Here is a 72,089-nt window from a genome sequence, read left to right as displayed (position 1 = left end):
GAAGTGCCTCGTTACATACGGCGACAGAAATGCCGTCGTCACTTTCGACGAGCCGTGGACGGGGCGGGATTCAATGGAACATATAAAGGAGTTGGACATGTTCTCTGAAGTTGACGTCTCCACCATCGGTTTAACGGTGAGTGCTTGATCTTCATGTTGTAGCGGTTGCAGCAGCGTTTGTCATCGATTACTGCAGCGTTGGGTTACATTTTTGAGCTTCGTCCATACTCTATAAAAATCCGGCAGCGCTAAATTTTACGTTATTGCCAAATTTGGTCCCATCTAAGCCTTGATGACAACATTGTTGCACCGAATTTAGCCCTCACTTCTTTCATCATAGAAAACGTGGAAGGTATTGCTGTTTTTTTTGTTGTTGTTGTTGTTGCTTGTTCATCCTTGTTAGGAACTGGTTTGTTCATTTTATCTGAGTGTGGAAGATGCATGCGCACGGTGTAATTCATGCACATGTGATAGCTTTCAGTGACAATGTAGTTTGCATACCTGATGATTTTGATTGGCGGTTTGATTGGAATGGCGTGCTCGGCTTGATGCGCTGTAAAAACGAGCGGTTGGTGCAATAAAGATGTCAGTTGTAAGTTCAGCGCTCGTACAGTGTATTGTGTTCCTGCGTCCTCGTCCTTTTTTGCGCTGTTTTTCCCCAGCTAAGCATGTACCAACTCGCCCAAATCGAAGTCTTGCTCGTAGTCAGTTTCTTTATAAAACAGGCCTCTCAAATGGATAAGCCTCTTTGCTCAGTTGCTAGTTGCAACTTCAATGGATAAGCCCCGCCACGGTGGTATAGTGGTTATGGATGGCACTCAACTGCTGACCCTGTCATTCGATCTCGCGACCTTCGGGTCGCGGGATAGAATCTCGACTGCAGCGGCTGCATTTTCGATGGAGGCGAAAATGTTTGAGGCCCGTGCACTTAGATTTAGGTGCACGTTAAACCCCAGGTGGTCGAAATTTCCGGAGCCCTCCACTACGGTGTCTCTCATAATCATATCGTGGTTTTGGGACGTTAAACCCCAGATATTATTGGGTCATTCCATGCCAAGTGTCCCAGACGTGGCGCTCGCACATCGCAGATTTTGCTGATAAAATTTGTGCCTTTTTCCTGTGCCACATAGAGTATTGTGGCAAAACATTTTTGCTCGATAAAAATTTTGACGATCATGGCGCCCCCTCGAAGTTCGCTTGTATTTGTTAAACCGCGCCTAATAGAAAAATGTATATAAAATCTATTTTTCTGTGTTCAGCTTTGAAACCACGCTGGCGCTATCGCAGAGGTTCTGTTTAGATGTCCTATTCACTAATTCCGAAATTTTTGTGTTTCACTACCAGCTACGTATCTTCAAAAACTACAAAACTCTTCAATGTTCGTGATTTTTTCTTGTGCTATCTCGAACTCCCTCTAACCAATCTTAATAGTAGTATGATTTTCAGGAAAGTGTGTTATAGTACAAAAATGTTTAGGGGTAAAAGAGACTTCAAATCTTCCCGAAAAAAATTGTGAACTTATGCGATTTGTCGCATGTTTGACCGTATTTTTCATACTGATGCGGTCCAAGTAAAAATACTCGTCATGCGGCGTTTGATAGAAGACTTGTCGTTAAGTAATGAAGAAAGTCTAATGAAATCATTTTTTGTTTTAAGGAAGAAAATAATTTTTGAATTTGGCGCTCCATAAGTGCCCGGCATTCTTTTTGTTGCCACTTCGCCGCAAAGCACGTGGTCGCCCTTGCAGCTAAAACTCGTCACAGTCAGCGGCAAGATGCGACATGTATGTCAGTGGCTCGTGAGTGCTCGAAAGTCTTGTCGCGTTGATCTCAGGGCGACGAGTAATCAATTCGCGTTACAATGTGAGCTTGGCGGGCGGGCCCAATGGGAAGTATGGACGCCCGAGAGCAGCCTATGGCGTCGTTGGCACAATGTGCTAGAGGCCGTCTGCACAACACGTATACCCCGAAAAAACGTGTATACAATGTGCATTATTTCTTTCAGTATGTGTATGCTAGTTGTGCAGACGGCCTCTAGCACATTGTGCCAACGACGCCATAGGCTGCTCTCGGGCGTCCATACTTCCCATTGGGCCCGCCAAGCAAGCTCACATTGTAACGCGAATTGATTACTCGTCGCCCTGAGATCAACGCGACAAGACTTTCGAGCACTCACGAGCCACTGACATACATCTCGCATCTTGCCGCTGCCTGTGACGAGTGTCAGCTGGAAGGGCGACCACGTGCTTTGCGGCGAAGTGGCAACAAAATGAAATGCAGGCCGCGTTCGGAGGGCCAAATTCAAAAATTATTTTCTTCCTTAAAACAAAAAAATTATTTCATTAGACTTTCCTCATTACTTAACGACGAAGTCTTCTATCAAACGCCGCATGACGAGGATTTTACTTGGACCGCATCAGTATGAAAAATACGGTCAAACATGCGACAAATCGCTTATTTTCTCTAACTTCACAATTTTTTTCGGGAATATTTGAAGTCTATTTTACCCCTAAACATTTATTCAATCATCAATTATTCAATCATCTTTTGCAATTTACAGCCATCTGTAAGGTCACATAGTTCTAAAATGTTTTTTGTGCGAGGTGTTGGCAAAATTAAGGCCACCAAGACCAGAGACGGCATGGTCTTCTCGCACTCTGTTTACTTGCAAGTCATTGCTGTAGTCATGCTAGCATGCTGTGCATGCTCGGCTCTTTTATGCCTCCAATGGAATCGCTTACAATAATGTTTTCGTCGATAATGCAGCTCTTAACTCCACAATTCTGTCGATTGATGAGATCATGGCCGAGTGTGCCAATGCGTGCAGTGGTGGAAGTTTGGGAGAAAGGGCTGTGTTTTTGGTCTTTCACTGTTGCGAGACATGCGGCCATTTACAAGCCACACCAACCTGGCACTATGCCGAAAATGCTGAGCAAATGAGCTGAGAACGTCATTGCTCGTTGCATTACCGCCGGTGCATCCAGCGATAATCTTGTTTATGGATGTGAAAGGATCACGACGGAAGGTCGCTTCAAGATACCGTTTTAGGTGCTGGCCACCCAAAGACACTGGGTTTATTCGGAAAAAATGTACACTCAAGTTATCATGGTAGGAGCCACGTGGCACAATGGGTATCTAATTAGTGCAGGAAAGTAAGTCTCTCAAGTCGATAATTCATTCTAACAGCTCAACTCCCACCTACCACAACGAATTTGCTCGCATTGTGCTGATCAGATGGAAAAAAGGTACAGGAGCCAACGCTGCACATTTTAGGAGCTTGCTCGCCAAGCTTCTTATGCTCGCACCTTGTCCACATCGCAGTGACCGTCGGCTCCCTACTTCTCATGGGTCCCGCCAGGAGCGCAGCTGCGCTCTTTCCGGTGATTTCAAGAATGCTCGCTAGATTGCGCCACCGCTCAAGGCGGCACACACTACGCTCGGCGCAGCTGCGCTCTCTCATGTGACTAAGTAAGTAAGTAAGTAAGTAGGTGTTCCTAATCCCTTTTGGCACAGGGCAGGCGCTCGCAGCGCCACAGGACAAAATGTTGTGCGCTCCAACACGCACTCACACACACACACACGCACACACAAGGCAGGCGCTCGCAGCGCCACCAGACAAAACTTCGCGCTCCACACGCACTTCACGTGCACACACACACGTTTTCAGCCCTACTGTTGAAAAATTTGGGCCTGGTATTGCACCGCTAGTTTCGCCACCAGGGAAACGTGCCCCGGCCAAGTCAAGCCAAGTCTATCCAGTGGCGTCGGTGTCGTTGGTGTCGTCGTTACCGACGTGCTGTCGGCCCGTCACCAAGCCGTCGCTGCGCTGGACTCTGTCGGGGTGTTTGTCCACTTGCCGGCACAGTCTGTCCCAGAGTTTTAGGCGTCGCTTGGCGCTCTCGGTGTGCTCGACTCGGGTGTCGACGGAATCGTCTGAGAGACCCAGATATTCCGCCAGGCTTAGCGTGGGGTGCGCCCCTGCTCCGAGTCGCGGGCAGTCCATCATGATATGTTGGATGGTTTCCTCCGTGGCCCCGCATAGGCGGCACGACGGGTCCGCGTCAAACAGTTCCCAACGCCGCTGCTGCGTGGTCAGTGACCCCGTCCTCGCTTGGAACAGAAGGGCGCTTTCCCGGTCGCCCCTGTAAAATGCTCCCAGTCTGGAGCCAGCTTGTATTTGAGGTATAACTGCAGGCTCCGTTTCTTTGCCGCCGACGTGCGCCCGCCGCTCTGTGCTGGCTTCGGATAGTTTTTTGTGTTATTGACGCCATTCTCGTTCAGATTTTGCTTCTTCTAATTTCGTGTTATGGCCGAATTTGTTTTCCAGGGAAGCCAGTCGTTTCATCCACTGTGTTTTTATGCCCCTGTATCGAAGGTGCAGGTATATGCGCTGGCTGTAATTTGTTTCTGGCAGGAACTTAGCCTGCCCGCATATGTATTTTTGACCTTGCTTCGCGTACTTCGAAAGTTGACCAGCCAACTCCCTGTTTACTGCTGCGTTTGCTGTTGCAAAGCTGCCTCCCAGTAGCCAGCGCCCCAGTTTCATTTTGGGCGGTCCATACATCTCACTGGTTGTGGGTAGAGTACGCCATGCGTCGCCTGCGTAGGTTATTGCAGGCACAGCAAGGTCTTCCAAAGCGTGCGGCCTACCCTGTAGGAGTTGTAGGAATGCCGTGACAAGTGCCACACACCCTACCTTTTAGGCGTTGGATTGTTTTAGTAGTATTTCTTGGTGTTTGTCAAGGTAATTCTTTTGGTCTGATATTGTTATGCCTAGGTATCTGTATGTTGCTGTTTTCTTATGGTGTTGCCTTGATGGAAATGTTATGTCTTGTCATCAATATTATGCCCATCCGTGTTTTTGTCAGTGTTGAATCTGAGGCAATCTTCGTGGGCTCGCGAGAACGATGTCGAGGAGGTGCTGCAGGTCCGCTGGGGATCGGCCAATAATACTATGTCGTCAGCGAATGCCAAGCATGAATTTTTGTGTATATTTCTTGGCGCTCAGTTGTAATGGTGGAAAGACTAGCCCTGGTCCTTCTCTATTTATTTTGTTCTAGTAGGCTGTTAATGTAAATATTGAATTGTTGGCGATAGTGGGCACCCTTGCTTGAGTCCAAATTTTGTTTCACTAGATGCTCACTAGATGGGCGCCCACCGCCAGCCACCGCTCAAGGCGGCGCACACCACGCTCGCGCGCAAGTCGCAAGCGCTGGTTAGGTGACTCTTCTAGGATACATCTTCGCTTGGTACATCTCCGCATCATGAACACCCCAGCCAAGGCCGCAGCGCGACGGGCTCGACGCCAAGACCCTGCGGTGAGAGCCCGGGAGGCCGAAGCGAAGAGGGCGCGCCCGTCAGCGGACCCGGAGGTGCGGCCAGCGAGCGCGCCGTCAAGCGGACCCTGCGGTGAGATGTCGCCGAGCAGAAGCAGCTCGGGCTCGACGCCAAGACCCTGCGGTGAGAGCCCGGGAGGCCGAAGCGCACAGGGCTCGCCGTTTATAGTTCATTCAAATAATTATACTTCATCAAAATGTATATGCATCCAACCGTAAATTGATAAACATTGTGTATGTAATGCGTATATAACAACGTTGTCACGTCTATATATGATGGTAGAGGATGTGTTTCAACTTGGTAAACAACATGTCTTGTGTACATATAATGTTTATAGTTCATCCAAATGTATATATCTTCATCCAAATGTATTTACTGCATCCAACCATACATTAATAAACATTGTGTATGTAATGCATATATAACAACGTTGTCACATCTATATGATGGTACAGAATGTGTGCGAGCATTCGCGGGTTACCCGATCACCTCCGAGCAAGCTCCTCTAACATCATTCACCTCGTGGATATGGCGGTGAATTTTTTTTTTGTTTTTCATCAATAACCACTGAGATGATTGTCGATTTCACTACGACTCTCACTTTTACTTTTTTTCCCCATTTCCTGGCTCCTACATTCTTTTTGCACATGCCTTGAAAAATGTATCAGCAGGCTCTACTTTATAAAGTTGCTAGCATGACGTGCTGCCTGCAAACAGCAAATGCCCCTGTTTTTTTTTTTTTTCAGAACCAATTAATTGGCTTCCGTGTAAACGAGACCAGTCTCTAACCTGGATAACCTGTAGCCTTACTGCAAGTGCTTTGACTTTGTAAGAAGTTCTTACCAGTGTCGAACCATGTTTTGCAAATAGTTGCAATTTCATTTATTTGTCAGTGTGTCGTAAAGCATTAGGTTTTATCTGTTGCACATGAAGCGCTGCTGTAATAATGAAGCAACACCTTGTGTTAAAATGTGCCTTTTTTTTTTGTAGGACCCCACCAAGATGCATCATGTGCCGACAGTGACATACAATGGAAGCTTGTTGACTTCAAGGGAATTTATTGTGCGCCTGGAGGGCCTTGCTATTAAGGAGACTAGCCTTTTGGCAGCCATTGCCACACAAATCGCGCTATACTGGGCGCTGAACATTGTTTTCAGCAAGAAAGCTCAGTGGACCTTCGATCTCCTGTGTCAAGTTCTGAAAGTTCAGAGTGTCTTGCGGCCGACGTCACTCGTCCGTGTGGCTCTAACCATCTTGAGCCAGTGAACAGCCAGACTGATTTCAATAAAGTATTTTTCTCACAAATAGATCTGGATTTCTGCCCTCTCCTGGAGCATTTGTGTCAGACTTGCGCAATCCGATGAAAATCATGTTCCTCAAAACTTTTTTTCATTTGCCTATGGGAGAGCTGGACTGCTGGTTTCTTGAGGAGCACTCAATACAAGCAAACGTTACTCCATCGAGAGGCATTGAGGATGATTAACTGCATGCTGCTCCGATGAGGAATGTTGTGAAAGAGTAACTGTCGCTCCCATGAGGGTATTGAGAGATAATGTCCATTTCTCCCTGCGGGACTAATGGGAAAGAGTAATTGTTACTCCATTTACGTGTCCAGAAGAGCAAGCATTGCTCCCGTGGGAGTATTGACAGAGAGCATCCATTCCTCCTTGTAAAGAGAAACCGTCGCTCCCCTGGGAGTATTGAAAAAGACTATCTCTTCCTCCCTCGGGTATTTGTAAGGAGCAAGTGTCACTCCCATAGGAGTATTGACCAAGAGCATCCGTTCCTCCCTTTAGGAGTTTAGGAAAGAAGCAACGGCTGCTCTTTAGAGGAGTAATTGAAAAGAGTAACTGTCGCTCCCTTGGGGGTATTGAAGAAGACTATCTGTTCCTCCCTTCAGGAGTATTGGGAAATAGTTACTGTCCCTCCCGTGGGAGTATCGAAAAAGACTATCCGTTCCTCCTTTGAGGAGTATCGAGAAAGAGTAACCGTTGCTCCCGTGGGAGTTTTCACAAAGAGCATCCGTTGCTCCAGTCAGTTATTCCCTGAAGGAGCAAATTCTACGGGGAGTAACGGTTCGTCCCGTCGCAGTTACCCCCAAAAGGAGTAATGGGTGTGGCAGGTTAGTTACTCCCCTAAAGGAGTAACCTCGACCCCCCATTTCCTCCTTTACTTTTTCCACAGGTGTACAGAAGCTCAATGGACTTGTATTAAATAGGTCTAAATAGCGGTCATACACGGGTCACCACCAGGAGTCACAAGCGACTTCATGGGACTTAACAGCAACAATGTAACGGCTTCATTGAGAGGTCCGCTGTCAGGCCTTTGAGCTTACGGTTACATTTTGGCCTTTAACATTTTATTAGGAATCGTCTCGTTTGCCACATTTGTCGACGGTGCGGGTCGATGATCGGCGTTTCGGTAGTTAGTTGGATCGGCCTGATTTAAGCTTTTGCTTTGTGTCGAGAAGGTTCAGCTTTGGACATACTCTACGGATTCTACGGTCGCGACTCTTTTTTCCTTCCGAACCTTGTTCAGTTCCGTGAGCCTGGCCTGGTAGAGTTTTTCTTTTTCTTGTTAGAATGCATTGGTCCTTGCCCAGCGCCTCTTCCAAATTATTCCATTACACACAGTATATCTTAATCCTATGCAGGAAAGTCAGGTCGAGGTACGTGTCCATGGAAACGCTGTTGCCGATGTGTATCTGTTTCTTGCGGCGCTGGGTCTTCTCTATTCCGTCCTTTAACTCTTTTCCTTGTTCGTAGAAACCGCTCCGAAAGACCCACCGATGATTACGCCGCGTCATTCTACAGGTTTTGTTCTGTTCAGACATTTACAAAATTTATTATTTGCTGTCTAATCCTTTTATATTTCTTCCTGTCATTAGGCGTCCCCGAACAGCGACGTAAACTGACACGATTGTGTGGATGTTTCTGTCACTGCGTTCTACGCGAGCTTTGGTTGCGCTACTGCGGGCGTTGTGTTTCTGCGCGAGGTCCGGTTGCTTGAGCGAGTTGTGCCCTGAGCATTCGATTCGGCCATGAGTTGCGTGTCCGCCTGTTGTTGTTGCATTCCTCGAGTCAACAGCAGGGTTTTCTAATGTTCTGCCGCTGTTGTTCGTATGCGTGTTGCTGAGTGTGTTTGGCAGATGCGCCAGTGTTCGTCTTCACTAGGTGTGTGCGCGTGTAGGCTCATGGTGTTCATGGTGTAGGCTCATGTAATAGGTTCATGGCGGAAAACCTCGCTGCACCAGTCTCCGGGGCATCTCCAATAGCTCACCGGCAGCTGCGGCCGAAGACATCGGTCTCGTCCCGTTCTGGCCATGTCCTGGGCGCTAGACAGGGTTTCCACATCGGCATCAGGGTTTCGCATCGAACATGGTCCTCGATCACCACTTCGCCGCGGTGGGTACCCTCGCCTTCCCTGATCGGGATTCGTGCTCTGAGATCAAACATACCATAGCTACGTATAGTATATATAGCAAGGAGGTGGGAAAGGAACGTGAGGGTGAGGAGGAGGGTAAGGGTGAAGCATAGCAGAGTCATGTCCAGCACGAGCGGGCTAATACCGAGACCATGTATACGACTGCGAATGACTGTGAGATTTATCCGGTGGTTCACTCCAACAACCTCCATACTGTTTTCAGTTCGTTTTCCAGTAGTTGCGGGAACCTAGCTCTCCCCGTCAAATTTTGATGCTCTAACTTTATGTATATATGTATATTGCACACACACAAACGTGCACCCTCTCCCCTTCCTTTCCAGTAAAATCCTAATTACGAACCTCATTGCTATAGCTGCAGCACGACGTTAACGAGGTCAGGGATTCGATTCTCGGCTTCGGTGCACTTCCGTGAAGGCTGAAATGTAAAAAAAAAATGTTGTGTACAGCTTTAAGATTATTCAAATTGATTTGTCGCAATGCATATAAAGCGATAATGATATCATATGAAAGCTTCTGGGCGACTCTGTAAACTTTGTTCGTAACCGAACAGCTAGCTGCATCTCCAAGCAGGTGTTGGCCTGCAGCGTTTCGTAAACGATGGAAAGGCGTCTAAAATGTATGAAATTTGTTCACGTTCCCAAAGTACAAGTACAAAAGTTCAATAAGTACAAGTTCGAAAAAAGAGTTCGCGTTCCTTGTGAATGGATGTCCATACGCACCCACTAGTGAAGGCCACCTCGGTACTGTAAGGGGATCAGATCTCGAATGACATGCTTTTGTACGCTCTAGATGCCGAGAGCGACTCGAAGAGCCAAAGATACGTCGTGCCCACGGTGTAGGAAGGAGAGGCGACTCAATGCGGCGAGCGAGCGTGGCGAAATTTTGTTTTATTATGATTCGCGCACGCGCTCGCAGGTGGCGCTATGCGAACGGGGGCCGTAGAGAGGGGCTGCTGGAGAGCCTACATGTGCGCGCCTCCGTGACTCCGTCAGGCACGGAGGCCAGTCACGGAGGCGCGCACATGTAGGCTCCCTAGGAGGCCGCCAACCACTAAGCGCCCCCATAGGCGTGCGCACAGGGGGTGCGCCCCCCCTAATCACCTAAGAGGGGGGGGCGCACAATCTGCCCCGTACATTGACCCTTCTAGTCACCTAAGAGGGGGGGGGGCACGAAATCTGCCCAATACATTGACTTAGTAGGGTGGGGGGCGCTGCGATGAACCTTTGCCCCCCCTGATGGGGAACCCTACGCACGCCTATGAGCGCACCAGGGGCGTAGCCAGGGGGGGGGGTTGGGGGGTTCACCCCCCCCCCCGAAAATTTTCGATTTTGCTTGCCTATATATACACGCACACATACAAACACGCACATACATACAATGTGTGGTTGAACCCCCCCCCCCCGAAAAAAATTTCTGGCTACGCCCCTGGAGCGCACCCCAGTATCCACACCGAAAATCGCGCGTCACTGCACTCCGGGTTTTAAAGACGATAGTCTTTCTTGGGATACTTAAACGGAGAAATTTTGGTCGGTCTTTCTGTCTTTCTGTTTGTCGGCACGTCCCTCGATTCAGCCACTCGGCCAAAGTTGAACCACTTGCCCAAGGGCCAGCCGTCTTGAACTGGTACGGCTGTTCATACTTGTGAACGTTGTCGATCAAAAAGTAAATATCACGCATATCTGAGGCGCAACATCACTAGGTAAGTATTAGGTGGTGTGTTCCTTTAATAGAAAATGCATACATACGTAATTTTAAAGACCCTAGTTTCTTAAGCTGTGCTGGAAATGCGACTGCGCTGAAACTTGCCTTCCTCTGTGCCCCCTGCACGAGCTCATTGTTGTGTTTCGGTTTCGGTTCTGTATTGCACTGAACGAATGCCATGGGGTGGTGGAGAAAAACTTTAGTTTTGAGAAAGCAAAAAGGTAAAAAAGATATTTAAAAATGAAAAAGCAGCGTTGTGGGCGGCCTTTTGCCGGTTGTGGGCGCCGCTGGCATTCCTGTTTTACCCAGGCGACGCGTAAATAAAAGAGTGTGTGGAGAGTACTCGCTGAGTGCAGACGTTTCTTCTGCTTCAGCGCTTCGCGCCAAACCGCGTGTTCGGGCTGGCTGGCGCCTGCTGCTTCGCCTGCTGCTGCGCCGTGACTACCAGCCCGCAACACAGCACTCATGTTTCCCGACGTATGGCCAGATGGCTTCCATATCTCACGCAGCGCCTCTTCTATCGTCTTTATACGACATTTGCCGCGAAGCACGCAGATACGCGGCCAATTTTTTCTTGCGTTGCTTCTTGAAAGATGCGGTGTTGCCGCATGCCTCTCAGCTGGTCTCTTTCGCTTTTCTTCTCTCTTTCGACAGATAGCTTGGGTAGCCTGGAAATATAGTAGGCACTGCATCTTTCGAGGGGAATGCTTTCCGGGGCTTGCGAATCAAGACATTACCACTGTGAGAGCCTCCCATGTTTTTTTAGATGCGAAGCATCTTATAGCGGAGTTCAAACTGGTGGTGGTGGTGGTGTGCGGCATGACCACCCTTACTGCGCATGCGCATACCCTCTCACACACCTCCTCTCCACTTCCCCTTCTCCACTTTCCTCTCCCCGCCCCCTCCCTCTCTTCCTATCCCTCTCCCCTTCCTCTCCTCCTCTCCACACTTCCTCTGAAACGCAGGCTAGACATGCCGAAATTCTCTCCTGCGCAACGCCGCGACGAGCCCCAGCGCATGCGCGTCCCCTGCCCCTCTCTCTCTCTCCTACGCTGCCCCCCTCTCGCAAGCCTGTCGACCGCGTTCCCCGCTCGCCGCCCTGTGAGAATTAACGGCCAGGCTAGAGGGAAGACAATACGCGCGTAGCGCTCCTCTTCGCGTTCCATGACGCGAGGTCGGTAGCATGCCCAACGAACGCCAACTGAACGCGATCGTGCAATTGCTCCGGCTTCGCATCGCCTCATGGTCCCCTTTAGAGGGAAATGGTGTGATTTTTTCTTGTTGTTGTTTTGGTCACCAAATGTGGCTCGAAGTGCCTTTCGCAGAGGTGGTCAGTAGACAACAACATCCGATCTTTGCGAGTATATGGCATTCCTCTATACAAGGCGCTCTTCTTCTTTCTGCGCGGAAAGACAATGAGAGTTGCTCAGTACACGACCTGTACCCTGTCGTGCAACGGGGCGAAACGCTTCTTACCCATCGCTCCCTGGGTATACGCACCTCACATATGTTCACAGGATGAAAGAAAACTGTCACGGGGAACGAATAGTCGTTGCGACATGAAATGGCGTCGCGGACAGGGCGGAGTGAAGTGCCGCCAGCAGTTTTACACACGTTCAACCGGATAGATGGATGCTATGAGCGTCCCCTTTATAACGGGGCGGTGACATGTGCGCCACCAGACTCGACGAAAAAAAAAAAAGCTTTTTTCCTCCCCCCCCCGTTTTTTTTAGGTTGGCGTATGACTTGTCTACTACGATTCAATCAATCTTACTTTAGAAAAAAAATACAAAAAACAAATTCACAGCAGTTCTCTGTCCCTTACGGCAGAATGTCCTTACTCAATTGCCTCTATTTATTTTTGTCCTTTTTCTAGTTCTCTGCCACGAATACTCTAGCCGTCTCTTACTTATTGCTATCGCGGGCTTGTTCAGCTTTCCATTGTTGTTACTAAAACCCAAGGCTCGTGCCCAAACGTACATCTGGGTGAATACCTCCACATTCAATCAGAACATGCTCCATCGTTTCCTTATCCTCCCCCAGCATGTGCATTGTTCTTCTTTACTGAATCTCGCTTTATAACTACGCGTTCTAAGGCAACCCGACCTCGCTTCAAACAGTAATGCACTTCCCCTCGAATTATCATAAAATGCCTCCCTCCTTATTTCTTTTTTGCCCTTTCGGCCCCCATGTGCCGAGCGCGTGTGGTGGAATGAAGGCGACAGTGAACAAATTTCGGCGTGGCTGCTCCGCTGCGCCTCCGAGCCGATTTGTCACCTCTCGTTCCTACACCGCGGCTGTGTATCTGCCTTGGTATCTGCACGCAGCACTGCCAAAGTGCGCGAGCGCACGAGCAGACGACAGACTATCCCTAGCGGCAATTGTGTGAACTAAAAGCAGGTGTACTGGAGATGCTAGCTCAGAGAAAGACTGAGGCAGTGTGAAAGTACGGCTATGATGATATTGCTTCTACGTTATGACAGAGTTTGGCAGTAGTGTGAGGCAGCAATAGACCGCGTTTATTTACAGCTGTGAAATGTTCAAACAACGCGACGAACCTACTCGACGAACGAAAGGCGTAAGATATTACGCGGCCTCAAAGACCACGACCGGCTTTTGCTCGAACACTCGGCGCATGTAATCTCGGATGGTCAGCATTTACCGTCTTCGAACTTTGTTTGAGAGCTGAAATTGATCACAAGAGGCGGTATATCATTCACTGGAGCTTTATATCAGCATGTTACGGCAAGCAGGCGCTGAAAGAGCGGCGTCACTGCCCAATCTCGGAGGCTATACCAGAGAACAATGGAGTAAAAATTACCACTGGTGAGAGCGGAGGAGATCAGCAAACGCCGGAAGCACGATGGGTATCTCAGATGACATTGCTGACAAAATATTTGGTATAGTTGCGACTGATTCAGAACGGCGGACACCTAAAACATACTCAATAAATTTTTGTGCAAACGGCGGTAGTTCGTGCTGAAGTGCTCATAGATGTTTGCCGTATCAAAGAGGTCTGCGGACTCCTTCCTAGATGGCACAACTTGCTAAACGTGCTGCTAAAATACAGACGTCATGTTTTGAACGTCAGTGTATTTTGTAATGTAACGCGTTGCAGGCGGCCTAAGCAGCCTAAGTGGTCACTTGACAAACTTTAGCTGCGTCGTGCCATCATGTATACGGAGTGTGGACGTATTTGTGGCTGCGTCCTGCTTTTCCTGATTTTTGGAAGCTGTGAGTAGCGAAGGCGTCGCTTCGCTCCTCGTGCCTGATTACGCTCGTGTTGTGTTGTGCTTGTGCAAGGCGCGGCCAGACCTTGTTTACTCCGTGCAACCACCAGTGAAAGTGCCCTGAAATCGAGCTGTACGGAATATGGTTTCGTCTAAAACGTTCGTCAGTCGAGAATTACCCTCTCATTCACTCACTCGCTCTACGAGACGAGCAGCTTGCGTGGTTTTTCTTTGTAGCTGCTTTTCGAAACTTGTGTCGTTGAGTGACAAAGATGAAAGTGTGTTTCCGCTCTCGGAATTCCAGCGCTCGTAGTTTAGTGACGTTAATCAGGTCTTCATGACATCCCACCACAAATTCAACGATTGTCGACCTTCCAGAAATACTTTCACGCAGCGGTTAAGGCGTGAGCTTCAGCTTTCTGTTCCAAGAATTTCTCGTTTTGTCATTCTCGCTAGCTTCGTGCCGCTTATGTAACTGTGTGCGCATCACTCGGGCATCTAAACGATTGCGCTTTTATGTTAGATTGCGGTGCTGTGAATCGTTTACGTCCTGCCTCGGTCATGATCTGAAACTCCTCCACCATCGGTGAGCAAATACCGCGTGTGTTTTTTGTTTGTCGATCAGTTCGAACCATGCGGCTGACTGGCGAGCATTGTTTTGATGTCGTCGTGCGGGCATTCGCGCGCTGTTCCCGACTTCCGTATTTTCCCTTTCGTTTCGCAGGCAGCGCACAGATCGGCAGCAAATGCACATTCCTTAGCTGTCGCTTCGCCAGGCACGCTGCTTGCGATGCCAACAATATCTGCCGGTGCAAGCCGGACTACCCTGTGCAGGTGTCACCGCTCAAGTGCGCAAAAGGTACGTGACCGTGTTACTCATCTCAACGCACTTGATCCGCAGCAACCTTACACGAATGCGGAGTGGGTATATTTCTCAGTTTCGGCAGCGAGCTGTGGTAATGATTCCCTGCAGCATCTTTTCTAAAAGGTAGTGTCTATATTGCCGGCTGCCGGTCAATGATATCGGTCGACGGGTTACCGGCAGTTCTTTCCTATTGGCCACCCGCGACCACGTGACCTCTGCGGGACGGCCCCTTTCGAGCTTTTGTTCGTGTGTCTGATCATACGCCATCGGCTGTCCGCACGTGTAATCGGTAACGGCGCTCCGCGGCGCTCTTTTTCTGGTCGCTGCCACTTGATAACACAAAAAGTGCACATTCCTGCAGTCACAGAAATTGGCGATGGATTGGCGGCCTCGCGATACCGGAGATGGCCGGGCGTCCATTGACTCCTCTAGTTGACCAGCCCGTACGCCCCGAAGGGGCAGGCGCGCGGGCTAAACAGCGCGTGGCCGCGACAGCGGCCAGTAGCGCGTGACGGAGACCCTGCCAACCGGCCATTGAGCGTCAGCGAAATGGCCGCACTCGCGAAGCGAGGGCGAAGCCACGATTAGTTTTCCGCGCCCGAAGGGCGCAGAGGGCCATCACTGAGCAACAGGAAAATAATGTACTCTCGTTTGTGGAAAACCATCGATGTCTATAGCGTTGAAACGTCTCTCGAAGCCAGGCAAAGTGCCGCAGTGACACGGGAATCATGCAAATCATGCACATGTATTGCCGGCACGACAGGCTCACCGGAAATGTGCCGGCAGATAAGTCACATGGTAATGGGCATCCAATAGGGAAAAACAGCCGGCAACTTTTTTTCCGGGATAATATGCCGGCTGCCGGCACTATAGGCGCGGCCTTTGTAAAATTTATGGCATGAACATGAATCAATACCCCCCCAATACTGCTCTCCGTGGGGCAGGCATGGGGTTGCTGAGGGGTTAAGAACACGTACCTGCCCGCAGGCTTGCTGTGGCGTTAAGAACTACCTTCATGCAGCTGCCTTACACAATGTGTCGCAGACATGACTCGCAGTGGTGACTGCTGTCAGTGGAGCAGACACTTCTAGAGGAACAGTTCTCAGTCTTCAACAACGTGCCTACATGTAGTCACAGTTGTGTGCAGAAATTAGAGCTTTCTTGCACAGTGTTACACTAAAAGTGTGACAGACTAGTGTTCATATTGACTTAGTTTATTTGCTGTAAGGTTAAGTGCTGTATGACTATGTCCATTGTAATTGTAATCTTTCATAAACAAACGCAGGGGAGCCTGACCAGCAGCTCCACACTGCATTAGAAATTTAATTGTGCAGATCCAGATCGCATGGGGTAGGCATCCATGTTAACTGAACCTTCACACAAGCAATGTGTACTAAATCCCGTACAACTAGCAGCGATGCATACATTTGTGTGTGCTTTCCTCCTACACAGCATGCAACATCAAGTAATGTTTATGTTTGTCTCTCGGAAAGGAAATGTCTTTTTACCTCATGAAATTTTTCACGTCAGCGTGCAGCACCGCTCGCAAGCAGTGCCAAAGGGAAAACTCCGAACCCGGCGGATGTACAGCGTGAAGATGCCTGCAGATTGACGTTACAAGGACAAATCCAATGCATCACTTGTTGACCAGAATAATGTAGATGACAGGTGTACATACAGAGAAGTACAACCCATCTTGCTGCATTTTAAGGGATCATATTAGCTAACTACCCTCTCACAATACCAAAAGACCACTCTCACTACACGAAGGCTCTTCGTAAGCTAGAAAACTCGCAAAAAAGAAAATACAAGAGTCATGATGCCACCCTTGGAAGTTCTTACACCAACTCGCTGTAAATGCAGTAGATTTTGTCGGCATCTGCTGGCCTACGTAAATCACTATAGGTAACAACATATATGTATTATGAGGGAGCCAGAGTCCAAATGTAGCAAGTTCCGGGACATCTCATTAGCCAATGTGGCCAAAATACGCAAAAAAAAACTCTTGAATCTGTTATAACGCCCTGGCATTCAGCTGCGGAGATTTTAGTGCGAAATTCAAAAAGGAGACTTTGACCTTCAATTTCTCTTATACTAGTAACGAGCCTATGATGTGAATGCATGACAATAACATTCTCAAGGTTACTTTGTTAGTCTAAACTGATTTATTGTTTCACTTCAGTGTCGCTTTCACGATTGTCCATTAATTGACCATTAATGGGCATGCACCCAGTGACCGACACTGTAAGGCTAAATAAATTAGAGATCAAGTAAATAAAATAATGCATTGAATCTAATTTACTATTCTAATGAGAGCGAAGCGTGATTTAGAGTTTCCTATAAGCCAACCCTATGCGTCTCATTCTTCCTTGTAGCTTTCCCTTTTTTCTTTTCTTTCACACAAAAAAAAATGGGTATGCTGGCTTGCATTACTTTGTTGATTTGTATAACCTTCTGGCTGCACCACCTGACAGAGAATTTGAGCCATTGGGATAGCAACACAGCGTGCAGCCATGGCAAATCAGTTTTGCTGAAATATGTGTAGTGAAAAAAAGTTTAATCCAAGAGATAAGCATCTTGCATCTCAAGGTAACATTACACCACAAAGGTACTCCGTCTGTGTTGCTTGGAAATTAGCAGTCAAAATATTGCTGATCTGCATACTGAACTTTGGAGGATAGCAAGTTGCAGTGGGGCAACCTAATTGACAGCTTCAACTGCGAAAATCTGCAACTGAAAGAAATTTCGCCTCAGACAAAAGAAAAGCTTATCTTCTTGACAGCAGCACAACCTAGTCAAAAAAGCTAAAATTCAGTCAGTTGAAAGACATGTGCGGTATGCTGCATTAGCAGTGCACGCACACTGTAGCGGCAGTCAGCACTGTCTCTGTAAACAAAATGAAATCACTTTGTCCCGCAATTGTTTCATCCCTGAAACGAGTACATTTTAGCTGCCAGCTCATGCTAGCATAATTGCTGTCTCATCTGTCACGCTGCTTTTGTACACCATCCTGGCAGTCTCCCAAATTTTCCCCCATACTTCTCTGATGGCCTATGCATGGGTACGTGAACCAAAAGCTGAAAGGATGCCTTAGTTTTCATAGGCTTATGAGAAGTGAGATCATATGGAAGTCCTGCGTCATGCTAGGCTTCCACGGGCTCTTTAAATTTTGCTCTTGCTGCAGTGAGTCACACAGCAAGTTGCAATAGTACCCCGTGCTTTCTGTCTGTTGCCATTGGCATTTCTTGCCAAGTTTCCTCTAACTATTGGCAGCTTGCCATAATCATTGCTAGTCATTGCGGAGGTAGGTTAGCACGGCCGCTTCACTCTGTCGTTGTACTTGTTCATATTTTTAACTCCAGTGATAACCAATATAAGTACATTGCCTGAATAATTGTGGTTAGGTAATGCTTACAAGCTTAGTAATGGCATGTTTAAGTTAACAGAACCGTAAAGGTTGTTTAATCCCATTGTGGCCACTAAAGGGAGATTTAGCTGGCATGTGCGTGTTTTTGGTCTCATCATTTTAGGGATGACTTCAATGCAAACACGAACAGCAGCGTTAGTGTAAATATACAGTGACGATACACTTTGCTGTATGACTTTTTTTTGTGAGGAAAGTGTAGTTAGTGTTAGATGTGACATTGTTGTGGAAACCATTGCATCAGCAGGTAAAGGTACACTGTAGCAAGATGTGACTGAAGACTTGTTCAGCTTGGTCGAGCTTGGTTTAGCTTCGCTTTCAACGACCTCGTGCGGAGAACCATCGAGCTCTGAGTCAAATATCCTACCAATAACTTTCCTGGTTAATTTTTTTTTTTTTTGGTGGTCGCCTGAGCAGTTGATGCTGTCATAAGTAATCTTGACAGCCCACCTGAAACCATTAAGCACTTAGTTTTCAAAGGCTATTTTCCTCTCTGCTACCGTCCATTCTGTCTGCCCCTTTGTTGGTGGATGACACTGAGCAGGTGATATTGCTTAATTTTGTCCAAGGTTGAAAAGTTATTCATTTTGGCAGACACAAACTCTGTTTCATAGCACGACAATATCCTTCGTAGTATTCCTAATGTTGCATGAATATCCGTACCATGTTTATTACACCTGAACTAGACTGTGCAGACATGTGCTTCACTTCTAAACATTTCGAAAAGGCAACAGCCATAAAGCTCTGACTGTCGGCAAAACCAGCAAGGTCAAATGTGGTTTCTCTTCTCATGGTCATTGTTGCAATGGCTACTGCGGAGCAGCAGAGGCTGGGAAAAGCTGGCCATAACTGCTGGTCATTAAGAGTAACAGACTGGATTGCAAGACTACACAAGCTTGTGATAGGTTCCACAGGTAGTTAGGTGAACAAATGAGATTAAGTTTGAGGGAAAGCATGGCCGCATTTAATTGACGAAGCATGGGAGAGGTCCTTGCCCTGCAGTGGGCGTTGGCAAGCTGACGATGATGATCCATGGCTAGCTTGCAATTTACTTGTACGAGAAGGATTGAATTCCGTGCTCTCGTAATAGAATAACTGCTAAGATTCGTTGAAGCTCTCTTCTGAAATTATGGAATATGGTGATGGGGGTGGTATAAAGAATCTACAAAAGATATTAGTTCCAAGCACTCTCAGGAAAAGCCACATCATTAAATTTACTCGTATGGATGAAATGTAAAGTTGCGAAGCATCCCTGGAGTGGCCTTCCCTCTCTACATGAATACATGTGCCAGTATTTGCGTAGTTGCCCACTGCAAGTGTTGTTTTTGTACAAAGCACACCGAATGTGCGATGGCTTCACATCTGTTTCCTCTTTCAGCACGACGAAATCTGGAGGTGTGCACTGACAGCAAAGAATGCACCGTTACAGATGCAAATATGTACTGCTCTCAAACGTCATCGCAGAGTCGTTGCGAGTGCCATATTGATTTCACCTATACGAAGAGTCAAGATCCTGTGAACCTTGTAAGTGACATGAGGTTTACTCGGCTCTGTCAACAAAAACAAGGTTTATCAGTTGTGTAGTAGAATTCACTGTGTAGTATATGGGATGGTGACCACAAGCAGACATCATTGACATGTTGGAGTGCATTTGGAGCATGCATACGTCACAGCCATTAAGATGAGCAGACATCTCCAGTTTTAGATGAGTACAAAAACATTATTCAATGTAGTACTGTGGAACACGCTAGGATACTGTGACATGTCATTGTGGGCGTCGGATTTCTATGGGTTCCTAGGTGGCGTAAGGAAGACAACCAAACACTTTGGAGATAGGAGAGAGACTGCCTGACCCTTATTTTTCGAAGCTGCCCTAGCGTGCGCGAGCTCGGCGCCGATCTTCTTCGTTTTCTTCGCGCCAAGGCGCGAGGCACGCACCGAGTGTCGTCTGCTATCACTCGTGACATGCTCAACTTTTAAAGCTAGTTGTCCTGACTAAATATAATGCCAAAAATAATGAGACAGTAAAACAGAAAATAGGTCAGACATAGCGAAACTGACCTAAAACAGTCCTACTTGCAGCTATTTAAAAAAAGGTGAGGTTTCACACACACAGAAGTAAATACAAGCACTAGCAATAATTTGCACTGCATGGAACACATGTACGGTCTAGTTCGAAGCATGAGGTTGGTCCATCTGAGCATGGGGCTCAAATAGGGTCTTAATTTTTCAACTTGCACAATGTCACTTCCCATGTTATCCGCGAGTTCGATCACGTAATTCGTGGGAGACAGTCTGTTCACTATCTTGTGAGGCCCAGTGTACGATGTGGTCCATTTCACACCGTATGGTGGAGCCTTGAGGAGCACCAGTTGTCCTCTCTCAAATGCAGTGTCCTTGTGGATCTTGTCGAAGTGCACTTACTGTTTTTCTTGAGCCAGTCAGATGTACACGGTTGTGAGCTTTCTGACTTTTTGCAGTCGTTCACGCACTACCGCGAAATAGCTGGATTCTTCTTCGAGCTCTTCAAGCTCGGCGGCTGTACTCAACATCTAGTGGCAGCACTAGATCCCTGTTGTACATCAAAAAGAATGGAGTTTGGCAAACCGTGTCTTGGTACCCGGTGTTGTAGCAGAATGTAACATATGGGAGAACAACATATTTCATTACATTATGTGTGTTCGTACATGCGTTTGTATGTGTGCATGTATACACATGCAAAAGGTAATGTTTCAGGGGGTGGAGTTGAATCCACCCAACTGGCTGCGCCAGAGCAGTAATACATAACTATGCAGCTGAAAGGTGGTCTGTACGCAACCTTTCCCACGTAGATGCAAAGAAACTGCTAAACCTAAGACTTTGATGACACTAGCATGTCAGTTGGGTCTTTTGTTGCATCAGTGTTGCTAACACATGTTTCTAGTGGCCACATTTCTTCTAATAGAGGCTGTATGCTATTGTCACAGGAGAATGCTTTATCTCATTCAGATCTGTGGAGACAAACGGGCAATAACTAGTTCCTAGTAAGGCATTACCACTAACTACTGACTTTTTGTTAACTTCTACTTGTACTTCTACTGTACGTTACTTTTTCATTCGCACAACTTGTAGCTCTTCTTTTTCCTTTGTGCCTGTCTTGTCTTGTATGTAACTCGCACCTTCCACCTCTCTTCTATTTTAAGCGAAATAAAAGTTTGTGTGTGTGCTTTTAGTTACTGTGCTTAGCGTAATGAAAAAATAATTACTTTACTTGCTCACCTGTAACTGTGACTTGTTACTTTGTTGAAGCTTGTAGTAACTGTAATGCTGTTACTTATTGCTGGTAATGTGCCCATGACTGGCTGAGCATTGTTCATGTGGACTTGAATGTACTCCTGCTTCAAAATTCGCATGTCTGAACAACTATTCACGTCTCGACTCTGACATGAGATATTTGCACCTTATTTTTTGCCTTCCAGTGAAGCTTCCTCCCGTGGCACCAGACATTCTTTTGCCCATGGCTGTGGGTGTTCAGTAGCACTGTCCAGCATGCTCTGCTGCTTCCTTGCCCTGTGGCGACTTTGTAAACGGTCAGTTTTTGCTCTTCAACTGGAATGTGCACAAGCAAATATTCTAGTGAATATATGTATGTACCTGCATGCACACGTTATTGTTCAGTTACTGTTTTATTCGGCAAATATGGATTACAATCATATGCCAGTGTAGCAAGCTCTGGGAATCTTAAAAGCCTAAATAGATGAAACTACTAGACTGCATGAAGGACGTTGGAGACATATCCGCTTCTGTTGTCTTTGTCTTTGTAGCTGTCTCTATGCTCCATGCTATTTTAACCTCTTAATATGTACCAACTAGCACATTCTTCGTGCCTTTGAATTATAAAAAACTTTTAGCTGCACCCTTGTGGGCTCAATAAGCGAAAATGATAGAAACCCATGGTTGCCACAATGTGTATCAATACTGTAGTTTTGTTGTGAAATCTTTTTCTAATTGAATTATGAATTAGGTTGCCATAATAAGCCTCTTATTGCAAAATAACAAAGTGGTCATTGAATCAACAATGCCACCAGGTTGTTAGAAGAATGCATGCCTTGTAGAAATACCGAAGATGATTCTGCAGCATCGGCATGCATGTCTGTGAAATGTTTACAATAGTGTGCCGTGAGCAATTCATAAAAGAAATATAGTAGCAAGGACGTATTTATTGCATCTAAATGAAGGCGAATGTACGCTGCTATGTCTGCCGAAAAGTAATGCAGCCTTACTGCTGCTTAGGGCAGTGAACGAATACAATGAAGCTAGAGAATGTGCATGAATTCAACGAAAGCAAACTAAAGCTTTAGTCATGGTTACAGAAAAAAAAACAATAAAAAAATATATTTGAGTGTCACTGCAAGCGCTTGGTGGCAGGTTACCAAGCATCTGTTCCCATTGTGTTCACAATGTAACAGCAACGAAACAGTACTGATTCTCGCAGTTTTAAAATTTTGAAGGCCATTGGTTCAATGACACTTGCAAGTGCCAAAGGTGCCATATCCTTGATAACCATGGAGACTGGAGCAGCGTTGGAAAAGCGAGCTTCGTCCACCAACACCCACTTCAGTAGCTGTATACCCGTCCAATTAGAAATTGGCACAAGTATGCCGACAAAGGCTGTAAAGTTGTGTTCTAGAACAGTGAACCTGTAGTATTGTCTCTGTATTGTAGCTGTCTCTTATGTCTCGCTTCATTTTAACTTCTTAACCCATTTCACCCTTCAGTGTGGTGTCGTATGCCAGACACGTAACTTTCAAAATGCAGATCACATTGGAAGTGTTGTTTTTTTTTATCTATCGCTTCTCACACGCAGGGCCAACAATAACTTCCTGAGCAGTTTACAAACCAGTGGCAGTGTAAATTCAAGAGCGACACGGGAGCACACGCCTGTCCGGACGCAGGACTCGTGGAGTTCCGATACGTTGCCTTCATACGAAGCAGCAGTGTCGCTAAAGGTAGTGAACAATGCCAACTCGGTAACAGCATTATCGCCTAAGCAACCTTGAGAGGAATGTGTCATCGAGATAATCAAGAGTTTGAGCAGGGTAGCACAAATGCATACGAACAAGAAGGCAAGACGAGTGCCTCCTCCTCAACATTGCCCTTGCCACACTGTGATCTCACAACGTGATCGTTAGATGAGACCAGGAAGTAAGATAAGACAGGAGAGCGGACTCCGCCACTACACAATGCATTCGCTCGGGGCAAACTGCACAGCGCAGGTGCAGTGGTCTTAACTCGTTCCTTTGCTCTCCTCCGCTCTTCTTCAAGCTTTCACACATACTTTCTCTCTTCTCTTGCGCTACCCACAACACGTTGCGCCATCCGCGAGGCACATAGAAAGCATTCAACAACCTGCTCTCACAAGCGCATGTGCAACTGACAGTGGCAGGGAGTGGCAAGTAGACGACAAAACAGGTAGGCAAGCAGGAACGCAACAAAGCGTGACTGTGCACCATTGCTATACCAACGACAGAGAGAAGCCCTGCCGCGATAAGGCCCAAGGACTGGCGTCTCTCCTCTACAGCTTTTTCTTCCTTCGCAGCGCCATCTGGTGAACATGCTGTGAAGCAGGCACCAGCGTTGCAGAATGTGTCCCTTGCAGATGAGCGGAGTCAGTGCTTTGTCTGATATTACTCAGTGGATGAGACTGACCCTCATCCTCATTACCATCTCTGTTTTTCTGATCAGCTCTCACAATGAAATTCTCCCGACTTCCTTTGTATGCTGTGATTCTATAGTTCGTCACTATCTTTGACTGAACAAGACACTTTCTCCAGCGGAATGTACCTAGTAGTGTGATGAACACCCTGCATAAGAATGCAAAGTGGTTTGCGACTCAGTTTCATACATACCACTGGGCTGAGTGTTACAAGATGTACGTTCAGACAAAACAATCCTTAAGGGGAGACCCTGCTTAGATACATACAGTAATCCCTTTAACTCGAAACCGTCAAATCCGGGGAAAATTTCTAGCTAAGCGGTATTTCGAGTTAAGCAAAATGCCAAAAATGTTTGCCCAGGTCACTGTAAAAGAAAAGCCAGGCTGCCAGGAAAAGCTCCACTGCACGAGACAGCTACCGTAGTAAAGGCACAAGAATTCAAAGGGAAAAAAAAATTTATTACCGAGGACCAAAAAACTGCATGCTTGCCTGTTTCCTGTTCGCGTTCGAGAAAGGTGTTCTCCAGTTGCTCAACACATCGCATGAGCCGTTGGTCGCCACCGCTGCATTTGTTCATTTGTTGCGGGGTGGAGCAAGCGCAGTACGTTACGTGTTTTGTCGTAGGCACTTCTCGAGGCTCTTCTCGTCTGCATGGTCATCTGCGTCGTTCATGGCCATCTCAACGATATCGGCGTCCGACAGCATTCCGGCAGAGTCATTCAGTTCTCTTTATGGTCACGAAACTGCACCGTCACGCTATGGGCGAGCTTCATACGCTGCTCGAAAATGCCGCAACGCGCGCCGCTGCGCCAGAGAGGCGATCGTCTGCGCCGTCCGCGTATTGAAATACTCGCGCAGTGCGGGAAGCTGCTGGATATCATATCTTCAAGTTAGAGGAAACGCTGTCGCAGGACTAGGATGCCTAACAGATGTTGCGTGCCGGGGTGCCGTTCCAACTACAAGGGAAGCAAAAAGGTGTCGTTGTTTTGTTTACCGTTAGACAAGCAGCAGCGCAAGAAATGGAAGCGGGCCATACCGCTGCAAGAAAGTGGTGATAATTAACTTTGTGTCGAAGTATACACGTGTGTGTGCGAACCATTTCGACGCCTCGGACATTATCACTGCGTATGATTTTAACATCAACGGCGACCGTGTCGCAGAAACGCGACAAACCAACGCTGAAGGCTGACACCGTTCCAAGGATTTTTGAAGGACTTCCTTCGTATCTCACAAAGCGCAAACCTCGATCTCGCTCCTACAGTGCGACCACCATGCAAACGACCACGTGAGTCAGCCTGTGAAGAGGTCCGAGCGTTGCCGACGCCCTGTTTAGACCGCACCGTAGTGCGTGTCGTGCGGAAACGCCTGGCAAGAAAGGGACCAACGGGGAGTGTAACTGCGCGCCGATCACCTGCTAAGTGCTGCACTGCTCGGCCCTGTCGGCTAGACGAAAACAAGTCATATCGGTTGTACGCCAGAGTGAAAGCGAAGCACTATTACAACGAATAGAAGTTTATGAGAGTCAAGTGCAACTCTCGCCGGCGCACGCAGCGAGCGAGCGAGCGCGCTCACCCATGTTTCTTCCCTATCGAGCTTCCGGACCCAAACAAGTGCAAGCCTTCGAGCCCGGACGCCACGGATAACTCGCTTCAATGTGCTGAAGAAGAACTACGAAGAACACTGCCAGCGTTAACAAAAGTAAGCTGTTCGTCAGCGTTTGTATTCCCGCAGAGTTACCTGCTACAACTACGAAGCGATACGAAGTAGGCTTCGCTACGTCGTCGGCACCAAGCCGGCCAGCGGCCGGTGTGAGTGCGTTGCCGGTGCAGGTGAAAGAAACGTTGCGTAGAATATGCTTCACAGAGAATAATGCCATCTGGAATAAAGTACAGGTCAAAACTGTGTCTTTCTCTACATGAACTGTTCGCAAACATCTAGCGTGAACGCGATACGAATAAACTTGCAGCCGGCGGCGTACAGCGAGCGACTTACGAGCATGGTGAAACAGCTGTGCCTGCAGGTGCCAAAAGTCACAGAAGTCCCTGCTACGGCGTTCGTAATTATATATCTTGGTATTCTGTCGTTAATCCCCGAATTTTTGTATTTTTTCTGCTGATACCACCGCGAGCTGCATGTTTTAATTGAGCTGGTTTTTTCCTCCCGGGTGCTCATTTTAAAACAGAAAACGCGTTCAGAAATGTATTTATGCATGCTGAGTGCTAGAAGTAAAAGCGTGAAAGCAAAGCGACCGTTGCAGAAGTTTAGAAAGCTTAAACACCGAGGCTTCCCACACACAACCCCAGGGATAGCAGCGTTCGCATCGCCTCTCAAGCACAGCTGCGCTTCTGGCGGCGGCCGCTGGCTCCATATGAAACTGACGCGGCAGTTTCGTGACCATAAGAAGCATTGAATGACTCTGATTCCGGTAACGGGGAGGTCCGCCTCGTAGAGCACATACTCAAAGGCAGTCTCGCCGTCTTCAGTATTGCTCACGCAGCCAGTTGCCTTGCGTACTTCATTGCACAGCTCATCAGCCGCTGCATTTTGCGCCAATGTCTTCTTCGATCGATTCCGGGGCGCGAGAAAACCCTGCATGTACGAAGCAGTTAGCAGTCAGTGCTGCTTCGACGTCCAGGAATTTGGACGCTCGAATGCGCTTCCGTTTGCTTGAGCTCAAAACTTTGCTCGAAGCCTTCCAAAACCTTTTGTTTGTTCTTAAGCACTGTCGAGAGGGTTGACAAAGGGATGCCGAATTCTTTGGCGATGCACGACTTGCTTCGACCTGCTTTTTCGACTTCCTTGATTAGCGCGACTTTTCTCTCCAACGTCAGAGATTTGCACTGCTTTGGGCGGGACATCTTGGTTGATATTCGGAAGCGTCCGTCGCACAGACCACTCACTACTCAGCAAAATCGAACTCAAGATGCGTCGTGCACAGATCGCGGGGAAAACAAAGAATATCAGCTCGCACATGCAAGGGCTAGGTTGCGTACTGACGGGCGCACGCTGCACACGCCGCCCACTGCGCATAAGTCGCGCGGGTGCGCACACGTGATCACTCCACAGTTGCTTGACAAGGCTGATAGGAAACAGTTGCGTCTGCGGGAATTTCAAATTCGCCCTTCATGACCGCGTTCGGTACGTATAGTAAGAGCTAAGTATTCGCACGGAGCCCTCGTTTCCTGTTGGAAGTGGACTTTGCCTTCTGCCCTCCCGGTCAAGATTTCAAAATATCCGCTGTTCCCTCCGGAAAACGTTTCGAGATAGGAGGGGGCAAATATACATAGCACCTATGGGAGGTTAATGCACGGCGAAAAAAAGTTTCAACTTAACCGAGATTTCAAGATGTGCGAGTTCGAGTTAACGAGGGTTTACTGTATTTATTTATTGTCACGTAGATTTTTGTGGAACTTTCACAGCTTATGTAGTATTTTATGTCCTGATTTCAAATATGCAATTATTTTTTAGTACCATTTGCAGTTTTCAAGATATCAATCATTTCATGTGCCTTGTTAGGAGCAAGATTTATTTCTAGACTGCAAGAATTTTAAAGCAAATCAGCACATCACAATAATCTGGAATGAATACTGTGTGTAGTAAAACAAGAATACATGTTCTAGGACTATTTGAACAAAAGTTATGGTACAGCATAGACTGCTTATAACGTAAGTCGCCGGAGTCGCGAATATGCGCACTATAAGCGATACCATTCTATAACCAAAACAACATTTTTGAAAGGTTGCACGTGTACAAAACATGACCAACAGGCAGGTGCGCGATTCAGACTATCGAGGCATGCGACTGGGACGTAAGTTTGCATCTGCTTACATTTGAAAATGTTGAACGGTTAGCGTCCGCGGACCTGTGGTGCCGACGTAACGAACGCGGGAAGTCACCACGGTAACACAATGCGCATGCGCGATGTCGAAAACGGTGGCGACCACAAACCACCACTTGAGTGTTTCACACGCACGGCCGCGTTTTCGTTAAAGATGTTAGTCACTCCTTCTAAATGCAACAACTGCAAAATGTTTCATTCACTCGGCACCAAATCGCAACTTCTGTAGTTCGCGGCCGCCGACATGGCAGCTAGCACTTGTTAGGCCTAGCGTGCGCATTGCAACTTGGCATGCCATTGCGAGAAGCTTGCCCTAGACAACACGGAGATCGGGCGTAGAAGAGATCGCACTCGCAAGCTAAACCAAGGGCATCACGCGTGAAATGGGAACTTTCGGTTTGCGGTCAGGAGAACAGTCGCAGCAACTATCCTGAAAAAGTCTTTCAAGCTTGTAAGTCCGCCTGTTGGTGGCAAAGGCAAAAGCTCAATTGCGTCTCAAAGCATTGTTACTTGCGGGGAAATCAAGGTTGCACGCGCGATATCTGCGCTCTACCGACGAAGCAACTATCTTCCCAACGGAGACAAACAGTGGTAACGCGCTCTTGATGCGGACGCGGGCGCCCGTACTTAGCGGAGCGCGCATGTCAAGCGGCCGAAGTAAAGTGGGCAAAGGCTTCTTCGGCGGCCACGCAACCGCTCCCCCTCCTCACACCACGCACCCGCGCCGGGCTGCTGCCTCCCACAGCCATCCCCTTTTTTTTCTCCCCCCGCTCCTTGTTCGTTCATTTCGCGTCCCCTTCTCCTTTGTAACGCCGTCGCCGCTCTCTCCCCCGCCGGCGCATCTCCGCTGAGAAGCACACTCGCTCCCTTGCATCTCTAAGAACGTCCCAGCAGCCGCATTATAACCGGTCTTTCATCTCGGGGGACTGCACAATAAGCGGTATGCGTATACATAGAGTTCTATGGAAGGGTAAACGGGAGTCAGAAAAAACTGCATTATAGCCGGTACTGTACTGTAAGCGGTTACGTTATAAGTGGTCTGAGCTGTTGAACTTGTGTGAGCAAAATTTCAGCTTGAAATCAACTCGCTCGCAAGTGTTCAATTACCGTAACTTTTGTTTAATTGGTTTAAAACATTAAACAATTTGTTTTACTGCATACAGTACACATTCTGTCTTATTGCGATAGGCTGATTTGCTTTATAACTCTCGCAGTTTAGATATAATCTTGCTCCTAACCATTCAAAAACTACTCATTATTTTAAAGACTACATATTGTATTAGATCAATATAATTGCATGTTTCAAATCAGCACATAAAAGTTGCTTAAAAATCTACTCAAAAACAGAAAACATCTTTCTGAAGTTCAACAATTCTTGACGATATCTTCTGTGCAGCTACAGTCTGTCCATTTGAAGTTCAGCACACAATGCAACATGTTCAGTTAAATACGCTTTAAATGGGTCATGAACCATCGCTCGGGCTTGGTGAGAAACACATCCTGCGAGTAGCAGACACTGCCACGAACAACTCAGCCGGATCTTGCAGTCGTGCACGGCAAGGAGAGTTCAGAAGCAGAGCGCGAAGCTGCCATTTTTTCAGCGTGCCCTCTTTTCATACAGAGGCTTGTGCTCGCTCTGTTCGGAGCTGCCAGAGGCTGCTGTTTGACGTTACAGAACAGATAGCATTACTGGCCAATAGCCGACATAAATCAGGAGTGGCGTTTGGATCAGGTTCGCTTCTTGCCATGGGGTGCCGCCACATCCCAGTGCCGCACTCCATAGTCTTCTGACATTACACAGTAGCCACACTAGTGCGTTCAGGAATCACAACGGGATAGAGAGATTGTGTTTCATCATGCACACTCAAGTTTATGATCTGCACTGATGTAACTTCTTTCCCCATGCTATCCCTTCGTGTTAGCTTCCAGCGCACTTGTCAGGAAAATCCCTGTAACTCCACTAGTTCTTGATAGATTCAAGAAATTTTTGCAGCAATAGGTTCCTAAGGCAATAAACTCTGTAGGTAATTTGATGATTACTTGGAAATGTAGTTCAGGGCCCCTTTAACATGAGGCTGTTTTCTCAGTGACCATATTCTGGTGGTTGCAGAGCGCTGAGTAGCTTGGACCTAGGTTTCGACGGATGCTGAAAAACCCCAAGTTGGTGAAACCTAATCCCAAGTTTTAACTTAATCCCACTGTGACACTCACAATAGCTCTTTTCCTGACTTTATATCTTTTTAAGCCCAATGAAGCGCTATATTATCAACTCAGCCATTCGGTACAATTAATTGGTCTTTCATTGATTGATGACAACATTACCTTTAAAGAAAGTTTTAATCCACCATTTGTATGTCAGCTTCTGGTGTAAGCTTCACCATTTTAAACGAAAAGTGCAACACATCATGGTTATAGTGTGACAACCATCCTCTGTAAGGATGCTGCAGCTTAAGGAGGATGGCAGGAAAAAGGAATGCGCTGATTGCTTGAAATAATGGCAGCAAAGTAAAGAAAGAAAGAAAAAAAAACGTTATTCAGTGACGTGCATACCATTCTTCACCAATGAACTGCGCGGCACTTGCATCAGATGCAGTACATGAGGGCGGTGCAAAGGCAGCATTTGCACATCCTCAAATGCAAAAAAGGAATGAGAACTTTGAAAGTGCTGGCGATGCCTTGCAAAAATTCTCGATCGTCTTAAAGCCAGTATGAACTATCGGTCTTGTTTGCAGGTATTCTCTGTGTTCTACATGTCCCCGTATTGTTACCACTGTGAATTCACTTACAGTGCCTCTATCTTTTTCGCACCGCATATCGGTGTACAGAGGCCATCATCGTCTCAAAAGACCCTCCACCACCATACAGTGAAGCTGTTACACTGCAACTACCCTTGTCTGAAACAAAAGTGTGACCACGGTGCTTCTACTGACAAGTCTGGATCCTTCCCAAGCGTTGCTGTATCAAGCACAGGCCGGGCCATATTGTCGCATGGATCTCTTCGGGCTGACATAGAATAAGACACAGAATGCTCACTGCCGTCTAAAAGTGAATGCCCACAGCTGCCTGCCATGGGTGCCTCTGTGTCTTGTCAGCGGCTCGTGGAAACTTACGGCCAATCATTCCACTACTGCAAGTGCATGGAACTTCCCAGCAATGTCATCTGCAAACGGGAGAAACTTTAACGATTTTAAGTGACTCGCCAGCTTTGACCTTGTTTTATGTAAATTGACAGTGAGCCGACGTTATGCACAGGCAAGGAGTGCCAATCGTGGTATAGTATGACAGTGTAGTGGCCTTACTGAGTGTTAATGCATTGTACCATTGGCTGGCTGTAGCACACACTTCCGTTTACAAGTAGCACAGTTTTTTGTTCTCCATTCGAATCAGCAAGAATGGAACAGTACAGCTTTACTGGTATATTTTGCACAGGCTCGTAGGAAGTGATGTTAACCAAGATACTATGTGAATTTGTACAGTAAGCTTCCCAGGTTGTTTCTATAGCAGCCCCTGCCTTTATGCGTGAAACTTGTGGATCGGTCAAGCCTACATGTAGCCAGCGCAATCGTCACAGTGATTGTACTGGTGTATCACTCCTGTTTTAACTTTGGACCAGGCTTCAGGATGTGGACTTTACGAAACCAGATCGAAACTGACAAGATTTCCTTTGAAATGCAAAATTAGTAACGTAAAAACAGGCGGGTGTTCTAGGAAGGCCTTACTGGCAGCCTTTCACTTCAGGGATGCAAATTCACCATTAGCAGTGCATATGCTCGCAGTGTGGTCATGCTGTTGGAAGTTTCAGTAGTGTCAAAGCATTTAATGCCTGTTTGTTTCAAGCAAAACAAGTTATCAAACCCATTATCTCCACCGCATTTTGAAATTTATCATGCGAGACATGAAAGGACTTGTATTGCATGTGATCAGGTACTGAAGATTATTGAGAGGTAAGCCCCACCACGGTGGTCTAGTGGTTATGGCACTCGACTGCCGACCCGAAAGTCGCGGGATTGAATCCCGGCCGCGGTGGCTGCATTTTCGATGGAGGCGATAATGTTTGAGGCCGTGTAATTAGATTTAGGTGCACATTAAAGAACCCAGGTGGTCGAAATTTCCAGAGCCCTCCACTAAGGTGTCCCTCATAATCATATCATGGTTTTGGGATGTTAGACCCGAGATATTATTATTATTGATAGATAAGCAAGTACAGTGGCACGAACTGTAATAAATTCGAAAAATATGCATTTGATATATTACAGTCACAGGGGATAAAAAACAGGCAAGAACTTAAGTGGCCACACAACTTAACTGCTTATCACTTTGATAAAGCGATAAGGAATCTCTGAAAAGAAAGCCTACCACATCCGGCTTGCTTATTGATATCAGACGGAAAACTAAGGGAATGGAGAATGTCATTTCGTTTGCAGTGTTCGGAGGAACTCTGCGGTGTAAGTAAAAGAGGACAGAACATGCACCAAGTCAGTTTGCACCTGTTCACTACTTTCAAGAAAATACTGCTTTGAGCATGCAAATCCGGCTGTCAGTCTCAGTGCCATAGGTTGGCATCAAACAAGTCTTGCTGAACTGTCTTTGTTTGTGATAGCTGAGCACACACTTATGTGGAACTGTTGTAAATGGGCTCGGCTGCGCTAGTGCACTCCAAGGTGCACTCCAAAGCACTTTACTACAGTAATGCGGGTTTAAAAAGATAGAGCCGCAAGGCTGCAAAGGGACCATTGAAGCTTGCAAATCAGTCTGCAGTTCTCGTGTGGGAAGTTGTTATATTGGTCAGGCTTTGATCGAAATATGGCAGCATTCTGTTTCGTAAGTAAGTGCCACATCAGCGGGTTGAATGCAGATATACCATGTTCCTCTTTGCTTGCATGCTAAGCAAAGTCACCGCAACGGACTCATAATTGCGGAAAATGTATTTATTGTCTTTTTATTTTTAGTGGTACTATACTAGTAGTAGCATGCGTGTGGATTTTCATCTGAAATGTGTGTATGTGCATGTGTGTGTATATATGGTATACTTCTAGCAAACATTCTTGTATTGGTGATCAACTGTGCGTGAACACTAATGTGAAGAGTTATTGGTAGCTTCACTTTCCTAGGCACATTCTTAGACATTCCATTTTGCTGTCAGGCAGAACATGTGCAAAGAAGCAATCCTATTCAGCACATTTGATAAGACAGAACAGTTACATTCTACAAGCATATTCACTGAAAATTGCCTTTAAAGTAAGGGTGTGCGAATAGTGAAATGTTATCTCGAATCGAATTCGAATAGAATAGTGCCGAATAGTGGCCAAAATGTCGAATATCGAATCGAATATCGAATACAAAGCATTTTGTTGAAAATTCAAAGAAGAAGAACGGTAATGCTGCGCTTCATCGTCATGAGTGCTCTGGGCCCAAAAATCTTCGGCTGCCTGTTGACAGCAGCGTTTTATTTGCGCGCCGGAACGATGGGAGTTTCTGATCGAGTGGCGCGGTGCAGCAGTGGCGATCGCACAGCGTGAACAAATTTTCATATGTCAAGCCATTCAACGAGGGTTTCGCGGGCCAAATTCGGGACGTTTACAGACCGAACTTTGCAAGAAGTCCGTGTCTTCGTTTCGGAAGCGAAGTTGTGAACGGCTTGATAGTTCTCGAATGTGTTCTTTTTGTTTACGGAAATGGCATAATCTCCTTTAAAATAAACTTGTGGTCACTTTAAGCCAGGATATCGGTGCAAGTTTTAACGAAAGGTGTACTGTAAAGGTGTTAGCGTTAGTTTTAGCTACTCCACCCTAACCAAGTTGCACAGTTGGCCTTTGTCGCGTTTTAGATATTCGTCTTATCGAATTATCGATTAGGTGTTCGATTTGAATTCGAAACTTGAATATCCACACCCCCTACTTTAAAGCAGTTATAAGCCAATATATCTGCTGACAACTCCTGTGCATGCCAGCTTAATAAATGTGCAGTTACGTACGGCATGGCAGCAATCCATTGTGGGTAAAACACTATCAAAGAAGCAGCAAGAGCATCGTGGACTGTTGCTTTGCAGGCAACACACTGGATCTGTACAAAAGCAGATCTCTTGAGCCAACATACAGAGCACGTACTTCATATTCACTACCCGTTCTAGCATACATGACGAACCACATTGTAACAGTTTTTACGTGCAGCAAGCTAAAACTAGACTAGAATTGGACTTTTTTTTTTTTTTCGGCACTTCGAAGTAAAATTTGGTGCAAAGTATATGGATTTCTGTATAATTCGTTGCAAGGGATACTTCATAACAGTACATCTTCTTCAACAGGTGTGCTTTCTGTGAGATTCGAGTTAATATTGGCCTTTACAAGGCAGCAAGAGGTGAAAATTAGGCAGCTCAATTACAGCAAAGGCACTTTAGAATCCTCTTGAATTCTAGACGCTCTTGACGTTAGGTTTCCTCTTTGTTGCTTTCAGTTTCTATAAAGAAATAATTCAGTGCACCTCACTGTAACGGGTACTCCATACTTGCTCAAGGTGCTCCTTACCGAATTCATTAAGTAGGACTTCCAACACAGTTGTTTGCTCAAGGTACGTCGGTGCCATTCGCACGGCCTATTGGCCTCCAAAATATGCCAAGTAAGCGTCTCTCACTGACTAGCGTGCGAACGGTGTGATTTGCATACTTGCAATGACCAACGTTGCCAATTTTTAAAATTTTTATCTTGAAGATTTCACAAGCAGATTGTGCCTGCATTCGTGCCTACATTTTAGATGCCTTTTCGAGGGCTAAAAACGCACGAGAAAAAGATTTTGTAGCCTTTTTTTTAACAGACTGACAGACTGGCACTTTACACCAAACGGGTTTGTACCACGTGAATCCACGAGATTAATTGTACATGTCTTCAGCACACTATTTGCATGCTGATCGCTGTGGAGTATTTTTCAGACACACCACGCATGCGTCTTGTCGAATCGTGGAGCAGAGACCAACATTTAAGACTGACTATGTGTAACACATTACATATTTTGATCTTTTTTTTATGGAATGGTTCTTTACACCATGTATTTTTATAGAACAATGTTGCTTAGGAGTGCCTGTGCCTGTATGTACGTCACTGACAGCTTGCTGCTATAGCGATTTCTCATTGCGCTTTGAGTGTTCAATTTAAAAGGATCTAAGTAGTTTTTCTGATAATAGTGCGTGTTGCTAGGCTTGTGCGGATATTTGAGCGCTTGGATATTTCAGTTAATATTACAGTATTCGACTCACTTTGACATGCATTCAAGTTTCCGAAATTTTAAAGTATTTTGAAACTAACAAAGTAAATATTTACCGCATGTAACTGGCCTGAAAGGTGGTTTCATTGGAGCGTGGACGGGGGTGCCAATGCCATGGCACCACTATTCAGGGGAATGCCGCACTGCCGCAAAGCTAGGCTTCAAGGTTTGGCGAATGTTACTTGGACCCAGTTCATTTGTTTTTAATCTTAAAGGGGTACTGACACCATTTTTCAAAGCCGATTTTACTCTGCCATGCAGATTCCTGCACACAGAGACTGCTTGAGCAAGTGTAATGCTCAGGGGCGTGGATATTTTATTTTGACAATAAAGTCAGTTTCCGTACGGCGCAAATACAGACATCGACACTAGTGCGACGTCAGGCTCAGTACCAATTCCGGTGGCTTCAGCACCACCAGTATGGCTAGTTGTGATGATGTCAGGTACCAAAACATACAAAATGGCCTCTTGTGCATCACCAACAGAGCCACAGAGCAGTGCTGCCATAAAAACGTCGCGATATCTTGCACAAGCTTGAACAAAAAGCTAATACTGTGTGCGACGTCAGGGTACAGTGGCGACTGAAACTAGTTTAAAACATGTAATTAATTTTTCAGGGCACACTCACGCATACCACTACATGCCCTTGGGCTTGGCCTTTCATTCAACGCAAACAAACAACTGAAATTTTTCGTGTCAGTACCCCTTGGGTTAAGCACATTGATTTAAAGCTTAATTTACTGCTTATAACTTGCATCCTACCACTACTCAAATCCCATTACTATTTGAATTCACTTCGAAACTGCGGTACTACTTACCATTGGCTTCAACTTAGCGTTGAACCAAGTAAGTGATATTTGTACAAGCCTACATATTGCGTAAAAACAAAAGAACCGTAATGTATTGGGAACCAGTGACAGCATACTTTGTCACAGCAGAAACGACATCGGCAGTTGTAAATTCTTGACTGCATTGTGGATTTTTTTTTTGTGTACATGTGTGTATTCACTACCTACTGATGAGTGGACGAGTGCCAAGCTTTCGTGCATTGAGAAGGCAGTATAGCTTGCGCTGTATACATTTCAATAATACATAGGACTGCACTGAATGTCATGTATAGTACGACTTATGGCCAATGGATTGCTGATTTGTGTAGATAAATTGCACGCGCCATGTGGTTTTTTATTATTGCGGCACCCCTTGAACAACAAGTACGCTTATTGCGAGTATAGTATTTTTTTTTTTGTAAATACTGCATACTTTGCCCAAAGAATAATAAAAACTTGCAACAAATTTTATGTATCTGCCTTATAAGAACCATTGTGAAAGTAGTACTGTTTATTGTTGTGTTCCAAGATATGTATTAATGAGATTAAACCGTGCTTTATTACCATATATGCCCATGTCCTGCATATGGACGCTTCTTGATGCACTCTAAGATCGCTATTTCGTTAGCCGATGAGTATGCTACCTACAGCACATCAGCAGGCCTCATTGAGGCCTGCTTGATGTGCTGTAGGCAGCGCTAGTCATCAGCTACAGAAATAGCGATGTTAGAGCGCATCAAAAAGTGTCCTACACTCAGGCCTCATTATAACAAAGTCACTCTGCCACGAAAGTAACTTCGTATATCCGAAAATTCGTTATAAACGTTTATTTGTAACACTGTAGCTATGACAAGACTATTCTTCATTTACTTCGTTATAAACCGATAATTCGTTATATCCGTGTTCGTTATATCGAGTTTGAGTGCATATGTAGGACACTGGGCATATATGGGTTTAAAACTGACAGTTCGCTCGAAGTGATATGCCATGCATGCACCTATAGTAGACTTATGACAGCCGGACCCCTTTAAAGAGACAATTGAGTACAAGAGACACCAGTGTGCCTACACCGAATAGGGGTTGATCAGAAAATGAGAATTTGGTACACTGCTTATTAGAGACCCCTCATATAAGGGACAAGAACTGCTTCCAGGTGCATTATAAAAGGTTTCAACAGCGAACCTCAACAGAATGAATTAAATGGTACTTACTGGTTAGGAATTAAACATCTCAAGCTGAGAGAGTTATATGTAAGAATAGATAATAGCATGAAGAAGGCATTCAGCAATTCGTAGGCCCTCTTGCAATTATCTTGCAATTATTGGTACACTTAACCAAATGAATCCAACAGACAATTAGGCAAGGGAAAGCATAGGGGACATGAATTCCTATTTCTGTAGTGTGTTAATTATGACAAATTGAAATTAGAGTAGACGACCACTTTAATTCCTTTCAATTTATGTAAATTAATACACTACAGTTAAAGAGGACAATGCTTTCCCTTGCCTTATTGTCTGTTGGGTTCATTTGTTTGTGTCTAACAAAGAAACGAGCCCCTAGAAAAGATTACTTTGTTCATTGCAACTATTAGGGCAGATAGCGGGAACGTTGCCCTCCAGTAATCGGTGCGAGGCTTAAAGGGGCACTGGAACGTCTTTTCAAGTAATCATCAAATCGGCTCACTATGAGAGTGTAATGTCTTGAGAATCTCTTGCTGCAAAGATTTTTCGAATGCGTCGAGCATTAGCAGGGTTCAGGGATTTGTTGCAGCCTCCAAGTGCCTTGTCTCCTCTTTTGTCTCGACACAGCTTTGTAGACTGTGCGTACAGATGTTCTCTGGCTACACTGGGAAGGATGACAAGAGGCCAGGAGGCTGCGTCAATGCGTAATACCCCTGTCACATTGGACGTTTTAATGTCATTCGAATGGAATGACATTCGCATCTAATGACATTATGCGGCTGCTACACAGTGATATTTAACGTCATTAGAGACGAATGACTTAAGCAATCAAATGAGTTCGAAAAACACATTCGCTGTCGAAGTCGAACCGAATGTATAGTTTCTACACCAGAGACTACTTAAAATGTGTCATTTAGTATTCTCAATTCGACACGCATTCGTGTAAACATGCTATTAATGTTGCTTTTTTAAAGGCGTCTGTGATTTTAATGAGCACAGGCGTACGGAAGGCTGTCGCAAAATGTTTTTACTCTCCACCTCAGTGGCGTCTGGCCGCCAGCACTGTCAGCCATAATGTAAACAGACGCCTGTGTGCATGTATCTGCAGCGATGGAATGAACTCCACGAGCGCACTGGACCGAGGTGGAGATGTTTACTCTCATAAGGCTATGAGAAGAAGCGTTTCGTTGAAAGCTGTTTTCCCGCATGGACGCGTGTGAGACCGCGTTTTGAAAGCAAACAAACGCGGAATACTCTTAGTTTCCGTCAAATCTCTTCTGGCTTATGCGCGTTCCTTGCAACGCTAAGTACAAAGCAACTAAATGTTTTACTTGCTGCACCTTAGCGTCGTCGTTCAGCGGTACTACAGTGCCTAGAATAGCGGTACTGCCATGTCAGCCATTCTATCGGCTGTGGCTACTGGCTAAGCGTCGTCTTGGCTTATGGTGGCCAGATATCCTGCGATATGAAATTTTTATCAGTGTTTATATAGCGATGCGGCTTCCTAATGCCTTTTAAAATAAAAAACTTCGCTTTCATGCCACTCTACTGTACCTTCCTCAACTTTTCCAGCCATTTTTTTTTAATTAATCGACATTGATATCATACGAATGACATTACTTTTTCCTGTGTAGCACCGCCACGGATCGAATGGCACTCGTTGCGCCGAATGACATTCGAACCTAATGACATTAACACCTCCAGTGTGACGGGTATAACACGGCCGCGCATTTTAGACGAGCCCTGCACTAGCACACGGCAACACCCCATGGCAGCTGCGGTACCTACACGGCACTACAATAACCGTTGTGCCAAGGCCTGGCCAAGCTTTGCGGGAACCTGGTGTGCACTGGCTTTGTCCTGCGTCAGCTTAACCCGACGAATAGTAGCCAAATCCAACAGCGCATTCTGAAGCAGTTCCAACCGACTAAAAATTAAGTGATGTCTGCCAAGGCGTGTAGTTCGCGAGGCGCATAGGAGATAGAGAAAGCGTGCTCTAGCAAACGTACAAGTGGTTTTGTAAACGAAGTGCATCGACAACTACTGTTGTACCGGGCTCAGTGCAAGATGTTAGCAACTCAGGTATGCAGTCTTTGAGATAGCACGGGTGTAGTATGTCTGGCGCTGCCTCGCATGAACATGGGAGGAAACAAAACATTAAGCGGACGACCAGAAGTGCGCAAAGACCAGTTACTTTTGGGTGCTTTAGGAGATATGAACATACATATTTTCTATTATTGAACTCTGTATGATAGAAGTATTAGGATGTTTTCGCAATCATGAACTCAGCCAATGGCCGTGGTCGTCCCTACAGCTACATATTGCCGAGAGGAGAGCGAATGATCTTCAGTGGTCCTGAAACTGAATTGTAAATTCCTTGCTCCATGCAGCGATACTTGGCTCGCACAGTCACAGGAGCCTTCAATACAGATCAGCAGCATTTTCTGACTAAGTTCAAAAAGTGTTACTGGGTCCTTTTGAAAACTGTGTGTGGCCACTCTTTGTAGTAGACAAAGCTACTTGCTAAGCAAATTCCAAAGTGTAACTACTACAAAAAATACCAACAGTGTCGGTTCTTAGCAGATTGAATTATTTTGATAAGAATCGCACACTTTATGGGAAGCCGAGATGTCCACAGGGTTTCTTATAGAGGGGTGTGAATTATTTGAAGGATTGGAGCTCGTTGTCGTCCGTGTTCCGTTCATGTGTTTTTTTTGCGCTGCAGTGTGCCAGAATTATGTACCAACAAGCCCAACTCGACACTTTAATTGGAGCATCATTAAAATAATACATTTGTGGTATTTCGGAGTGACTTCATATTCAACAATATCAAACAATACCTTCGGTCCAAAAATCATACTGAAAAGAATGTCTGATCCTGTGCCTTTCGGTTAGTGCGTCACCGGTCAACAAATGATTACAACTTGACCAAGAACAGGAACACCACAGTGGTAGCCAAAGGAATGCACCAGCGAACAATACATTTCCATGCATGGTAAAAAAAGTAAAATATTTCGCTACAACAGCTAATAAGAATAGATGAAGAAAACAGTGCATCACCCACTTCGGTTGACATCAAAACTTTTAATGTCAAACTTGACCGACTTCCAGATGCCGTGGTGAACATCGGCCAACAGCCAGCAGGCCACTGCTTTACTAGCTGCTTTTTTTCTTTCGTGGATGACACGTTCTTTTGCAGCCCAAGATGCACTCCCTCGCAGAAATGTTACGCAGAAATTTACAAGGCATATGTACAGTTTTACATGTATGAGATCTACTTGTCGGTGTAATCTTCTAGAATGTCCCCCATGTGGTCGTTGTGCTTCTTGAACGTCTTTGCCCTTTTCGACGACGGCTTCTTACGCTTCTGGCAACGTTCTGTGAAAATGAGAGCAAAAAAGCAACATCTGCAAACAGCCATCCACAAGTTCGTTCAGTCAAGCTCGGTGAGACAGAGAGTGCCTTAAGGATAAAGTCTTCCGTAAGATAAAGTGCGCTTTACTGTTAATCCACACATCGCACACACAAGTTATATGTGGTTTCTGTAATACACCTGGTTGGAAACTGCTTTGTGTTCCTTAAAACGTACATTACAACGAAGCAACAAATTAGTTTAAACTGATAAATTATACAATGAAAACTCTAGTATTGTTACTTTCACCACTACAGGTTAATAATAGATGAGAAGTCAATGCCAAAAGTCCGCTTCTCAAATTTCCCGCAGAAATCTACGATTGTGACGTCACAAATTTCAGTGTTTTTCTTTTATTTTGGCCATTGCCTCAACGAAATTTCCTGAAACTTGTATTTTAAGTCATTGGCTTCCTCGGAAGACAGTGTGTACTTCATTTTTACCAAGTGGAAACTACACAGGCCCTAGTAGACACCACCAAAATCTATGACATCACAGCGACTGGTGCGAGAACTTTGAAACTTTATTGATTCGAACATTCCATCATTTGGGATGCCGAGGGCCGAGATCAAAAAGCCTCTTCACAGGCTTGACTACGACTACGGCCCCGTACAAAATTATGTACTTCAAGGTGGCATTGCCAGCAGCACTGGCGTAGCCAGGGGCGTTAACCCCCCCCCCCCCCTGTAAATTTTCAGTTTAGCATGTTTATCTATATATATACACGCATGCATACAAATGCATGCATGTACATCAAATATGGTAAAGGGCCCCCTCCCCCCAATTTCTGGTTATGGCACTGGCCACCAGCATTTTCTTTTTGCACGTTTTCTCAGTTACCAAGCATCTTCTCGCAGCAAACGTAGTGTTTTAGTATTGTGCAGGAGTAATTTGCTAATACAAGAAAAACGTTTTTTTCTTTAGTGCCCCTTTAACTTAATGCAGCATTTTTCTAAATGCAGAAGTATCGGCAAGCAACAGAGCTTTTTCCTGACCTATTTGGCCAGATATACGCAATACAAGAATTTTTTTTTCCACATCTAAAGAAATAAGGCCAGATAAAGCTTAGCCCAGATAAGGATCATAGTCCAAAACACCCAGGCTAAGAGCACGGCACATGTGTGTAACACGAATCTCATCCACTCATAGCCCAAAGATTAAATTACTGTTGAAAACAATGCCGCAGCATATGTCCAGTTGCAGCAGGTCATCTATGTTTACTTCATGAACTGTATCAACTTACCACTTTCTTGACACCCATGTCCTGCATAGATGTGATGCCCTGTTTCTGCAAGTACTCCTCGCTTCTGATCATCTATACCTTCGACAGCAACGCTCTCCAAAGCTTCTGGAACTCTGGACAATGACAGGTAGTAGAATGAGGAGTTCCGCAGACACCACTCGTCTGTTGCAAACAAATAGCATTATAGAAGCACACCCTCCATTGCTTAATAAACAAACTGTTGTGTGAACAAGTCTTTAAAACTGAAACTTTAAAAGTAGGAGGGTGCGAATATTCGAAATTTCGAATATTTTTCGAATAGTGTTTGCTATTCGATTCGATTCGCACTGGAATTTTACCATTTGAACTATGCGAACTTCCCAAAAACAAATACAGCCAACGTCCGATAAAAAGACCCCTTCAGATTTTCAATATGCTGCACCTCATCACACTCTGGTATTGCGGCAAAGCTGCATTTCAAGCTCCGTTACGGTCGAACTTTGCCAAAAGACAGTCAACGTCTGATTAGAAGTGGTCCCTAAATTTTCAATATGCTTCACCTCATCACACCCCAGTATTGCGGCAAAGCTTCCTTTCAAGCTCCGTTACGGTCGAACTTTGCCAAGACACAGTCAACGTCAGATTGTAAGTGACCCCTTCAGATTTTTAATATGCTGCACCTCATCACACTCTGGTATTGCGGCAAAGCTTCCTTTCAAGCTCCGTTACGGTCGAACTTTGCCAAGACGCAGTCAACGTCCATTTGAAAGTGGTCCCCAGATTTTCAGTATGCTTTACCTCATCACACTCCCGTATTTCGGCAAAGCTGCCTTTCAAGCTCCGCTACGGTCGCAAATGTAAACTCAAGAAAACGCTGGTTCCAACATGGAGATGAAAGATGTGGCAGAGGTGGGGGCTCAATTAATTCTGTTTTGGACCTGAAATTTGGGCAGAAAGTCCGAAAAATCGGACGCCGAAGCTTTTTAACATCCAAAATTTTAGATGTTCTTGTATATCGACGTCTACGAGGCAGACTTGGAACTCCGGACTTGAAGGGAGCACACCCTTGTCCGCCTCATCAGTTGGGCTTCCCAGAAAATGAAACAGGAGGAGAAGCTGAGGAAATGGCATCTTTGCCTATCACGTGTAAAGTGTTGTCGGCAACACTTTGGTTGCACCAAATGGTGTACATAAATACAATTCGGCCTCTACATTGCCTCATTCTTGATAAGACAACTATAAAACACCACCCCGCCAGTGCTTCATCAACATAGCGAAAAGAAACACTTTCATCTTGCTATCTCAAAGAATATGCTTAGATATCCTCTCCAACCTTTTTTTCTGCAATTTCGCTTTGAAGTATTCGAAAAATACTCTAGAAATATTCAAGAAATATTAGAAAAATATTCGATTCGATTCGCACTCACACTTCAATATTCGAATTCGCTTCGCACCCAAAATTTCGCGTATTCACGCAGTTCTATTTAAAAGCAAACAATTTTCTTTCCACAAGTGATCTTAAAAACAACGCGCAACATGTCCTTACTCGGCGCTTACTATGTGCAATACTCTTGCCACGGTATTCTAGATTTTGTTAGGGTGGCCAGAATTGCAAAAGTTTTTTTTTTTTCTGCACCAAATGGGCCGTACAAACAGAGCATGTTATAGTGTCAAAGCAGCCAAACACAGGAGGCAGTAGTGCTTTGATCTTATCAGTAATTTGCACCACCCTCGATACCCACTATTCCCGTAAGAAAAAAAGAGCTGGATAGGTCATCTGTGTGAACAGCATGCCTGCCATGATGCTTTGACAAGTTTCTTTTATGGTAATTTCTGAGCACTCCAGTTACCCTTCCCTGCGGACAAGCTTAATCTCTTCCTTGTTGCGATTTCAGGATGGGGGTGAATGAGCTAGGCATAAATACAAATGCTAAGGAATGAAGTTGATACTTCAACAAAGATGACCCCCCTCCCCATGCTGAAACATTCACAAGACTGACATTCCTAGTTCAATGACTTCTCAATCCTTCCAACCTTTATCTTCTTTCAAAGTTCCATTTTCTTTGGATGGAGAGAGAAAGATGAGAATGTGGGAAAGGCAGGTTGCTTAACTGGAACTGATACATCTGGTTTACTACCCTACACTAGGGGTAAGGAGAAAAAAAGATAGAGTGAAAACTTGAGGGGATACTGAACAAAACTTCTGTCGCCGTGAATTTCACCCAAACTAAAACATTGGGTGGTGAAATCAGTAGACACGACCTTCATTTCAGACAAAAACTAGCAGAAAATAATGAATTTAATGTGTTTTTCACAAACTGCTGTGTCTAGCGGCCACGCCGCGAACTAGATAGAGGAGGTGAAGTCGAAAGACACTGGAAAGTGGCATGCCAACAACGCCAGCCATCGCCCATGTCACTCGACCCACTCATCTCCTACTACGGTTCCTAGAACCACTATGAATGGCACCAGTGGCGAACAATACTTCTGTGTGGAGTAAAGCTCCGAAAAGGTGGGGCACATCTTAGCACCCTTCTGGAAGGGAGAGAGTGGGATATAAAGGAGAGGTGGAGAAAGGGAACTAGTACGACAGGCAAACGTGCACCTCGCATTTGCCGCAGTGACTTTGACATCACGGTGGCGTGCAGCAGCCGCGCGCTGTCAATCCTCCAAAAATACAGCCAACTGTTAAAAAATATGGGAAATAAACTCTGTTTATCGGAACAGTCACATCTTCCAAGTAGAATTTTGATGATTTCGTCATTTTTTCCTATTTTTGTTCAGTAACCCTTTTAGGACGGAGAAAAGCGTGCAGCTTACCTTCGTCAACACTAAACTGCAGGGACTTGTCATTGTAGAAAAGCACCTTCTTCTTGTCGACGGGGCGCACCACATAGATGACGCTGTCGCCCAGCACCTTGAGGTGGCGTTCCACATTGGGCAACGACTCCTGCACGTCTTCTAGTAGCACACCCCGAGGCCCCTCTGGTCGTGTTTGTCTAGTAGCCGCAGAAGACTCTTGCGGTCCTTGAGGTTGTACGCTGGCCGGAAGCAGTACTTGCCGTCGTGCGTCACTTGAAGCTTCGGGTTGTTTTGCAGGGCCTGCGCATGGATTCACCTGTCTAGGCCAAAGAGTGCAAGCTTCCGAAGTTGCTTCAAACACATACCTCCACTCCGTGAAATGCTGATGGTAGCACAGAGGAGTCCAGAAAAAAGGATGAGTGAATTGCGACACCAGCTGACTAGATTTCAAGCCCTTAGAGTTGTAAGTTAGGTTATAAGAGTCGCCATAACAGAGGGTTGTGGTTTGGTTCTCGACTCCAACGTAAGATATGAACTTTTCATGTTTAACGTGTCCTACATTGAGGCTAATGATAAAAAGTTACTGAGCGCAAGAAAAGATGCAACAAAAAAAGGAAGATACACAAGAGATGAGCGCTACTTTTAACCCTTGTGTATCTTCCTTGTGTGTTGCGTCTTTTCTTGCGCTCAGTAACTTTTTATCCTTATGCACCAACAAGGCCCGCAAGAAGTCCTTTCAAGTCACAATGAGGCTGTCAGTCCACTGACGGCAATGGCTACCTATTGGTGGTACAATGAAAATTCATGAAAGCAAATTTTTTATCTTCAGTTGCTACAGCATCTTGCGTTTTGTGGGAAATCTAAAATGAATGAGCCACATGGCGAAAGTAGGCCACTAGCGGAGAGAGAAAGGCATCCAAGTTTCACGTGCACCTGACAATCGTGTCTGGCGTGCTAAGTTAGATGTTGGGTAGGTGCTATAGCTAGTTTGGTGCCCATATGGCATGGAATTCAGATTTCCTGTCCAGTTCTGGTTTCTGTAGCAACGGGAGGCAAAAGCTTTATACGTCTTGCAATCACGTCTTCGCTCCGATGGATAGCTGCTCTCGTTGGTGGTCCTGATGGATACGCGTCGCAGCTACTTTATCTGGTTGATTATGCCTTCCAAGTGTCTTCAGCTAAAGATTACGTATATCTTTACATATTTGCTTATCAAAGTACCCACAGTGCCTTCATAGGCTTTACAGTCGCATCACCGTTATGCAGCATACAAGTCTTACAATTGTTCATGTGGTGTACAGACTACTGGTTCAAGCATCTGAAAGTAATTACACGAAGCTTGAATTAATTTTTGTCTCCTTTTATATTATAAAGTTCAAATAGGACCAAGCGATGAAGTCTGCCTTATAAATACCAATGGAGACAGAATGTTACTTTAGGTTGAGTCAGAATGTGAAATACCTCTGTTGCCAGCCAGTGCTTTTGCCGTGCTCCGAGGTCCAGTTGGTTCGTCTCGTCCAAGATCTCTTCAAGCGACAGAGGGTGGTGTCACCTTCCAAATGCCTTGAGGCGTGCAAAAAGCGAAACAACAAAACAGCATAGATGGTCACTGTGCTGCTTCAAAACTGACCTGAAAACACAATAAGGTGTCCTTAATAACCTGAATTGGTGCTTAGTGTCTGCGTTAACGAATCATAGCTCCGAAATCGAGTAGCCCTAGAAATCTTTGTTTTGTTTCCTGAGCAACTTGTCAATTCCAGTGGTACTATACACCAGTTGAAAGTTCGTCACCCATAATGACCAACGTTCCTCCCCTGTGTAGCGGGCAAGGTTGCCACCAATACAGCAATAATGTCCAGATTACCAGAAGTTAGTCCATAATGTGTGTGTTAACAAGCTGATACTTAATAATAAATTTGAAAACTTACTTCTCATGACTCTTCCACCTCAAATTAAGCAAGAGGTATGAAATAGAGGCCAGATATAGTTTACTGTACATGCGTTATTCAGGATGTTAAAGTGCCCTGCATGCACCATAATACACAAGCAGAATGGATGATTATTGTGTGGAACAACATACACCACTAAAGTTGCAGACTTCTCCAGACAGAAAAGAACCACATAGGGCACAAGCATTGGACAACACAGAGCAGCAATGAACACTGAATGACAAAGTGGCCTACACGCACACTTTTCTAAAAAGCGTTTCTCGGTGTGTAGCATTTGCTACACATGACACCTTGGTTCGTGTTGAACGGAGTGCCTGCCATTTCCACCAAATGTCTCCTATTCACATTGTCTTCCACCTTGATCATCCAACTGTTTGAACATCTGGTACAGAGCATAACTTCCATTTTACACATGGATTCTTTCCGCCATCATGGCCAAATTGATGGCAAACAGGATAGTCAAATTAGGGTAAGTTTCTCTTTCATTCGTTTTTAATTGCATGTGTTGTGTACGCATCACGTTGCCCCTGCTGCGACGTGCCATGCGCACTGCGTCACCAATGCGTACCCCTTTCTCACCTATAAGCCCGCAGTGTCTGTGTGTGACGTACGTATCATATGATTAGAATGGATGCACTTTCTGAGCCCGTTCTTCAGCTACGAAGTGCAGAACATACTGATCATGAATTTCGACTACAGTTGTGAGCCATATTCAAGAGCAGATCCAAAGAGATTATCAGAAAAACGTATGAGGAGAAGCGTGCTCTGCTGTCAAATACATCACTGTTCACGGTTGTCAGTGCTCGCACAAACGTGCATACGCCGAGGAAAAAAAAGTTATTGCTCTGTTAATACGCAACGTTTCAAGCCTGTTTTGATAGCGCACGTGTTCTCAGTGCTTACTTGGTGACTTCAAACTTACCTTCATGTGCTTCACGATTTTTGCTAGACACTGAAGTTGTACTGCGAGCTCTCCCAGAAGTGGTCTTGTAGTTTCTACGTGTCTAAGATGAAAACGACAGAAGGGATTTTACAGTCACGTCAAGAACGTGCACGGCCAATTTACGGTATACCTTTTGGCTTTGATGGCTTGACTTTTTTTCTGTCGGTTTCGACGCCGCATTTCCCCCGCCGACGATCGCGTCGGGGGCGATTTCGGGCCTCGACGACAGGAGTGGCCATGGCCCTCTTTTGAACGCATCTCGTTCTTTCATATGCTGGTCCATCACACCTGCGGACACAGGACTCGTGAACGAAGGCAAAGAACGAACACTGATTTAGTTTCACAAGTTCTCAAGAGGTGTACTTGCGTTCGTAGGAGCCCCAGACTCCCTCTCTTAGGTGACCTGGTAAGAGTATTGGGAAGTATTTGTAGACTTACGACAGTCTTCTCTCAAATATATTTGCAAGTATCTTACCTGCGATATGACACATGGAAGCAGGCAGTGGCGGATAAACACGGCGGCCGAAAACGCCAAGGCTTGTGTCGTCTAGTTTCGTCTTTGCTTGGGTTGTTTTTGACAGCCAGGTAAATTTTATTTTTATTTCTCCCTATATTGTACGACAGTTATATATAAAGTGACTACTAAAATTGTACAGAAATTATCAGTGCTGTTAAATCGCAAGCCCCAGACAAGCTTCTGATTATCATTTTTTCCCACCGTTGTTCCCATGTTCGCTGTCTCGCGCTCTTTCGTTTCGCTGTAAATGTTTCGAGCCACTGCCGGCCGATGCCGACCGAGCATGTTCTCCCTTCGCTTTCTGCGCTTTCGGTCTGTTTGTTTTTGACCGTTTTGACCTCGTTAACGTCTTTCCTTACCACGGGGAAATTGGCCTATTTTTGTATGTTGCAATTAGAATTTTCTGTGCCGTTGCTACTAGGTTTTACAGCCCATGCCCATACAGCAAAAAGACAAATGAACGTCTTTTGAATGCTCTTTATCTTACAACAATAGAAAAACTTATTTGGCTAAGCAAATTCCTATACAAAAAAAAAATCAAAATTTTTCAAAAAAATTTTTGGGAAGGAAGCCACATCTCCAACAAACAATGTTTTTGAAATTCCGAAATACACCAAAATGTTATTAATCACAGGCACATTATTTAGAGAAATGCTAAATCGATAAGCTGTCTTTGAGTTACAAAAAAATTACTTGATGCATAGCGAAATAGTGAGTTCTGAGTTGGTCCTAGCCAAGATTTGTTTTTTTTCAAGAATAAAATTTTACAGCACATATTACATACTAAAGCAAAGTACTAAATGGTAAGTTTGAAAGGTACATTCGACGAAAGAAATGGTGCAGATATAATTATAAAAAATGACAAACACAAATAATGAAGTACGTTCACAACAACCATAATAATACTTATATCTTCAGAGTAAAAATTATGGAAAATTATGATGCAAATATTTAAACAGCGTAGTGGAAAGGAAAAACGAAAGTTTTAAGCTCAAGAACTTCTCGACTATAATTGTTCACTCAGGGTATCGTGTGCCAGCACCAAAACCGTTCGTTCGCCGTTCGTTTCGGGTTCCGAAACATGCAGCGTGGCCAGGAGCGCGGTAAAACGCTGCCTTGCCACGACTTTTGGCGGAAGAAGTCCCCGACAGCAATTTAGTCGTACTCCCAGTACAAATTTAGACGCGGAAGTTCTAATCCCCATGTACATCGGGAGTCCAAAACTTCACATCTCCTCTGGCGTCACCCTCCATCCACGTCCGTCTTTTCTCACTGTATGTTCGGCTTTTCAAGTATGTGGGCCCAAGCATACTTGAAAAGCATACTTCCGCCGTAAATAGCGGCGAAAAAATCCAGCGCTCCCTCGTCAAGCCGGATGGTTAGTTACTGCGGAGCGTCATGTCGAGGTCGATGCCCAGATGCGCGCGTCCCTCTGGGTCGGAGTCCACGCGTCTTTGTGCTAGAGGCACCACGACATGCCCATGAAGTAGACCGCTAAAGATAACAATAATATGTGGACCACAGAGCAAGTCAGCTGGCTCCAGAACACTACAAACAAAAGCGAAAGTGAAAACGAACTTCTCGCGACTACCTCTTACGTTTCCGGCTGATCTGGTGAATTCTTCATCGGACGCGAAATCCGACGTCACCACACATCGTTGTCTGATTCATCACTGCTCGGAAGTCCAAAGATTGCTCGTCGAAGCGCCGCATCGAGCGAATTTGCTTTTTTTCCGCGCGCGTCGTTTCGATGTCAACAACCATCGCGCGCTCACGTGCGCTAACACTTTGAATGCGCACGAAAGATAGCCTCCCCTGTATAACGCCCTTTAAAAATCGCCGCCTCGCGGTAAAAATGCGAACCGTGCAGAAACAGCAATTCTAGTGTGTGTACAATCGTCTAGATGGCGCTTCATGTCGAAGTGCACGGCGGTTGTTGAAAATAGAGTGACCTAGAATAGGGGGAGTGTCCAAAGCGCCGCGCGAATACATGGGAGGAGCGAGGGCCTTTTGCGGTGAACTTCCGCGCCACGGCGCTGCCGTGCCGGACCCGTGGGCTTTCTCCGCGGCGGAAGCCGCCTCAAAGCGGCGAGCGTCTGCTACGCGCGTGGTATTTTGGCAGCTATTAGCTAAAATTGCGGAGATTTGGGCAATATTTAATACTGCGTCACTGCAACATAATACTGCAGCGACTCACCATACAGAGAACGCGTTTGTTAGTTTGTGTGTTGTGAAACGGGGATTTTGTATATATCCTTTCAGCTGGTTTGTCACCGCATTGGTCCACACTTCCGTGGCTGTTTGAGGAACGCATCCTGCGCGCACTTCATCGTGAGAAAAGGCGCTTAACTTACTTTCGTGTGGAATGACGAACGTAAACTTGCTGCAGGAGAGAATAAACTGGTGATAACCAGGAGAACGTAGCACATAATGCACGTAGTAACTAGCTCATGCATGCTAACGCATTTGCACCCTTCATATCCTATCTTTTATTTCGTGCATTCGATTTTTTTTACAAGGCTTCCTCCGGCGCTCTGCTGTCTCAAGCCATTCCATGCCAAGCCGAATGTGTCAGTCGGCGTGGCCGCGGTACCAAAAGTAAAAAATTACTCGCGTAACTCGCGTCTCGTTCACTTGGTATACACGAAAATTGGCACGGAGGGGCACGAATGTACGTATGCCCAACACGACCGATAAGTCATGGCATCACTAACCTGACATGATTGCCGTTTGCGTAACGACTAACAATAATAACATGGTATGTGGCGCGCAAACCCGCTTTCTGTAGCCAAAAATAATTCTGACGATGTGTGGTCTGACAATTTGTTTCCGTCAGGTTATAAAAACGTGGTGGTCACCGATATCGATGTCAACATGTAGACTTACCCATATATTTTGAAGAACTGACCGCATAGGTAAAATGTATGCGAAAAAATTACATGAAAAAAAAAATGGTCCCTTATGCATTCGCCTGAGATTACTCGAAAACGAAAGTCATCTTTTTCGTCAGTCGATGCATTGAACCTCCCTCGCCCCTCCGAAAGCTTTCTGCACATAACGTGGTTTCGGACTGCCGACAGGATCGAAGGCATTGCAAGCTTTCTGCACCTCACCTGCTTTTACATCGCCTCCGTGATCGCCCCCCGATCACAGAGGCAATGCAAAGCGACCATGTCACGTGGTGGCGTCATCATATGACGTCACGTTGAATGACGTCATAGTGACGTCACATGTTCTGTCGACGTCATCGCGTGATATGATCTTGTGCATCAGTCGTGTTGGCTACGCGGGATACCGACGGTAAATTTTCGTGTTTGATGAGGACCTAAGGCCTTAAAAAAGACAAACCAAAGAAAATGAAACGATAACAGTGCAACATCGTGTATGCCTCACTTCATGTTACGAGCGATTACCCGAAAACAAACGTGATTCTCAGTTCAGAGCTGATTGCACGCGTCTGCGAGACAAAAGAGGCTGGCTTTACCCGTCTGGCCATCTCTTTATATCTATTCAAGAGATGAGCAGACTCACTATTTAAGTACTCCGGAGCTTCAGCACGAAATTGTCGTGGACGCTATATTGAGGTCATCAGGAAAAAGCGGGAAATTGCGGTCGGGTGCCCTGTTGGCGCGCACTCAACTGCCGCGGAAACAATTGTATTTTATGTAACTACTCGTCCACATCTTTTTGTAAAGTCTCTGAACCGGGCGAACCCTAACCTCCGAGAATCGTGAAAACATCTGAAGTTGAGAATGAGTTGTTTGAAACTGTTTTCATTTTGTATGATGAATGCTTGGAGCAATGCATGCATCTCGCGCGAACGTTCTATACTAACTAACGTTCAGCGATCCAATGCATATATATATATATAATATATATATATATATAATTATATGCATATATTATCGCACGTTGCATTTTTCAGGCTAGGTACATAAGGGATATCTGCATTTGAACAATTTTTCTGAAGTGATTGAGATATTACACTTCTATTTGTCAATGTCTTACCGTATTTTCGGTTCACAGCTTCTACAGCAAGAATGGGGGCATTTGTAACTTGTATCATGATATCTGGATATTTGTAAAGCATTTATATATTACGCCTTTTATGCAAGAACTTCTGGAATAAGGTTAGTTTAGCTGGCATTGCTTTTCTTTCAAATGTTTGCGCACGGTGAGCCTTGTTGTACGCTACCTCAGAAGCAAAAATAAGCCAACAGCATTGCGGTCGTATGGCCGTCTCTACTCTTTTTTTTTTTTCTTTTTCTTTTTGTTTCCCTTGCGTCTTCCCGGTGTGCTCAGTCCATAATAAAGAGCTATTGGAGGGCTGGAGGCTAATCAATTGTCGAATAAGCGGTGCATATGGCTAGCAAACCAGTGGCGACCATGAGTACAAAGTTCGTAGTCTGAAGCGGTCACTGCGCGCAATTATTTCAGCTGACTGCGCGTGCAATTTATTATTTTTTTATTACTCTTAATTCGTGCATGCGCGATGCTATTGCCTTACTCGTGCGAATAAGGTTTTTTTTTCGTTCTTTGCTTGTGCGTGTCCGTTTTGCGCGTTTTTACACACGCATCAACGTTCTCGAACTTTGTGAGCGGAACTAGACCACGCTGATGCCGCTTTACACGTGATTTTTTTGCATTCTGTTGTTGCCGCAGCACTAACACAACGCTTAAAGATGGGTAAGCTCCATTCCGCACCGCATTATAAAGTTAAGCAGACTTCAAGTGCCCTGTGTGGAAACGCGGCGCGAAAAACTACAGCGCGTAGCAGACGCCCCTCGCTTTCCGCGCGCTTCCCGAGCGCGCAAAGCCCACGGGTCCGGCGCAGCAGCGGCGCGGCGCGGGAGTTCACGGCAAAAGGCCCACGCGGGAGCCGGCGCTTTGGACACTCCCCCTATTCTAGGTCACTCTAGTTGAAAATAGCGGCGTGAAACAGTGCCTCCTCTATAACTTTTAGAGGAGGCACTGCGTGAAATCATCGTTCACCGGTGAACGATGCCTAGTGGCGCGGTAAGGAAAGAGTTAAAATGCTTTCGCGAAGTGCATTCAGTTGACTTCGGAAGAACAAAGGGACCGTTGAAGCTTTTACAGGATGAACACTCGTTTCAAGCCCGAGAATATACGAACCGGTGAGTATAAAAACCCATTGCTTCAGCTTTTTTTACCAATGTCTTTTTGTGGGTGGTGTCACACGGAGGCGACGCACTGCAATATTAAAATTTTCAACGTGTCATGCTCTGTCGATGAGAAATCGTGCGTTCCTTGCGGTGTGGCTTCACGTAGGAGCGAGTTGCTGAGTTTATCGTTTGATAACACAAACCAGGTCGCTGCAATAAAAAATAAGACAGCTACATAACTAACGCCTCCATTGTATCTTCGTAACTAGCCCGTATGTCAGTGCAAAAACATACGAGTATAGTCTGCCGCAGTCGCATTTGATAAGCAAGGTTTTAGAGATCTCCTTTCTCCATGTTGTCAGCTTAGGTTATTTTTACTAAACATTTAGTGCAACAAAAGCTTCACATAATTATGAGTGCACATTCACTTTAGTGTGATAAAGAAACCGTCACTATGATGAAAAATATTCTTGTTTTTTTTTTCTGCGATAACCTCCTGGCCTGACAAAGAACAGCTGTGTGCAATGGGCAAGGCACCTGCTACATGACATGCCTTGCAAAAAAGCTAGCCCAAGTGATACAACACGCATTGTAAGGTACGTTTGCATATATGTGTAACAAACTCCTGTTTACTTGTTCACTATGTTTATGTGTTTACCTTTGCAATATTTCATATACATTGATTATGCTTATTGATATCTGGTGATGTCATTACTTGTTTTTCCAGGACTGCCATGCAACGACAGGATGACTACCCCCGAATGTACACTCTGCCAGTGTGGTGAAACATGTGAACACCTGCTACAACAGGTCATCTTGAACCTCACGCTTGCAATGCTGCATTTGTGAATGGTTTACCATGAATCTCATGGAGGGGTGCTTACGATCGTCCACAAGCTTTAGCTGTCTACTGTGTCATGCAATATACACTGCAATAGCGTTGAAACTGAACACTAGCTCCATGCATTAGTTACATTACGTGGCACTGCTAAGCTCAACGACGCAGGTTTTATACCCAGCCACGGTGGTGACATTTCAATGGGGTCGAAATGCAAGGACACTTGTGTGTTTAGGTTTGCATCTGAAGTTCAGGAACAGACGGAAGCTTGAAGAGACCAACAATTTGAGAACATGAGTGCGCTTGAGCAAATGTTTCATCAAGCGTCTCATGTTCTTCAAGGCTACAACTGCGGTTGTTTTAACCCAAGTCAGAATAATCTAAGTTGCCCACTACTGTATGACTCATATCATGGTTTGTATGTGATTCATTAGAAATGATCAATTCAAAGGTAAACATATTCGACAGAAATGTGTCTGGCTGGGTAAGGTTATCAGAATAAAAGGACTCTCCACACCATGTTTAGTCTTTTGTTTTTCATTAAAAAAACTTAAAGACCGAACGGATCTCGAACGTAGGGTCAGTCTTTTTTAAATTATAAACTACATTGCAAAACGAACATCACGGCAGTGAGAGGAATTAAGTCTTTCCGACATTTAGTTGTGCCTTGTGAGACTTTACAAACTATGCTCAAAACTGTTTTGCCTTAATTAACTGTGTTTAGATCATAGAAGTTTACAAAAGATATGCCAAAGTTTTACAAGGCTGTGCTCAATTACATTAGCCTTTGCATTTATGCTCAATGAGCACCTTCAGATTATTGAGCTAATGAACAAATTGTAAATGTGACAACCACTTCTTGCAGCACAGCTACACCAAGCACGTTCACTTTGTCACAATGAGTTTTTTTTTTTCATATAGCAGAGAAACGTCCAATTGTTTGAGCACACCTACTTCTGCTGTTTGATTAAATTAACATGTCACAGTTATAGGTAGCGCCTACCACTATGAAGTGAAATTCTGTGCATTACTATCACGAAAAAAAACTAGAAAATCGAAGAGGTAATTTAAAACTACACGAACTTGACTTATCCAAGCCACACTGCAAGATTTTACACACTTCGAGCCGGAGCTTCTAGAAGGAGCAGGGAGATACATACTTCAGCTTCCAAGCACAAATATTGAAAACGTAAATAACACAATAACAAGTATGCAATACACATATATGACCTTATTTCCAGCATTGGCACAGGTGCACATCATGCCCCACCAGTTGATTTCGTGAGTGTTTGCTTGCAACAGAGTGCTCAAGTTCTATCGACATGTCTGTGATACAGAGATTGTGCTTATGGCTGAGCATTTGTTTAGTGTTCTGTGCGAGCACCAACAGAGATGTACAATGCGTGCCCAAAACTTATTTTCTTAGAACTGTGCTTCTTGAACCTGTAAGCACTCACCTTATATCTCTGTTTCTTTAGCATTCCTCTTCGCTGCATACTGAGCAGTCCGATTACTATTTGCGCCAAGAAATTCTAGCTGTAGAAACTGTGTGACTGAACTATAATGAGGAAAAAAACAAGCCTGAGACATTTCCTTCCACCTATTACCTGAATGCATAATACCTATGGTATGGCCTCACGGCCGAGAATTAATCATTTGTGCCCACCCTGTAGACACAACGTGATATCACTTATTGTAACACAGTCAAGGTGACATCACAGAGCGAAAGAGGCAGAACTGTACGCATCCGCGATTGTTTACATAACGAATTTAGCAAAACTACATTGCTCTCACTGTGCCAACTATCTGTCGGTGTAGCGCACGTTTCATTTCCGATTCCACACCATGTACTTCAAGATCAACACAACCTGGCAAGCACCGCATAGCTAATGGCAGGACCCTTGTCCTAAAGCTATGCCATACCTGCCAAGTCTCCCGGATTTTGAACGTTTCTCCCGATTGTACGGGTCATAGAGAAATCTCCGGAAATCCAGTTTGCCCCGCGCGTCCAGTGCTTTGTCTGGCCACATGAGCAAAGTTGTCTGGCCACGTAGTAGAAAGGATTCTTCTTCTTCTTTTTAACGATGGTAGAAAGGTTCAACTCAGTTTCATTGCGCATGAAGTAGCTGTGCACTTTGCGCCGCAGTCCAGCACTTAAAAGGGTAGCCGATGTCTGTCGAGATAGCGCGTTCGCCAGCGCTCGCGACCGTCCCCGTCTCAGCGGTGCCCCTTATGGTCCCTTGCCCGACGAAATAACTGGTAAGCAAGCGACAGGCCTCGCACGCGGAGCGATGTTATCGCATGTGCCCTTCGCGCGACGGTGACGGCCGGGTTGTTTCATTTCTTCAAACCGTGTTGGTCCCTAGCGCTAGCGTGCATTTACTCGCACGTGAAACAGACGATGCGTAAGCGCTGTTATCGGTTTGGACTCTGTACAGATCAGCGGCGACCGCAAAATCCCGCTGACAGTAGGCAGTTTTAGATGCGAAGTATCTTAAGGCGGAGCTCAATCCAGTGGTGGTGTGCGGCGTGACCACCCTTACTGCGCATGCGCATACCCTCTCCACACACCTCCTCCATTCCCCTATCATCTACCCTCTCCCATTTCCCCTCTCCACTCACCATCTCCCCTTCCCCTCTCCACTTTCCTCTCCCCCCTCCCCTTTCCCTTTCCACTCTTCTCTGAAACGCGGGCTAGACATGCCGAAATTCTCTCCTGCGCAACGCCGCGATGAGCTCGAGCGCATGCGCGTCCCCTCCCCTTCTCTCTCCTCTCCTACGCTGCCCCCTCTCGCCCGCCTGTTGACCGCGTTCCCCGCTCGCACTGTGAAACGACCAGGCTAGATGGAAGATATAACGCGCGTAGCGTCGTGCTTCGCATTCCAGGACGCAAGCTTGGTAGCATGCCCAACGAACGCCAACGGAACGCGATCGTGCAAGTGCTCCGGCTTCGCATCTACTCAAGGTCCCCTTTAGCGGGAGATGGTGTAATTTTAGAATTGCGTACGCTAAGTTTGCGTTTGCGGCCCGCTATTTCCGTCACTTACCGGGAGCCTGCAAGCGCTTAGCGTACGACGCACGCGCAGGCGCAGTTGCGCTAAAGGCCAGCGCAAAGCTTTGCGTACGCTGTTCTAAAACTGCCTAATGTACATATAATTGCACTGTCTGTCGGAAAACCACGCAAATATTTTGACTCGTTCTAGCTGGGCAAGCAAGTGCTAGCACTACGGGGATAGAATGATTTTTTGTTCTTGGTCTGCAATCTTTTAGTTACTTTCGTTCACGGTTTGTTTATGCTGTGCCGAACCGACTACTCGTACATGCGGTCGTGCATGAGCGCGGTCTTGATTTCGTGGTGCAGGCGGCATCTGTTTATTGCTCACAAACTGTTGTCTATCTTGTTTCTCAGCTTTTAAGTGACTGCTTATTACTCGCTCATTATTGCCCACCAGTCTGGATGACACGAGAGATGGTACATAGAAACGATGCTGATGTCACATGCCGTAGTGCTTTTTTTTCTTTTTCTTTTGAGAATCATGATATTTGATTGGATTTAGGCGGTGATGAGGTGAAGATGGTTAGAGAGTTTCTTCTGCCGGTGAGGCACCAAGCGTGCCCGGGCTCGATCGTATGATCGGCATCGGAGGTGATTCGTGTTTATCTTTTTTTTAAATAAAATCGTCTACCAGATGTACTCTTTCTGCGAAATTCTTGCTGTTGAATTTCGCATTGCTAAGCAGCAAAATTGGCAGTTATAGAAACACTAGACAAGCGTAACAACTGTTTTTTGTTTTGTGCTTAGAAGAGAATTAACTATGTTCTATATCATCGCGCGGCTTGTCGAACACGTTTCTTGACCATGTAAAAAAATCGTCTTCCTGAGGTAGTAGTTGTTTCTGCACACGAAGCGAACAGAACCCTCTTTTTTTTTTACTATTCGGCTTTCATATTGCACATCGATACGACACACCGCTCTCTTACAGAAGTTGTAACCTCACAACAAGGATATCGCCATTTTTTTCATGTACTAGTGTTTAATGAATGTTCGGGTTATACAAGGCTGGTGCAGAGCACAAATTAAATGTATGATGCCGGTTACCCCGCTGTGAAGTGATGGATTTCTCGTCTGTACTAATACAGCTACATCAACTGCAGCGATCACCGTGTTGAGCCGAGCTACGAGGCTAATTGTTAGACCAAACAGATCATATTACAATTAATAATAAAACGAAGCGAAGACAACACAGGCGAAAACAACACTCGAGGGCAGCTTAGATGTTTTGCGCTTTACCAAACGGGGCCGCGTACTTGATCGCTTACGTTTATTCGCCAATCTGGCCATATCCGATTGTCATTTGACTGCGTGGGACACTAATAATTCTGGATATATTGCGGCACTTGCCAATTTAGAACCTTTAACGTAACACAAACGATGTGCCTTGAAGCGTCCGCAACCGCAGATACTCCGCGCTTGGTGATGCACGTGCATGCTTATTCAGACAGCAGTTTCCTTTTTTCTGTAGTTGTTAGAACAACCAAAAACGGCACAGTGGTTTCCCGTTAGCCTTTCGCTGACTGATATAGCAGTAAAAGAGAAGTAAATCCGCAGGTAGACCTAAAACACGCAAAAATGTTTGACAATACCACTCTTCCAAGCATCAGCCCGCACACTCCGCGCCGTCGTGCACCTGCCAGAAAGGAGGAAAGTGCTGGTTGCCAGTCCGGTCCTCCTCGCCGATGCAAAGGTCTTTACATTGCTTATACCATCTTGGGCACTCACAATAAACAATGTAAACCTTACTTATTGACGTTTTGCCAGTCGAGGCCAGTTTGGTCACCTGGCGATAACTACTACACATGCGAGCTGTGATTTAGTAATGACCAAAAAAAAAATCCCACAGGCAGTGAGAAGTGCAGTAGCAAGACCAGCGTAAACCAGCAGTAAAAATTCGTTTGTCTAATGATGATGATAGTACTTGCAGCGTCATCTCGCCTCGCTCTATTGCAGTTCAGTACATTGCCACTACCCTTATTTTTGTACTACAGCCAAAGGTACAGTTTCCGTTCTCTAAAGTGGTATAGATGTTCTCTGATCACCCCAAGTTGCCACAATGTGAAAGGCTCCTGTCGAGTCATACACGTGACAGTGACAGCTCAACATTAACAAACGTTCTTTCCAAAAAACAAAGCTTATTCTGGTCCCGGCATGCGTAGTTGGCGCTTCGAAGAACCAGTTCGCAGTAGCCGATTGCGCTATTATATCCAAAAATCCAGATTTGCCTGTCTCCCTATGACGTTTCTAAACAGCCACGATGTCGCATTTTTACTGAATTGAACCTGTGTACTGATCGACAGGACACAGCAGAAGCACGCAAGTCTCTTGGCTAGTCTCCGCTGCACAAGCCACCGCTGTCCCTCGTGCCATCACAGCAAACTCCTGCCAGTGCTGAATAGGACGATTAGCTACAGATAGGGAATAATCTCCAAACATCGAGGACCTCTTGACACCCTGCTTAGACAAAGTGCTGGTAGCCCAAATGCTGTCACCATTGCCGTGATGCAAAGCAGAGTTTCTTACACTGCTTTGTGTTTGGCCGCACGTACCCCTGCATTAGCCTCGCATTCCACTTCATTGTTGCGTGGAACACCCTCAAGAGATGGCATGAAAGTGCATAAAGGGGAACAAAAGAAGCAGTTCAGCCTCCTCCTCCCCCACAAAAAACTAAAGAAAAAATACTTAACCTTGTTCAGGTTCACTCAGCAAGTCCCTTACTTTTCTCCGCTGCACACGAATACCCCCATACAAGAGGTTGGTGGTGGAATGTAGGACAGCTGAATATAGGCGGCACCAGGTGGAGCCAGGACACATCTCTTAAATTTGGCGTGAATTTTAAATCCACACTGAAAGTACACAAAACACTTTCGAAGCCTGTAAAGTGCAAACCAGAGGGTTGATATGCATGACAATCATATCATAACAATAAGGAAAGAAAAAGGGAGGAAATGTTGCAGACGAAATTTAGATAAATTAGGCTATTTTTTTTAGGAGACAACAAGAAAGAGCGAGACGTTAGAAAGTAAGATTTTTCTGGCTATTTGCCTCTTGTTTGTAAAAAATGAAAGCCTCAGTAAAATATCGGTCCACAACATTTCCTCCATACACTAAAAAAAAATACAGTTCCGAAAACCCCGTGTATATCTGACCAAATTTGGGCACTCTAGGGCTTCTCAAAGTGCGCATATATTCTCTATGGGCATTCGCACTGGTGAACCCTCTTAATCGACCCTCTGCCATGCACGTCATAGACCTGCTCACATGGTGTAGAGGTGAGGGTGAGTCTCGACGCAGAATGTGAGCCAATGGGAGGCACACCTGGAGTGGCTAGGGCTGGAGCATCGCCAGAGACCAAATGTAGCGCTATCGTTGAATCCGTGCAGAAGGAGGCGACACATGACGAGAACTCGGGTATTTTCTTAATGTAATGCTATAATCTCGCCGCTAGAAGGCACGCAAGAAGCTCTAAGCGTGGTAGAGGCATCGTCTTCAGTGGTGCAAGGCAAGACTTGCTAATGAGTAGGCTCGAGAGGGAGTGCCAAGGCGGTCATGTCATGCACGGCAGTAGCGCTTGCAATGCTGCTTGAGCGTAGCTGTCCCAGCACAGCCATGATAGTGGGCAGGTTGAACGGTCGCACTGGAATGCTACCGTGGCGTTCCAGTACGGCCGTGAAAGAGCACGTCATCACCACATAGCTTAACATAGTCTGAAATAAAGAGCGATGATACAACACAAATACTTATAAAAGACTTGCAAAACATATACTCACAAAGACTTCCAAAAAACATAGAAAGGTCTGAAAAAGAGGGCATCAACTTCACCTTTTCAATGGTCTTCACAGAGTGAAGCTGTCTGCATTTTTTCTCGTTTTTGCAGTCAGCGATTCACCCTCGAAGGTAAGGGGTGGACGTGTTACATAGCACAGCCGGTTCACTAGGGCCTCCCGGCACCAAGACCATCACTGATGGGCTCGCTAGTGACATCTACGCATATTAAAACAGAACTGCAGCTACCGACCAGGAGGCAAGCCTTAAGAATGAGATTTTTTTAAAAAAGCACGCAAGATATTTAAATCTGGGTCCTTGCACTCACGAGCTCGAAAGGAGTGGGTCGTTTAAAGGGTATTTACCGCAACGCGATATATACCTACCCGGATGCATTGGTGAAAGGAACTATGGAAAAACTCTTCTGGATGAAGATCCACACAGAAAGTATACCTGAGAAGTGTCAGTGTGCTGCCACAGTTAACGTGTTCTCCTATGGATGCAAAGCTAGAAAAAAGCATGGAGGACGCTTGAGGTTCGCCTTGAAGAGTAGAATGCGATAGCGTAATCGGACCGCGTGCGCATCGCCTTCTCAACCGCGCCTGGCTTCTGTTCTTGGTACATGCCTTAACTGCGCAGGAAGGAAACGAACGATTGTGCGCGTAACATTGGCCGCTTCAGACTGTCCTAGAATGTCTACTGCAAGTGCAATTTTTAAGTGCCCATCATGCCATAATTTTTCTTTTGCGAATCATTGGAGTGTCCACTGCATGTCCGTAAGGAAACACGCGAACATATGTAGGAGCGCTTTGTAATGGGTGGGCCTTTAAAACACCCACTTGATGCGCAATTCACATGTTTTGACGCCTGGCGTGATTCTATGCTTCTGCCACACAATATTACGTGTGTTAAGGAGACTCCTTCCACTACACGACGTTCATATTGTGTTTTTCTCCGAATCAGTTTCGAGCAATAGCGTGGATCTGTGGTAGAGCACCTGCTTGCTACGCAGACGGCCTGGGTTCGAAACTTCAGACCGAAGTTTTTTTATCATTTATTTTATTTGCATCTTTCTTGATTTTTCAGTCAAGGACAAGATGATTTTTTGATCACAACCAACGACGCCAACGCCGACACCGGAATTTCTGCGAAACAAGCTCTTTAACACTCTTGCATTAAAAATTCAGTATAGCTCCATATATCTATTTCTATTTTGCCAGATTTCATATTGAAATCTCCAGAAAGAGATGCGAGACATTTCAGCGACATGTGTGTGGCTATTATCAAATATTGGCTTAATTACATGGCATGCTGCTTGAAACAAGCTACCAGCAGCATTTTTGGAATGTACAACGTCACCTGACGAATCGCCGCCATACTTGATCACCACTGATTCGCCTAGAAGGCATGATCCTCTGAGGAAAGCGCATTTTGCCCTCGAGCCGCTTTACCCTACAGAAGCTGCATTGGCACCGCGCGTGGTATCATGGCTTAATCGGGACGCGTGCACGAACGTTGTTTCATTTGTGGAATAATTCTTAAGCCGTGGTTGTGAGTGTAGTGGTCCCAAGATCAAGCTCCATATGTTTTGAAGCCTCGGCGGTGCAATTGCCAGTGACAGACATCGTCAAACCCGAGAGTGGGGAACCTTGGTGCAATTTGCGTCAGTTTTATCAGGATGGCGCCGTAAATCCAATATGGCACTCTTTGGCGCAGGAGTGGAATCACTGGCGTAAGGTTGAAATACAATTTAGCATAATGTGATCCTGTTGTGATTAGTGTATGTACTCACGAAAAATAAAAGACCTCGTTGGTCTTAAAACAAAAGTGGCATGTGTTATTAAATCAACTTGCAGCTCAAGCGTGATACCGATCACTATGCAAGTAATTTAAATCCCCTGACTCAAGCACTTAATCATTAAGCACCGCGAGTTTACCTTCGCACTCAGGTGACTCCTGAAAACGGGCCGCAGTTTATATAACGAGTGGTGAGGAATTCAATTCTCCGCTCCAGGAACGCACGCTGAGGTACCACAGAACTGCCATGTAAGATCCGCTATGAGCGGTAGCCTCATGTTGTCATGCTTACCGCAGTCGAGGGTCGTCAGGAAATAGAAGCACATATATATCTCTACCACAACAATCTGCATCATCACTTCCATCTCATCAGATTCAAGTATACGCCTGACTTTACCCACAGCATTGCAGCTGCAAGTGCCGATGGCTGTCACTCCGCTGTCAGGGCGCAATGCAGCGCATCGAGAAGTATTATGTAATACCTCACATCAGAACCATACTCAAGTTGTGCAATTGAAATGAACAGGACACACTCATCGCGAGTGGTGCACCTCTGTTCAACTTCGGCACGGACCCCCGTTGTGACGCCTGTCCTCGCTCCTCTTGCAAAGAAAGGCGCCATGTGCAGCCTTCAATCACAGCTTACTGCACATCCCAATAACACATCGCAGTATGAGTCAACTGGGACACATTAACACCGGCAGCGTGTCAGAACACGTCACCTACCATTTTAGACGGATTCGCTTATTCGGCCGTCATTGTTCTGGTAGTAGGCAGAGAGTACGAAACATATATAAATGTGATATATGTCATGTAGTACGGTTGCCGCTTTTTGCCATTGAAGCTTGTGTTATATACGGCTCCTGAAGTGGCAACCCAAAAGGGCTTTGTGACACATGGCCTCACACTCTTGGTAGCTCTTGATCTCACTCGTATAGAGTGGCCTACAATAATCACTAGAATGGAGTCTGGTGCTTTGCCTACCAGAGCTCAAAGGGTGATGGCTCATCGAGGAGGTTCTCTGGAAATTAATGTGCATCTTAATATACAGGGTGCCCCAGCTATCTCTAGCCAGAGCTTAAAAATATTCCGACACACTTTATGACGACGTGACCAAATGCATGTTGCTGACTATTGCCTGGAGAGCATCACACTATTTTTTGTGTTCTTCTTAATTGCCCAATTAGGCATGTTTAATTATCCCTTCAGTCACGACTTACACATATGTGTAAGCGAATTTGGGAACTTTTTACCTGCATAGGAATTCAAGTTTTCCGCGCAAAATGTTGATCCCCTACCAGGGCCCGGAAACTCTCAAGTTCCATAAATTGCCGCAGAGGGCAAAAAAATCGAGTTCCATTTTTATGCGCCGGGAGTCGCTCTACTAACATCTCCTTATCTTGCCCTATTACACTTTTTTGACTATATCAGGGCCGAATTTCAATGCAAGAAATTCTTAAAGTAAGCGATCACAGCTTCATTACGTAGCGTGATACTTAAATTGTTTATACTGATTGTTTTCCTGGGGTACTGTATCAACCACCTTTATTAGCGTTTTCTTGTTCTTGTTTTGTCTTGGTTGTGAGCAGCCTATTGACATTATTATCATATGTGACGTCATGGTTTGTTTCCTTTATTCAAAATATGCGGCGGCAGAGGTGATGTAATTGTTGTAATGGTTTGCGGTGTGTTCGGGCTGTGTAACGTAAGCTAGGGCTGTTTCGTTTCGCTGTAAAATGTTTGGTGAAACTTAGGATTTACCCCTTCGAAGTGCCGCTGCAGAACGAAGCCACCGCTGAAACTCACACTGGATGAACGCTCGTTTCAAGCAAGATGCGCGTACTGGTGAGCACAAATCTATTGTAGGATTGATAGGCGGGCAAGTTGGAGCTTATCCATCTTTACGCAGCGCACAAAATTGACAAGGCACACAAGAGAAGAGGACGGGACGGGAATCTATTGCTTCTGTGTGTTAGCGTTGACTTTAATGGTGCATCACATGGAAGTGATGCTCTTCAGTTGTAAAATTTCCATCTCTGCCTTTCACAAAAATGGCGTTTTCTCAAGCGGCGTGGCTTTGCGTGGGAGCGAGTTGCTGAGTCAATAGAAGAGGATTGACAGGTCATAACATGAAAATCATGACACGCATGTCACGAACAGCATGATTTACATTCCACGGCCTTGGGGCTCTTGCGGCCTTTCTCAGCCAAAATTCATGCTTTGAGGACACTTTTAAGTTTCTTGCCGCACCGTCTTTTCAAGGCAAAGAGGTCTAAGCAAAATTAATCAGGATAGCTTAACCGTGGCGCCTCCATATGCTTATTTTAGTGTAGAAGAGCCCAGCTCTTCTTCGGTAGGAGAAGTACAAACTGAGTGGACAAGCCCAGCTCGTTTTTCGTACGGAAAGGGTTAATATTGTGACGGACCGGTTACATGAAAACGTGACTAACTGTAACTGTAATGTTACTGTGAATGTAAATTATGTAGAAATGTTACTTCGTCACGTGGTGGTGATGTTGTAGAAGGCAGCAGTCGGTGGGTTTTAGATGAAACTATTTTGGCGAACCTGTGCACGAGAAACAGAAAGTCAAGCTACAAGCAATACACACTGTACACTGTTTGCGGCGAACAGAGCATCGGCCGTCGATAATCTGATCTGCAGTTAGGCGCGTCAGCATTTATACATGCGGCATCGAACATCTGCGTCTTATCGCTGGTGGCCGCGCTGGTTCCAGAATACACAACGCAACTGTTTGCGTTTGCGCGTTCAAACCTACCAGACTATTCTAAAATAATCTGGAAGGTTCCCCGACATTTGGGCACGGTTTGCGAAAGGCAGTGGTCATACGTGTAACAGACAAGACCGGTTACATAGAAATGCAAATAGAAGTGCACATGGCAATATGACACCTCCGGGCCGTTCAACCTTTCAGACATTACGTTAACCAATAACACCACAGTCCTGCGGTGGCGAGACCACAGTCGTCCCATCTGAAGTCCGAGAGAGGATCCACGTGGCCCCGATTTCTTGTCACACACCCAACCAATCACGTGACACACTTGGCAATGTGCCCGGGTGGCCACCTTACAAAAGCAGAGGGACGATCCTAATACCTACCTCAGATGCGAGTCCCTACCATCAATATGCAAGTACGGTCCTTGCCTTTGCTGCAGTTGTGACTAACCAAGGGCGAACAACCACAGGAGTGTCCATACGCATGAGATCAATTGCAAGGGCCGAAGCCGCAGCCATAGCTTCGGCCAAACACACCACCGAGGGCAGTGACCAATTCGCATTTCTTCCTACGACTCGTAGGATGTTTGCTGCCTTTTCCATGGCGGGTGCCTTACTAGACTGTGTCTTGCTTATTCTGGGGACGGGTCTCATAATGGATCATGGCGTGACCAGGGCACGGCACACTTGGGAGTAGAGGGAAGCGAATGGGCAGAGTGCTTTGCTCGAGGCATGACAAGCCGAGCCGTGGATGACATCGCCCAGGAGGACACCTCAAAACCTAGCGCGCCAAGAGAAATTCTTGAATGTCAAAGACTAGGTATGCAAACTAAGGCCCCCCATTGCCCTAACTTAAACAGAAGACAAGCATGGGACTGGCATGGGACCATCAGAGACTGAGTGAAACAGCGATATAGTGTGATAGGTAGCAGCGTGGGGCCATAGCCATAGAAACTCCATGACGAGTGTGACTTGCAGACTACAAACTCTGGCGAGGGTGACCTGCAGCGGCGACATTGGAAATGCAAAGAGAACTGAAGTGTGGTAGCTGGTAACAGTAACGTGAGCAGTGCACATACCAAGAATGGTGTGTGCCTTCCATCAGCCACTCGCATTGTGCTCACTCGAGAGTCCGGTAGGTAGGCTGTTTGGCGAATCGTGACCGCCGTGAGGAAATCAGCTCTTGCTTTGTAGGACTTGCCACCCTCTGCTGAGCCATTGGCAACAGGCTGTGGCTCGTGCTACTTTTCTTCATTCATGCTTCCCTGAATGACGAAGCATTACAAATATGCACCGCTTCGTCCATTAGCTTTCCCAGGTAAACTGCAAATATAAGCAATGTGATTTTACAATAGATAAATGCGTCCGGTGCGGTAGTCTAGAGGTTATGGTGCTCAACCGCAGACCCGAAGGTCGCGGGATCAAATGCCGGCTGCAGCAGCTGCATTTCTATGGAGGCAAGATGCTAGAGGTGTGTGTTCTTAGATTTAGGGGCGTGTTAAAGGCGCTCACGGATTGCCTTCTAAATGTCAACAATCAAGAAGTAAGCAACAATATGCAGTTCAATGTCACTCAAGCAGACAAACTAAATTTTCAGGGCTACCCGCCGAAACGCCTACCAAAGCAAGGAAGGTGACAGTTTCGCCTGAATGCGACAACCCGTCTAATCAGAGTCTTTAGCGATGCACACCACAAGTCTAAAAGGGAATGACGGAGCCGTATTTCCCTTGAGCAATTACAGCACGAATGCTCGGCGTTGAGGTATACTCACAGCTGTGTTGTCTTGCGAATCCTGAGGACCATGGTCAGCTCCAAGTGCAGGCGCTGTTGTGCGACACATCGGTATCACGTCGCAACGCAGTTGGTGCCTTAAGCTGGCGCATGTAGCAGCTTCTTCATGTCGAAGGCATTTTCAGGGAAGTGCAACGAACACGTGACGGTTGTGTGTGCCGCTTTGAATCCCCAGTGCTTTCATCCACACGTCCCTCCTCATTCTGAGAATGCAATTTATGGAACGACACGGGCAAAGCACGGTTGTGCGTACTGGACGGGCATCACGGGCCTGTGCAAACCTTTCTGTGATTCTTCAGAGGCTCCGTGGATCGTTCGGTACGGCCACCCCAACTACAATGGTGAGGTGACATATCGATGCATTGAAGGGGGACACTTACACCAGTTGAAGTTTGTACTGCTGGTACCGCGCAAAATGAGGTACAAGGAGAAGAGAATTGAGCGGGAGAGAAGCCTTTCGTATGGACATCCGACCCGCGCAAGCACAAAAAATCCAGAGGCGAAATGGCAGCCAGCGCCTCCGTCGTGCTTTGCAGTTGTAGTGATCCTTTTAAATGCGAAGCATTTCTTAGCGAACCTTTGGCACTTTGAGCGTTTCTGTTTACGTATCTATCTATCTACCTAGCCGCCTACGTCTGGGTGACCTCATGATCGCCTCCATAACTTGGTGTAAACCAAAATTGGCATGGGAGAGCAAGAGAATTTGATGAATATGACTGTTGGGTCACGACATGAATAACATGAAAATCCTGTCGCGTACATCGTCAAACCCTTTGCTCCGGACATGTGTGGCACATACCCGTTTACCACGGGCCGCAGTGTACGGGTATGCGCCACAGGTGATTGACAGTTTATATCTACCCAGGAATGGCGAGAAGAGACATTGGTAATTTAAATCCAAGAGCGTTAAGAAAAGCAGACGTTGGCAGCGTTGACCCGACGAGTGGAAAGAATCAAAATTAGGATCCCGACAGGAATCAAACCTAAGCATTCTGCGTGGCAATCAAGTATTCTACTACAGAGCCATGCCAGGTCTATAAAGTGGTTTGGAAAAACAGCCTATGCAGGTGATGTTGGTGCAACGTAAATTGTGGTTGTGCTGCCTATCTAATTTTACAAGAAAGCAATAAACACTACATATGTACTCCTACGATACAGGCGTCATATCAGATTAATGTCTGTGGTTCCAGTGTTGGCTCTGCTTTTATAGCAGTCTAATAAGCAGTATATTTGTATTCCTATGACTCAGCAAGCTGTATTGAAGGATTGCTCAACCCCTGAGGAATACATTAGCTAAAGTTACGTATGGTATTCACATGATTGCACCATAAAGTGCACTTAGTTTCGATAATACTGACGTATGTACTCTAATGGGAGGGCTGACGTTACGTCGCACCATAAGCTACACTTTAAACGAAAGTGTTGTCAACGTGCCTGGTAAGCCCACGATGTGCACACAGCTACTACACTTAGAGAAACACGTCGATCCACCTCATAACGCTTGGCTTGAAGCCATAAAATACAGCATAGAAGTACTTGCCGACTGCTTCGCATAAAACTGATTCCCACAAAGCGTGGGATCTGCCCAATTTTTCTAAATGTGAAACCTCTTGAAGCGATTCTTTCACCTGGTCCTCAGTGCTTGTGCACTTCCAATCGTGAGAGAGAGAAGGATAAATGAAAAGCAGCTAACTCCACCAGGATTAAGCCCAGTTGGCTACCATTAATTAAGGATAATGGGGAAGCCTAGTGTCGCTGACGTAATGAAAGTACTCAGTTTTGTGCCACAAATGGTCACTCAGTCCTGCAGCCCTCTGAAACCACGGCAGTGCTCTTTGTGGTCTTCTACAGCCCTCTGATACGAGGTCATAGGTTCAAACCAGCCAGTGTCGGGGGGGGGGGGGGTGTTCAACTATACTTATTGTATGTTTGTACATGCATTTGTATGTGTGTGGAATATACACATGCAAAACTGAAAAATTTCGAGGGGGGGTAGAAGTTAGACCCCCACCCCTTTCCGGCTACGCCAGTGGTTCAAACACTTGACTGATGAGAATGGTCTTCCGTTTTGCTGGTTTAGAGCTGTTCGATGGTCAAAGCGTTTCATTTTGTAAGGATGGCCAGTAGTAGCAGTGGTCCATATATTTTTTGGTACCACAGGCATTGCATTTGGCAGTATCTATCTTTCTGAGCAGGAACACCGTATGCATAATGAATACACTCATCATAACACAGCACAGTTGTGGTGAGTGTATACATAAGTAAGTGTCGGTGGCAGCTAATCAACAAAACAGATGGGAGCTGCAAATATGCGGTGCCATTTTATCTTATATGGCTAATTCTGCAGTTAAATACATACAGTATATGGCAACAACAATTAATGTTCAGTACCCAGATGGCAGCAATGTGCTGGTGTGACGATGCATCACAGAGTGCCGTGCATCAACGGTGTCAGTAAGAGTTGTATAAACAGATGTAGAATGCCTCAGACTGGCGGCCAATGTTTCAACTGGTGGACCTATCTTTGCCAAGAGGTGTATGACATTGTCTTCCAAGATAAAATGATCTCACTCGCAGATAGTGCGTGTATGGACAGGCAGCTTCAGCCTCCAAGCGGTGGGGTTGTCATGTGTGGTGCACATTTGCAATGTACTATTTAAGCTGCAGTCTTTCCAGATTTTTGCCTGTGAGCCATGAAAGTTTAGTTACACACAGCAAGATTCTCCAAGCAAGCAGCCTTTCTGTATATCAATGAGAAGAGACCACAATGTCAATCTAAAGCACTTCTTATGCTGAATAATTGATGCATGCAGGAAAACAATTTGAATAGGCAAATTAGCTAGTCAAAAATCTGCGAGAAGAGCAAGCTCTGTGAAATAAAGAAACCAATGTTACCTGCACGTTCAAGTGACAACAGTGAAAACAGTTGTGAAGTGTTAGCTTTATTTCAAGGAACAATAATAACCGTCTTGTGCTTACAGCGTTAAGCTACAGTCACAATTATAACTGTGCAAAATACACACTGGTATCTTTGTTGTGTACGTTGTTACATTGTGACATTTGGAAATTTGAGATCTTCTGTGGGTCACGGGAAAGAGAGATAAAAAAAAAAAAATGCTTGTTAGTACTGCCCAACAACCTCAAGAGGTAGAGAATGCAACCACAGTTGAGCGAGAATTAAAAAAAAAATTGCAATAAGGCAATGAAAACTGCAATACATGACACAACGCTACTGCATACATCCACCTTTAAACAGGCAAGCCATTTTGATATACGTTTTATCCTACAACACTAGTGCAACAGCGAAAGAAAAAAATGCACAAAGGCACACTCAACGCAACACATCAATGTGTCACTATTAAAATGTGGCACAACATCATAGGGATTTCTCCAAGACACTAAAAATTCACAAAGATACGCAGTTCATGCAGCCAGCCCAATCAAAGCACAATTGAAGAGCCTTCCTGTTCGTTCGAACTGTACAAGACCGAGACGTGATTGTTCCACTATTTGGACGCCCTTTTGTTCCACTAGAAATGCTTACCAACATACAATTGCACATGACCAAATAACCTAGCCCTCACTTCATTCAGCTCACAATGCAAACATTAATATATATAAAGCGACTTGTTTCAGGGAATGCCTGGTTAAATGTTCTAAACCTAAAGAAAAAAAAAAAGAAGCCTGGCAATTTGGCACAACTCATAAAACACGTGCTACTACAAGGCGTGGTTGGTGTACAATAAAACAATTTTCAACAAGAAAGTGTTCAGAACGACTGTGCTTTTGGGCAATACACATTCGGCAAAATAGTGTGCAGTAAAGAAACAGAGATACGAGAGTTGTGTCAAAGCATAGGTGTGCACACACGTTCACTGGAGCACACACGCATGTACACGAGACACATCTTTCCAGACAGCAAGAAATGGAAGCAAAGGTTACTCTGCACACGAAATGCAACACGGGGAAAGCGTGCGAGGCATCATATACACTGAGATGCGGGTAAAACAACTTTTCGGCCTATAGATTGCAACGTAAAGCTTTCTAGAGTGGCAAAATTCATCACACAAGGCTGGCTGCATGCAAAGCACACTCAAATGCCGGCCACCCTTGCTATCGCTTCCAACGTTTTGCGACAAACTACTGCTCTGAGCTCATGCTGTGAAAACATACAAAGTGGATGATGCAACAGCATATCGTAGGTGTGAACCAAGAACTGTTGCGTTGCAAGATTTATACAGAAAATTTTGAGCTAACACTCCTGAACCATAGCCCCAAAAATCGGTTATCTTCAACATTATTTTCTTAAATTTTAACATGATGTGGTCTGTGCTTATCAGAGATTCAAGTACATATTGATAACATCCCCCCCCCTTTTTTTGTATGTTTGAACACTGGTTCAGAGCAAGATGTTTTATCAGCCCGGACACCAAAGCTGCACCCTCGCATAGCTTGGCCTTAAACGTACAACGTATAATTTTTATTCGTATAACTCCGCAAAGCAGACCAACTTAAGGACGTATGCGATCAAACGATAATACTACATTCTGGAAACAAAAAATCATGGCGCTCCTGCCACAATCCGTCTGGTTCCGAAGTAACATTTCTAGGCTTGTGCGAATAGTAAATTTTAGGTTCGAAGCGAATAGTGATTTTGGTCGAATAATTTCGAATCGAATTCGAATAGTATATATCACATATTATAAAGAAAAATGAGCATATTTGTCATAACCCAACCAACCTGCACAACGTTTTTTTTTTTTTAAATTATAACAAGGCATGTGCAAATGTCACTTTTGGTTCAAAGGAAGTAGAAGCAACTTTTAATAGAAGCAGGATTTGGCTTTCGGTAGAATGCAAATAATAACCTATAAAATCTGTTACATTTTAAAATTTACTATACTTGGAGCATATAAGCCGGTATAACAAGTTTTTAAACTTAAAAAATGATGAATCGATGTGAGGGTAATATGTATGTTCATTTAGCCTTGAAGTGGGGCTTCGCGGCAGTACGGACTTTTCCTGAAAACGTGTATTCACGGTATAGCACCCCTCTACCGCAGTGAAACCACCTTTACGGGAGGTTACAAACAGACATTGCAAATTTTTTTTGGAAAGGTGTATTCACGGCATAGCACCCCTCCATTGCAGTGAAACCACCTTTGCAGGGGGTTATAAGCGGACTAATTAGACCTATTCGTTCATTTCGAATACTTCGAAATTTTCAGTAATTTAAATTCTAATCGAAGCGAATTCGAATACTGTATTATTCGTTCGAATATTCGAAGTGCTCGAATATTCGCACAAGCCTAAACATTTCTAATTGAGACAAAAAGGAAGAA

General features: G+C 45.5%; 2 protein-coding genes and 1 long non-coding RNA gene across 3 annotated transcripts; 2 read left to right on the top strand and 1 right to left on the bottom strand.

Annotated features, from left to right (window-relative positions):
* The first annotated feature begins 13,590 nt into the window (after positions 1–13,590).
* LOC119378191 (uncharacterized) lies at positions 13,591–30,505 on the top strand. The gene is made up of 7 exons (XM_049411716.1): positions 13,591–13,715; positions 14,436–14,570; positions 19,379–19,524; positions 20,481–20,541; positions 21,515–21,569; positions 22,847–23,009; positions 30,323–30,505. The coding sequence occupies exons 1-7, from the start codon at positions 13,655–13,657 to the stop codon at positions 30,443–30,445; spliced, it is 744 nt and encodes a 247-aa protein (XP_049267673.1). The 5' UTR covers positions 13,591–13,654; the 3' UTR covers positions 30,446–30,505.
* Positions 30,506–40,012: 9,507 nt separating this feature from the next.
* LOC119378194 (general transcription factor IIE subunit 2-like) lies at positions 40,013–45,783 on the bottom strand (the record flags this gene model as incomplete). The annotated part of the gene is given in 5 exon segments (XM_049411717.1): positions 40,013–40,166; positions 41,455–41,567; positions 44,254–44,409; positions 44,412–44,535; positions 45,697–45,783. Coding segments are annotated over 5 exon segments (573 nt in total), but the record flags the coding sequence as incomplete, so codon positions are not given.
* Positions 45,784–52,677: 6,894 nt separating this feature from the next.
* Positions 52,678–53,897, top strand: LOC119378192 (uncharacterized). The gene is made up of 3 exons (XR_005180948.2): positions 52,678–52,779; positions 53,283–53,363; positions 53,495–53,897. It is a non-coding gene; the product is annotated as an uncharacterized LOC119378192 (long non-coding RNA).
* Positions 53,898–72,089: the final 18,192 nt, after the last annotated feature.

Source organism: Rhipicephalus sanguineus, unplaced genomic scaffold (assembly GCF_013339695.2).
Source record: "Rhipicephalus sanguineus isolate Rsan-2018 unplaced genomic scaffold, BIME_Rsan_1.4 Seq728, whole genome shotgun sequence".
Lineage (NCBI taxonomy): Eukaryota > Metazoa > Arthropoda > Arachnida > Ixodida > Ixodidae > Rhipicephalus > Rhipicephalus sanguineus.
This window is presented reverse-complemented; position numbering and strand designations above follow the sequence as displayed.

Bases quoted from the DNA above. Each gene is read 5' to 3' on its own strand.
- LOC119378191 (XM_049411716.1), top strand. From the start codon at position 13,655: ATGTATACGGAGTGTGGACGTATTTGTGGCTGCGTCCTGCTTTTCCTG. The intron at 19,525-20,480 runs GTAAGTGACATG...GACTTTTTGCAG, and splicing joins GTCAAGATCCTGTGAACCTT to TCGTTCACGCACTACCGCGA. The intron at 20,542-21,514 runs GTACTCAACATC...GTGGGTGTTCAG, and splicing joins GCTCTTCAAGCTCGGCGGCT to TAGCACTGTCCAGCATGCTC.